Source organism: Lytechinus pictus, unplaced genomic scaffold (assembly GCF_037042905.1).
Source record: "Lytechinus pictus isolate F3 Inbred unplaced genomic scaffold, Lp3.0 scaffold_20, whole genome shotgun sequence".
NCBI lineage: Eukaryota > Metazoa > Echinodermata > Echinoidea > Temnopleuroida > Toxopneustidae > Lytechinus > Lytechinus pictus.
The window spans coordinates 14,857,203-14,918,150 of NW_026974141.1; the positions used below are offsets into that span (position 1 = coordinate 14,857,203).

Sequence of the window (60,948 nt, forward strand, 5' to 3'; positions counted from 1 at the left end):
GAGTACCACAGGCTTCTGGTACTGTGTCCTGTAGTACTGTCCTGTGATACTGGTCTGGTATTCCTGTAGTACTGTCCTGTGATACTATCCTGTGGTGATAAATAGTATCACAGGACAGTATGACAGGACAGTACTTTAGGAATTCCGCAGACCAGTATCACAGGAAAGTACTACAGAACAGTACTACAGGACAGTACTGCAGGAATACCGCAGGCTTCTGGTACTGTGTCCTGTAGTACTGTCCTGTGATACTGGTCTGGTATTCCTGTAGTACTGTCCTGTGATACTGGTCTGGTATTCCTGTAGTACTGTCCTGTGATACTATCCTGTGGTGATAAATAGTATCACAGGACAGTATGACAGGACAGTACTTTAGGAATTCCGCAGACCAGTATCACAGGAAAGTACTACAGAACAGTACTACAGGACAGCACTGCAGGAATACCAAGAGACCTTACCGCAGGACAATTCCTGCAGTACTGTCCTGTGGTATTCCTGTGATACTGTTCTTTGATATCTTCTGTGGCATTATTGGTCTCATCCTGCAGCCTTCTTGTGATACTTTACTGTGGTAATCCTGAAGGGATATTCTTGTTGATTTCCTGTGACAATCCTATGGTATTGTCCTGTAGTAGTCTGTGCGATTTTCTCACGACACCGTCCTGCACTGGTTTGTTAGGCGTAGTAGTTTGTAAGAATTTCCTGTGATCCAGCACAACAACTTTGACATCTTGACTAATGAAAAGAGGGGTGAAAAAACCCACAAATTTGCAAAGACGTTAAAAGCATATTCACATACCTTTATTATGTATGAGTTGTACTATGCACAGTATAGAACATCTTTGATATCATAAATGACTGCTAGAATAATGCAGTAACATTTCATCTTTAGGATAATACATGTACAAAGATTTATATCCACCAACATTGAGATGCCACATGAACTACTTTCACTATTCATACATTGCTGCCATTTTGAGATCACATAAAGAAAGCTAGATTCGACCCAGAATCCTTCCCTCTAACACAACATTAAGCGATTATTATTAATACCTTGGTCACATTCCTTGACCGGTTGCCTTACGGCGAGTCAAAATCAGCAGTTTTAGGTATTCCTGTACAAACCAACCACGTGTAGCTGGTAGTAGCTGGTACAAGGATGATTAAAACTGCTAATTTTGACTCGACGTAAGGCCACGAGCCGGCGAATGTAACCAAGGCTTAACCAGTATTATGGTTGCAAAAAAACCTGTAATAGCTGAGCAATTGCATTTTCCCCTTCTTGTCAACACCCGATTGGCTTAATACTAAAAGCAGAACATCCTTTACTCAACCATGTTATGAAACAATGGATAACCACTTCTGCATGTACAGATAATGCATGGTGCACATACAGTAAGGGATGAAATTATGATGTGTTGATCACCAGTATAAACTTAAAGTACATGAACGTAATCATAATCACTTCATTTTGCTTAGAATTCACTTAAGTCCATAAATACTGAAAGATATTTTTGAATGAATTTCACATGATTTAGAATGTTCACCATAGGTTAGAAAAAATATGAACATAAGATTACTTTGCCAAAACGTAAATCAAATCTATTGAGACATTAACCTTTTTGACATTGAATAGGCATATCATTGTTTTACAGTCTTCTTGTCTAAGAATTGCTCCAACTACGTATTGAAGGGTTATATATGAATGTAAGCATGAGCCCATCATAAACACGAAATTGCCGCATGTAATATGATTTGCTACATAAAATAATTAAGGTCATGTGGCAACGTGAATTCATACCTACTCGAGCCATTTAGTAATTTCAATTAGTATATGACCTAATTAATTATGACATATAGCTCAAAATTGACCAATTTGATTGACCTCAATTATTTGAAGTAGCAACATCAATTATTTAACATAAGCACTCTCAATCGACGTGGAGTAACTCTTCTTTAGGTCATGTTACTATTCGAATTGGAACATGTTATTGTTTAGGTCATGCAGCAATTCAAATTACTTGCTCAAGTAAACAATTACAATTGTAATATCACGCAAAATGAATTAGCTGTACATGACATAATTCTGTTTTTTGATGGGCTTATGCTTCCATATATTAAGTAAATAGCTTTAATTCTTAATGATTATCCAAAAATTCATATACATAAAATAAACCAATATGAAGAGCATCATATCCAAAGTGATCACCAGTTCACCCAATGTTACAGTACAAAAATAAAAAGCTGATTTTCTTATGTACTTTCACACACGTTATACATGTGCACTGTATGTCACTTGACCCTGGCAGACAATAGAATTGACAAGCAGTGAGTCCTACATGTACATGTAGCTGCCTGGTTTGCATACTTTAATGTTATATGAATTTCAATCATGGCCATGTGCTGTTTATACACTAAATGGAGGGATCTTGTCATAATGTTATGTCAATTAAAAACTAAATAAAATCCCAATTATCCTGAATAGACTAGCCCCCTTGCAATGGACATTGTAATCTTGTTTTCTTTTACCTTTCATTATTTTCGAAAATTTTCATACAACTAGGGCTGGGACTAAAACCCGAGTACCCGGGTCCCGCCCGGAAGCCTTGGGTACCCGGGTAGAAAAATCAATACCCGATACCCGAAAATTGCTCACCAGTATAATGTACATGTATTTGATTTGTATTGCGTAGTGTAAGACATGATTGTAACTCATCACAAAAGTACACAAGCCTCATTTTGAATTTCACCAATTACCCTCTAAATATCCATAAATATACAAGTTTTCAAGTGATGATGATGTGACCGAGATCGTTCAATCATCGCCATGTTTCTTTTGCAGCGCAGTGACGTCATCCAGCCACTGCGACGCAAACCAATTTATGAATGAAAATATAGTAATCATGCGCATTGCAAGCCTCAGCCCCACTCAGTATTCCGTCAAAACAAGTCTGCAATACTCTGTCACCTCATACCAAAATCGACCTACGAAGCGCCAGCCAATCACGTTCTTGTTACCATTTTTAGTTCATCATAAACCGAAAATGGGAACACGATCGTGATTGGCTGGCGCATTTGACGCTCCGAAACCCTGAAATCAATTGACTTTGTTCACGTAGCGATACAAACTCACGAACACGATGTAATATCGACGCTACTTCGTAAGATTTTGACGGAAAAGCAAGAAGTAATACAAATTTGCTTACCTGTGCAGTATCGGTGAGAAAACTTTTTATAATTCATATGAAATATAGGAAAGTGGAATTCTAGGTCGATTTTGGTACGAGGTGACAGAGTATTGAAACTTAATTGTTTCGATTGAATACTGCGTGGGGCACGGGAGGCTTGCAATGCGCATGCTTACTATATTTTCATTCATAAATTGGCTTGCATCGCATTGGCTTGATGACGTCACCTATGGGGTTTTTCCACCAGTCATATTTCAAGTGACATGATTTTCGGGTACCCGCCCAAAAATTACCACGGGTACCCGAAGAGAAAAAACCCGACAGTCCCAGGCCTACATACAACTCTTTGGGTTTTTTTTATACTTTATCAAAGTTTTTATGATTATAAATGTAATTAAATAATTTGACTTTAATCTTGATAAATGTATATTACTGGTATACTAATTGTGAATTTTTAGCAAGAAACAGTATTTGTGTTGGATTTATACATAAAAATGTTGCAAAATTTCGGAACAGCGTACCCAGGCATCACAAATTTGGTCTCAAAAGATGTGCAAGACTTGAAAGTAAAAAGGCAGCTAACAGCCTCCCAGTTATTAACCCTCAGTTAAATTGGACCAATTTGACCCCCCCTTCCAAAAATTTTGCGACCATGCTGTCGCACAATTTTTTTAAAACATGCCTCTTTCTAGTCTTGTGCATCTTTTGAGACCAATCTTGTGTCACCCGGTACGTGGTTCTGTAATAACGTGACATTATGTATAAAGTACATGTCATACCAAAAATTGCTCAAAAACGTGATTTTGTGTACAAAGTCAATGCAATAGAGGAAAAAGTATGATTTTGTATTCTAATTACGCATAAATTAGTATTATCACTTAATAACAATTTGCGTGAAATAATTTACAATTTAATTTTGTAAATTATGCCCTAGACAACCCATGTGCCAATGTAAGACGCGATTGTGCGGTCGAGATCTCAAGGGAGGGGGGGGGGGCCCTGAAAACCCCCTCCCCTCCCCCCCTTCCCCGGCCATATCAACTCCCAAAATACCCTGGCCTTAGTTGACTTTCTGGCTCCTCTTGAGTAGTCACCATTCATTGGACAGCTTGTTTTTATCCACGTCTGTATAGCACGAGGCAGCTTAATCTGTAGAAAAAAAACACACGTACCATTACGATAACATGAACAACATAAAAATACAAGAAATAAGGTGTTTTGCCACCATCTAGATCTCTTTTCACAAGTACATACCTATCGGATCATGAGGTCCTTGCGGCTATCTCTCTTAGCATATTCTTGCTTATAAAGCAAACTAAGCCGAAGAGTGACAAACAATTTATAATGCAAACAAATTGTCATAAGCACATATTGAAACTCTTTAATAAAAAATGAAGAATAAATCTACATCTTCTAACAAGGATTACACTGTATGCCACTGCATGAATACAATCTGCTTAATTTTGCAATTATAATATCTACTGAAGTGAATGCCTACATAATCACCTTTTATGAACTCCAACCGTGTCTTGTACATGATCATGGCCTTTTCTGTGTACACCTGTAGTATCTTTCCCACATAATGCTGGACTTGTTGCTCGATCATCCAGAGATCCCTCTTTGAATCTTTAATGAAATTAAATGAATTTGAGTGACATAGTAAAATTTTATTTGCAGATTAATAAAAATACATGATGATAAAACTTCTTCATTTCCATATTTCAGTGTTACAATTCAGGTGCAAAGAGTCATATTCTTTAATAATATTCAACATAAAATCAATGAAAACTAGTGCTGTTGTCGATAGGCCTCATATCGACATTGATGTCGACATACAAAGGATTTTCAAAATTCTGACATGTCGACATGCACGCACCCACATCGACATGTAAACATAAAATAAAAAGGGGTCTAGCCTACAGTCACGAGTGTAAAGATTAGCTGAAAAGTTAGAAGCATTTATCCACAGTAATTGGCACGATTAAAAGGTTTATTCAGCTTAGCAGCGCATTAAATGAAAAAAGAATACCTGCGAGCTGTGCGGCAGTAGAAATACGTCAGTGCAGGGCCGGCCTGCCCGATCGAGCCGCCCTCGATATCCCGCTATAGCGAGCGTAGCGAGAGTAGCATTCACCGTACCCATCCACGGAAATATGTACCCATCGCGCGCTATTCACCGTGCTTGATAATACGTTGCTCCTCAATGCATTACTTTTCACATAAACGTGAACAGCAGCGAACACGTGTTTTTGTCAAAGTTGTGACCGCAGCAATTGAGCGCTTACTTCATATCACGAAGTCACAGAAAACTTCCCTTCATTCGTTTGGAGATCGTTGCACGGATCGCCTCGGAAGTGATACTGAAATTATCGGTCGATTTTCATTATTTTTCATTGTCAAATTGAGGAGCTTGCGTTTGCAGCACATGGTACCAGCGTATACTACGCAATGATCACTGTTGTAATTGGTGATTCTCAAATTGGCTACGAGTGTTATTGCGCAATGCTTTCGAGACCGGATCGTGGTACAAAAACTTGATTCTCCAGAAAAAAATGTGGATTAAATCGGTGATTTTGGAAGTGAATTCACTCCAGCTTGGTAAAAAATATGTTTTCCCGGACTGAGCCTGTATTATATAGATCTAGTGTGGGGATATCACTCGTGTCAAGGTGAATATATTTGATTGAGAGTGTTGTTCCACGATCGAATGCTTTTTTTATGTTAGGGAGCCCAGGCTAAATTACGGTCCCTTTTTCATGTCGACATTGTCGATGTCGGGATTAATTTTTAAGCGACATGTCGACATAGATTTTTGTTCCCGACAACAGCACTAATGAAAACATTAAAAGTAGAGGAGCATTTTAACCTTACTCACAGTCTGTTATTGTCGCTAAAGTCTTTACAATAAGAAGATTGGACACTTTGCCGACATCGCGTAATGCTTTGCATCGATTTACATGTATAATAGTCTTTGTGCCTAGTCTTTTCTATGTAGTGTCTTTAATATGTAGATAAAACATGCGTCCTTTAGCTAATTAGACGAACAATTTTGGAAATTAAAGACGGATCCATATTTTATCAACCGGAAGAGAAATTAGTGCTTAAATGAAGCTATTTGAGGGATATTGATGATATTTAGGGTGAATTGACTTCACATCTTTTCGTAAGTTTGTCATGTTCATAGAAGGCCGGACTTGATTTTATAGAAACCTCTTTTAAATTTGTGGGATTGCCTACCTCGAGTGAAGTTCGTGCAGGCTCCACTCCACTTCACTATTGCTACACTACGCTCCACCTACCCAAACTTTGAGACCGTGAACTGGATCTGATATTCCGAGTGACAAAAAGTGGTATTTTATGGGGGGATATAAAATTCATGCAACATCACGCTCTTTAAAAAAATTAAAACTAATATTCTTCCTGCACACAAAGTTTCACTTCTTCCCCATGCCTCTATCCGTCTCAAAATTGATGATTTAGAGCCAACATGAAGTTTCTCACACGTATCAATATTCAATACATCGCATGCGCGTGAGGTCGGTCGGGTCAGACCAGACCCGGTATATCGCGCATATTGCATCCGCATGCAATGTTTTGAAATCGGCAGCGAATTATAAATATGTGTGAGGAACTTCATGTTGGCTCTAAATCACCAATTTTGAGACTGATAAAAGCATGGAACTAAATGAAACTTTGTGTAAAGTAAGAATATTAGTTTTAATTCTTTTTAAAAATCAAGATGTTGCATGAATTTTATATTCCCCACCCCCATAAAATCCCACATCTGTCACTCAGAATATCAGATCGAGTTCATGGTCTCGAAGTTCGAGTAGGTGGAGCGTAGTGTTGTGTAGCCGTAGTTAAGTGGAGTGGAGCCTGCACAAACTTTGCTCGAGGTAGGGATTGCCATGCAACTGTTGACATTGTACACAGCGGCACGTAATACACCCATCGGTGCTCTCTTGGCTTTCCATGTGATGCCACTACCGTCTATCATTAAGAAAGAAGTTGACAGGTTGAAGGTTTGGAGGTGTCATAAATATTTACTATTTAGTTAGGTTGTTGTCCAAAATCTGGCGCTAATGCAGTTTCGCACCGGCCGATTACCAGCAAACCTCATCACCAATACTTGTTCCCAAATGTCATGACAAGTCTCTCAGTCACATTTTAATGTCAATATACCCAATACTTTACAAAATATCGTAATCGAGAACGGCTGTATTTCGGCTTTGATCTCAACGTCGTTGAACTAATCCGTAGACATCGCTTCGCGGATCACTCGGATTCGCCGTGCGCAGTATGTTGATATGGACTGAATTTAGCAACCAAATCATGTGAACATGTGGCAAACGAACTGCCAGCATGCCGCATGTGAATCTTTTGGTTGCATAACTTCAGTCCATATCAACATGACGGCGAGCGGTGAAGCCAAGCGAAGCGATGTTTGACTGAGGATTCGAACGATCGATGCCTTCAAGATCACAGTCAAAATACAGGTGTTACCGCTCGCAATATTTGGAAAAGCGGCGCTAATGCAGTTTCGCACCGGCCGATTACCAGCATACCTCATCACCAATATCTGTTCCAAATGTCATGACAAGTCTCGCAGTCATATTTCGATGTCAATATACCTACTCCTTTTCAAAATATCCTGATCGGGAACGGCTGTATTTCGGCTTCGATCTTGACCTCGTTGATCTAATCCGTAGACATCGCTTCGCAGATCGCTTGGATTTGCCATCGCTGTAATGTTAATATGGACTGAATTTAGCAACCAAATAATGTGAGCAAAGCGGTGTTTGACTGAGGATTCGATGTCTTCGAGATCGCAGTCAAAATACAGCCGTTACCCCTCACAATATTTGGGAAAGCAGTGGGTATATTGATATCGAAATGTGAACCAAGAGACTTGTCATGACATCTGGGAACAAGTATTGGCGATGAGGTATGCTGGTAATCGGCAGATGCGAAACTGCATTAGCGCCGGAAAAAGCAGTGGGTATATTGACGACGAAATGTGACTGAGAGACTTGTCATGACTAGCCTGGAGGCATCTGGGCCCGTATTCCATAAACGAAATAAGCATGCTTAAGTCAAAAATCTAAGCATTTTGTCTTAGTTTTCTGTCTAAGACAAAATTCTTAGCCAAAACGCGTATTCCATAAAGAATTGGCTAAGAATTTTGTCTAAGAATTTGGCTAAGAATTTTTGCGCGACTAAGACAGATTTAGGATGAATGGCTAAGTAACTTTTCTTAAATATGCAGAGTCTGTATTTCATAAATTCTACATGGCTAAGAATTTTGCCCTAACTTTAAGACAGTTGTGAGTTGTCTTAATTGCTTTAAGACAACGTTTAAATCCAGCAAATCATGGCCAATTTTTTTTTAGAATTTATACCTATATTGCATTTCGAGCTACTTCCTCAGTTTTTAACCGATTTTCATGAAATTTGGAACACACATTGGTCTTAAGGTAAGGAGGTGTAAGAATTTTTTTTTTGCTTTTTCAGAAATTGTGTTGCCATGGTAACAGTATATTATGGCCAAAATTTAAAATTTAAATTACTTCATCGGTTTTCTACCAATTCTCATGAAAGTTGGCTCACACATTGGATTTGAGGAAAAGATGTGCAAGACACAATTTCGCAGTGTCGGAAATTGTGTTGCCATGGTAACGGTATATTAGGGCAAAAATTATGTAAAAATCTTGCAGTTCCAACGACTTCTTCAGTTTTTAATCAATTCTCATGAAATGTGGCACAAACGTTAGTCTTGATGTGAAGATGTGCAAAGTATATTTCATGCCTTTATAAAAAATTGCGTTGCCATGGCAACAAATAAAATAACAAAAACTAGATGAAAATCTTGTAATTTGAATTACTTTATCAGTTTTCAACTGGTCAATTCTCCTAAAATGTTGGCGCACACAATAGTCTTGAGTTGAAGATGTCTAAGATATACTTTTGCCTGTATCAGAATTCGTGTTGCTATGGTAACAACATATTATATAAAGAAATTAGGTGAAAATCTTGTGGTTTGAATCCCTTTATTAGTTTTACCAATTCTTATAAAAGTTGGCTCACACATTGATTTTGAGGTGTAGATCTGCAAGACATATATTTGAAAATTTGTTGCCATGGTAACAGCATATCAGATCAATAAATGTGTAAACAGCATGATGTGTATTGAACTACTTCTTCATTTTATGACATTGGCCTATATGTCCATGAAATGCAGGTTTTGAGCTAAAATAATCTGCAAGACACATTTTCTCATTCATCAAAACAAGTCCTCAAAATGTATAAAATAAAAACTCCAAACAAACAGATGGACCTAAAGCAGGAGTAGATCTAGATAGATGTCTAGACTACTACTAGGACTAGATCTAACTTTAGGCATAGTTGGCAAGCAATGCATAGCGATATATCTAGCACTGTTGACAGGAATAACCGTCGTTTCTGGGGATTTATTTAAAAGTTTCTGACATTTACTGTCATATCACATTGGTGAGACTAGGCCAACGTAACGTTAGACTGTTTAGTGTCGTACTCGTAATACTAAAATAGCGGAACAACCAAAATACAGTCGGAGACTGAAGCTTTTGGTCTAAGTCAGATCTATTCTAGACCTACATGTAGATCTAGATAGATCTATCCCTGTCTTAAGGCTAAGCCAGGCTAAGTCCTGCATGTTCTAGGCCTAGACCAATACTAATATAGGTCTATCGTTAGATCTAGGCCTATGTAGCTTCAGTCTCAGTTGCTCCACTACGGCACTAGACTAACAAAGTTACGTTTTGCTTCAGCCTTCAGGAAAGTAAAAAGTAAAAACAATGTTCAATTCTCCTCCAAACAGACGGATATTAGTTGTAGATCTTGGGGCTAGGCTAGATCTAGGCCTAATGTTAGACCCAAGACTAGTCTCAAAAGTTACAAATGTTTTCCCTTAGACCCTAGGTCTACTTCAACTGAAGTAGAATAAAGATGTCGAGAGGAATCTACCCTATTCCATTTAGATTTTGACAAACAATACATGAAAAGTAATGAATGGGACTGATACATAAAAAACTGTGCAAGTCACTCGGTTTGGGATTGAAATGTTTTGGTAATTAACAAGATATAGAATAATCTGAATAAAGAATTCTTACCATATATGGGTGATGAATGCTCTTCTTTTACTACAATAGTTGTAATTAGTTTCAATAAAATCAAACTTGTTAAGAAAAAACAACTTCAATGACATTTTTGCTATTTTGTTGCAGTCACCCCTGCAGCAGTTTAGAAGGTCATAGAATTTGACTTTGAGACTTTGGCTTAGCCATATCGTCTGACTTGAGACAAATGTCTTAAAGTTTATAGAATATCGTTAGGGAAGATTTCTTAGACAAGCAAAATGCTAAGACAAATTGCTAAGACTTAAGCAAAAAGCTTATCTCGTTTATGGAATACGGGCCCAGGGGAGTAAAATTATTTCTACTATACGTAGGCTTAGCACATAAATATTTATTGGCTAATGCAAGTATTTTATAATTCACGATTATCATCGGCTGAATTTTTTTTTTTTTAATTGGCACTGCTCATGATATCGTCGCCCTCTCTTATACACGTCTTTTAACTAGGCTACGAACAAAGAAGGAAATATGGCGACAAGATCATCGGTGAGTATCTGCTCATCTTCTCACATGATTTTTCTTAATATTTGTATTATTTTTCGTGTAAAAAACTTTATAAGTGCCTAATGGGGGGAAATGAACTTCTTTTCCATTTACAAAATTGAGTGATAAGCAAGTTAAATAAATCAAATATTTTGGAGCAACATTGTTTTCTCAAAAAACTCTCCTTCGTGTGGCCCAATGCCTTGCCAGGCATGGGGAGTAAGCCTACATATACATGTAGTAGAAATAATTTTACTCCCAGACACCTCCAGGCTAGTCAAGACAAGACATGATTTGGGACAAAGTATTGCTAGCCTATTAGTGATGAGGTATGCTAGCACTGTAATCGGCGGGTGCGAAACTGCATTAGCGCCCCCGATCTTGCCTTTCTTGAAATGGTTAGCGGACAAGTAGCTTACTATCTTTGATTTAGTCAAGAAGTTAGACTTACGACGGTGTTGAAGCCTGGAGGCGTTTGGGGAGTGAAAGTAATATACTGTACGTATGGTCACTCCCCTTACGCCTGGCATTTGTACTTATAGGCTCCCACACACCAAAGAAAAATGCAACTATAAAAATGCGCCAAACTGCTAGTTATGTTTAGATTCTAGTTTTAACACTTCTGTACATGGGTAAAAATATTGGTTGGCAACGTTTGGCAAAAAATGGATAGTTATGGTTACAAAATGATGCCAGAATTATATGAATTAATAAAAGTAGAAGAGAGTTTACTTACACTTGTTGACATCGCCATCTTTGTAAATGCAACCTAGTTACGTTATGCGTATAGAGGGCGGCAAAATCATGAGCGGTGCTAGATTAAAAAGTGTTAAAATGTCCCGCTTCTAGTGCTGTTGTCGGAAACAAAAATCAATGTCGACATGTCGCTTAAAAATTAATCCCGACATCGACAATGTCGACATGAAAAGGGGACCGTAATTTAGCCTAGGCTCCCTAACATAAAAAAAGCATTCGATCGTGGAACAACACTCTCAATTAAATATATTCACCTTGACACGAGTGATATCCCCACACTAGATCTATATAATACAGGCTCAGTTCGGGAAAACATATTTTTTACCAAGCTGGAGTGAATTCACTTCCAAAATAACCGATTTAATCCACATTTTTTGTACCACGATCCGGTCTCGAAAACATTGCGCAATAACACTCGGAGTCAATTTGAGAATCACCAATTACAACAGTGATCATTGCGTATTATACGCTGGTACACATGTGCTGCAAACGCAAGCTCCTCAAATTGACAATAAAAAATAATGAAAATCGACCGATAATTTCAGTATCACTTACGGGGCGATCCGTGCAACGATCTCCAAACAAATGAAGGGAAGTTTTCTGTGACTTCGTGATATGAAGTAAGCGCTGAATTGCGGCGGTCACAACTTTGACAAAAACACGTGTTCGCTGCTGCTCACGTTTATGTGAAAAGTAATGCATTTAGGAGCAACGTTTTATCAAGCACGCGATGGATGGGTACGGTGAATGCTACTACGCTACGCTCGGCTCGCTATAGCGCTAGATATAGATCTAGAGCGAGTCGGGATCGAGGGCGGCCGGCTCGATCGGGCAGGCCGGCCCCACACTGACGTATTTCTGCTGCTGCACAGCTCGCAGGTATTCTTTTTTCGTTTAATGCGCTGCTAAGCTGAATAAACCTTTTAATCGCGCCAATTACTGTGGATAAATGCTTCTAACTTCTCAGCTAAGCTTTACACTTGTGACTTTAGGCTAGACCCCTTTTTATTTTATATTTACATGTCGATGTGGGTGCGTGCATGTCGACATGTCAGAATTTTGAAAATCCTTCGTATGTCGACATCAATGTCGATATGAGGCCTATCGACAACAGCACTACCCGCTTCAATCACTGAACTAGAAATACGTGGAAGTCGTGTACACCCAAGCAAAACATCGCCAGCGAACTCGATAAGTGACCGCCGCCATTTTGCTAGGTCAATTGTTCGAGAATGCGCTGTAGAAGGCAAGATGCAATATGTTTTCTCTTTGTATTTCTAACTTAGTTCAGTGGTTGGACATTTTAGCACTTTTTAATCTAGCACCGCTCATGATTTTGCCGCCCTCTATATATGCGTTACGTAACTAACTTAGGTTGCATTTACAAAGGATCAAAGATGGCGATGTCAACAACAAGTGGAAGTAAACTAAACTCTCTTCTACTTTAATTAATTCATATAATTCTAGCATCATTTTGTAACCATAACTATCCTTTTTTTGCCAAACGTTGCCAACCAATATTTTTACCCATGTACAGAAGTGTTAAAACTGGAATCTAAAGTTTTTATCTAGCAGTTTGGCGAATTTTTATACATATACTATATAGGCCCTAGCCTAATTAGGTCCTACTCCTAGTTGCATTTTCCTTTGGTGTGTGGGAGCCTATAAATAAAGTACAAACGCCAGGCGTTAGGGGAGTGACCATACGTACAGTATATTAGTATTACTTTCACTCCCCAAACGCCTCCAGGCCACCCCTGACCTGGCTACAATCATGACAATCATGAACTCTTTGCCTACTGAGGTAGTCACAGCATCAACAATCAATGGCTTCAAGACAAAGTTAGACAAGTTCTGGTCTGCGTGGCATTATGTTCACGCATGGGAATAGTGCCTATTTTTCATTCCAATACTTTCATTGGCAATAGTATTGGCACAGCACATTGCACAAATAGCACAGACTCAGTTTTCGAACTTATCCAAGCTAGGAAGACAATCAAGCTAGGAAGACAACAAGATAGGAAGACAACAAGATAGACCTGGAAACTTGACTGCAGGAACAACTGTATTTTTCCAGTAGATGCGGTATAAAGGTATAAAGATGACAATACAAACATCCTACGTACGTAACATCCTCACCGCCGCCATCAATACTAGCCAGCCGTTGGCCGTCCCCGGCCGCGCACACCACAGATCAGCCCCCACCCGTTAACGGTTAAGCGATCGGGAACAACGGCAGTGCAGTGGCCGTACGGTAATGATTAAAAAGTCGAAGAAATTTAAGTGCATGCCGCGCCACACTACGAAAAATTGATCTAACTTACTGTTTAGCCTGTTGTGTGAATGTCTTAAGAAGTCGTTGTCCGAATCTGATCCATATTCTGTTAGTTTTTGTTGAAATATTGACGGCCTTCTTCATCAAGCTTCAGGTTCAGCTGAGCAGTTACGAACGTTTTTTTTCAAATGGCGGAACCGGAAACACGTATACCGTACGCGTGCAAATTACGAGTCCGTGCGTTTGTACGGGGAGGGGAAGGGGGGGGTCTTACTTTTTACTTGGCAACCAGACAATTTGACTATTTTCGCCATCATATATATCATATTATTAACGTAAAGTAATTGAATAAAGTAAAATTCATATATTTATTTCTTCTTCCTTTCTTTTTCTTTTCTATGTCTTTTATTTTTTTCTTTCTCTTTATTCTTTTTTTTTAATATAAGGATAGGATTTAAAAACATGTCTCACAATTTAAAACCAGGGCTTTTACTGAAAATATGTTATATAGGCCTACTAGTATGCAAGTAGGATGACAAAGAAAGCAATGAGGAAAATCACAGCTCCAATCCTATGTATTTTTCATTTTATTTATTTTCAAAAACACACATTTTATCCTTTCTTGCGATCGAAGGAAAGATCCCTTTATAAGGTTCAAGTAGTACAAGAAAATAATCTTAGATCAAGTGCCGGCAGGGTATTTTGATAAGGGGTGGAGGAGCAAGACAAGCAAATATAAAGATACCATTTTAAAGCGAAACATAAGAAAAGATAATAACTTTGCCAACGAGGTAAAAAAAATAATATTACATCGGTCGTGACACTTTAAGGATGGAAAATAGTTTGAAAATATATAGATACAAACTTCATACAAATTAGAAAAAAGAAGCAAAATAAACTGCCATCATATGTCAACAGAGATACAAGATTGTTCTTGCAATTAAAAAACATATTTACAAACTATATATAGCCTCGCATCATAAAAATAGATTGAAAATATACAAATTTATTTGATTTAAAAAGAAATAGATATAAACCAGCCTGGCTAACATATTGCAAGGTTGCAAAGATATAAACCGGGGATATAAAGAAAAAAAAATAGGCCTTAAAATGGAAATTGAATATCCTATTTTTAGTTTATCCTATTCCACCTGTAAAATAGAAAAAATATTGTGAATAGGAGAACAAATATTGAAGTAATTCTATTTGTAAAATATATTTGTAAGAAAATAGGTCCTTTTTACTAAAAAAAAATAAATAAAAAAATAGATGGGAAACTTGGAAAAATGTATTTTCTCGCAATAAAAACTTCAAGGGGCCAGTATCGCATTAAAAATTGGTTATCAAACATGTAAAACAAAATCTTAGATAGCATTTTAACTGAGATTTATTTTTTAATCAACATTCAACGCTGAACTTTCTTATGTTAATTGTTTATCAATATTTTGTGAAAACAGATAGTGTGCACATCGTCATGAATATTCATTTGGTGGGCTGATGATGTGACATTCCCATTTTCCTTTTTTAATGTTAGATATGAAATTATGATTATCTAATTTTTTCAATACATGTGTAAATAATGTGTCTCCATTGTAATGAAGTTGCTGCATTAAATAACTAATGCGGTTAATCAGTTTTCATTCCAATTGTTTAAGTTCTTGGTAGAAATATGTTGAATAAACCTAATTTCATATAATGTACAAAAGAACATGGGATATGACATCATCAGCCCACCTAATTAATATTCATGAGACATGCCTAAATAAAACTGTTTCATGGGAATATTGCAAATACTTAAAATTCAACTTAACTTCGTTATTTGTCATCCGATTTTGAATAAATTTTAAGCATTTTGCTCTGTGAATTTTACTCTATTTATTGATTATCTCTAGCCTTGACCTCCCCTTCAATTATTTTCTTGTATTGTTAGAAAGAGATGGATGAAGTAGAATAATACGTTCATGCTTATGTTTTTATTCATTACAATATCTCTTTGAAATTCAACCCGGCTTCCTCACAACCATTAAGCTCTAAGGGTGTTAGGTGTGTCCTGTATGTTTCAACACGTACCCTTTTAAATGTAGTCAATTTTTTATTATTCATCCTGTTTTTTTATGAAAAATAAGTGGCGAACAAACAAAACGAATGATAATTGAAATTTAAAAGAGCGCATGAAAAAGAAATAACCCTGAAAACGAACAAGAGTCCTCAAAATATAAGTTGCCCATTTTGGGGTCAATAATTTTTCGCATTTTTCAGTTCGCGCTTTGCTCCTAGTTTTGATCTAGTACGTATAGTACCCTTTCTCGTAGAAATAGAAGCTATCAAACTTAAGACCTCTGAGTCTCAGTAGGCATAACCCCCCCCCCCCTCGCTGATATAGACCTACACAATGGGACAGGGTGAAATATAATTTTCAAATAGGGCCTATATGTCACAATCTAGCTATCACAAAATTAAATTTTCATATAAAAATTGTACTTTTTAAAATGAATGGTGCCCTTTTAAGCCTTATGGCCTTTTTAAAATATAAGACTCAATACCCCACTGACCTCTAGCTCCCGAAACTGAAGAAAAAAGATAAATCCCTCACTGGAAATAAAAAAAAATTAGTCTGTGGTACAAACAGGGCTTCCATGCAAGTACTGAAGGAAACTAAATTTTTCATGTACCACAGAAAATACACCATAACGTCTGTGATACAGTTTCAGTCATATTTCTGGGGTGGCTGCATGAGAAGTACCGCAGGAAATTTTGAAAGTATAGCACTGGGGTTGCCATAGAATTTTAGAAGTGCCTAATTGAGTCCTGCAGGAAATTTCAAAATTTTCATTTACCACAGAAGTATCACAGAAGTATCACATAGAAGTGCCTTTAATAGGATCGAGTACTGCAGGAAATTTCAAAATGTTCATGTACCACAGAAGTATCACAGGGTTTCCATAGAAGTGCGTAGTAATAGGAGTACTGCAGGAAATTAAAAAAATGTTCATATACAACAGAAGTATCGCAGGGTTGTCATAGAAGTACTGCAGGATATTTTAGAATTTTCATGTACAACAGAAGTACGACATAACTATCACAGAGTGATATTGTATACAGTTATGTACAACAGAAGTATCACACAGGTACGACAGAGTACCATTAAGGTATTGCATGAAATTTTCATATTTTCATGTACCACAGAAGTATGACAGAACTATCACAGAGTGATACCACAAAAGACCTGTGGTAATTCTGTATACAGTTTTGTACAACAGAAGTATCACACAGGTACGACAGAGTACCATTAAGGTATTGCAGGAAATTTTCATATTTTCATGTACCACAGAAGTATGACAGAACTATCACAGAGTGATACCACAAAAGTCCTGTGGTAATTCTGCGGTACTGTCGTGTATGACAGAAGTATCACACAGGTACAACAGAGTACCACTAAAGTACTGCAGGAATTTTTTGTAAGGGAGGCGGCGCACATCATTGTTGGCAGGACGAGGTAACAGAGATGGTTGCAAAATTTTCGCTGTGCTGAGGGGAGAAATCATGAATCCGGTTGGAACACACAAAATGACAAGGATATGGGGATACCAGCGAACCCAATTACGACACTTTCCCACGCGTGCCCGAGAATACACCACGAGGTGGGCCCATGAACACAAAACATAAAGTTTGATTTTATTGCTGATTATGCACAATAGCCAGTGCAATCAGCTGTTGCATTCTGCCCTACGATCAATCACTAACGTGTTGTAGGCATGATATGAAGCATGAATAGCTCCACGCATGGCACTACACTATCTCCGGGGCTAAATGGACAAGGTGTTGAAATTTCCCTTTTCTCCATTCCGTCTGTCTTTTACTTCATTGACATACGATAATCGCGATGATTGATGAAATGAAGCTTACAAAAGGCTACATTTCACTGGTCAACTCGCTTGTACTTCCGTTGCAAAACCAAATTCTCACCATTTTGTCACGGGCAGTGCTTCTTCAAACCAGACATAGGCGGTAAAGCATACATGACTGAATGGGTGAAGACGTCATCGCTTTCGGTGGACATTCTCGGCTAACACCAAATTTTTAGGGTTGAGCGATGACGTCATCACTTAACTTCAGTCCCGTATACTCACTTTTCATGTCTGTTCAAAAGACGGTGAAGTACTGCCCGTTCTGAGAGTAGCATTGGAAAACCCCCCATTCATGTCTCGGACAAACTGGAGAGAATTTGGTTTTGCAGTGCAGGTACAAGCGAGTTGACCAGTGAATTGTAGCTCTTTGTAAGCTTCATTTAATCAATCATTACGATCATCGTATGTCAATGAAGTAAAAGACAGACGGAATGGAGAAAAGGGAAATTTCAACACTTACCTTGACCATTCAGCTCTGTAGATAGTGTATGTATAAAGTATTCATGCCCCATGCCTACAAAACGTATAGCCAGACCGTGCTAAGGTTAGTGATTGATCGTAGGGCAGAATGCAACGGCTGATTGCACTGGCTATTGTGCATAATCAGCGATAAAATCAAACTTTACGTTTTGTGTTCATGGGCCCACCTCGTGGTGCATTCTCGTGCACGTGGGAAAGTGTTGTAATTGCGTTCGCTGATATCCCCATATCCTTGTCATTTTGTGAGTTGCAACCGCTTTCATGATTTCTCCCCTCAGCACAGCGAAAATTTTGCAACCATCTCTATTTCCCGCCAACAATGAAGCGCGCCGCCTACAGGCCGAAAAAAAAGAGGAACGTATTTTTTGCAATTGAGTGAAATGAATTTTGCAACAAGAGTGAAATGTTTTACGTAGCGAGAGGAATGGATTTTTACGTGAGGAATGAATTTTACGTACAGTCTAATACGGCAGCCGCCGTCGTATGTGTTATCCAACAAAAGTGAAAGGATTTGTTTTCTCTCAGATTTAAAATGTAACAAGTGAAAAAGAAACTAGATTTTAATTCGTCGTGCGGACGAATTAGGTGGTCGGTCGTAGATAAACAGACATAATTATTTATACAAATGAGTGGATATAAGTATGAAAGATAAATAGACAGACAGATAGACATACATATTTAAACAGATACGTATAAGAAAGATAGATAAATAGATAGATAGATCGATGGATGGAGAGATAAATGATAGGTGGATTGATCAATAGAAGATAGATATATATTAATAAAAGGGATTAATATATAGATAGATATAAACAGATAAATAGGTATTAGATAGATAGACAGATAGACATTAGATATATATTGATTGATGATAAAAAATACGATGAGGAGGATGATGCTGATGATTGATGGCAAATATGATGATGATGATAACGGTGATTATGATATTATATTTGATATACACATAGATTCAGAGACAGATAAATACATAGATACATACGCAGATAGATAAACAGATGGATAGATATATAGATAGAGAGAAAATAGATTGATATATTTATTGATAGATAGACAGATAGAATAACATATTTAACATATTTAATAGATAGATATTAAATAGATAAACAGACAAATAAACAGACATGATTATTTGCACAGATCAATAGATATTAGATTGAAAGATAAAAGGTAGACATACAGATAGACATACATATTTTGAACAGATAGACTTAAGATAGATAGATAGATAGATAGATAGATATATAGATATATAGATAGATAGATAGATAGATAGATAGATAGATAGATAGATAGATAGATAGATAAAGATAAATAGGCAGATAGATAGAAATTAAGACAGATATACAGACATTTAAACAGCCGGATAAATCATTAGATAGATAGATAGATTGAATGATAAATAAACAGATATAGACATATTAAAATAAATAAATAGATATTAGATAGATAGATAGATAGATAAAGAGACAGACAGATAGATAGATAGACAGACATATTTAAACAGATAATTGTTAGATAGATAGAAAAATAAATAGTTCGAGAGATAGATAGATAAATAGACAGACAGATAGATGGATAGATAGATAGATTTAAACAGATAGATATATATTAGGCAGAGAGATAGATATATCATGTAGGTAGATAGATAGATAGATGAATTTTACGTACGGTCTAATACGGCAGCCGCATGTGATATCCAACAAAAGTGAAAGGATTTGTTTTCTTTCAAAATTAAAATGTAACAAGTGAAATTATTCTTTTCAAAAGTGAAACATATTTTTTTTGGAAAAGTGAAACATATTATTTTTTGAAAAGTGAAATATATTTTTTTGAAAAGTGAAATATATTTTTTTTTTAAAGTGAAATATATTTTTTTGAAAAGTGAAATATATATTTTTTTGAAAAGTGAAATATATTTTTTTGAAAAGTGAAATATATTTTTTTGAAAAGTGAAATATATTTTTTTGAAAAGTGAAATATATTTTTTTGAAAAGTGAAATATATTTTTTTTGAAAAGTGAAATATATTTTTTGGAAAAGTGAAATATATTTTTTTTTGAAAAGTGAAATATATTTTTTTTTAAAGTGAAATATATTTTTTTGAAAAGTGAAATATATTTTTTTTGAAAAGTGAAATATATTTTTTTGAAAAGTGAAATATATTTTTTTTATAAAAGTGAAATATATTTTTTTGAAAAGTGAAATATAAATTTCTTTGAGTGAAATGGTTTAGTAGAAGAGAAACATATTTTTTTCAAGTGAAATATATATATAATTGTTTCCCTATGGGCGTGCCATACTTTACTGTGTAGTAGAAATGCATCTTTCTTCCGATTGGGCTCTAAAAATATTTAGATTAAACATAGAATGGAATCAATAAAGGGGTTTGAGTAGTTAGAGCTTACGTGTGGCTGTTTTTCAATGTACCACAGCTCCTCTACATGTCACTTGTAGAGTATTTTTTCCTCAATTTATTCCAAGATATCAATACAAACAAAAGTAATCTTTTGAGAGTTCTAAAGACAATAAACTATTTTTTAATACATAAAGCCAAAGGGGGAAAGGGTATCCTAGGCATGCTCTTGTTGGTTTATAGCCTTTACTGTGCTAGAGCATTATTAACTGCAGAACAATATCCCCTCTATATGATAATAATGATGATAATAATAATAATAACACTAAATATAAAAATATAGATATAAAAGTTGCTTTATTATACCAAAAAACGCCATTTGCCTTGCCGGTGGCTTTAAAACACGATATTATTTATTTGGTGTCGAAATACGGAGAGAGGATGGGATAAATTCGGAGGGCTCCCGTGGGCGTAGGCTTAAATAAACCAAAAACTTTCTTTAGGAAACATGTTGACTGATGTCTCATACATCTGTCTTTTCCAAGTCGATAATACAAGTCAAACTTGTTTTGTAAAGTAGCAGGAATGCCGGGGGAATGCAGTTTTGCCACTTCGGCCGGGGTCGAGATAGATATTTTAATAAAGTTAAAATATGGATTGAGGTGGGGTACATTCGTCATGATTGATGTGTTTACATTTTTGAAGTGCCAGTAACCTGCAAGTCAAAGCAATGTCTCCTGTAAATTTTCTAAGAGAAACAAATTATAAACAAATAACACAAATGGTGTTTTATCGATACCGAAATGCATTTTGCCCGTAGATACCATAGGTTACGGTGTGGCAGACACACTAACAAAAGAGATACGAGAAGCCGATGGAAGCTATTGTGTTGGGATTGCGTTATCTCGAATGACATATTTATCGCTTTATTGTCCGATTTGTGAGTGTGACTGTGACATAGACGTTGTTTTGGTCTCGTTTTAGCGCAATATCGCGTAATACATTTTGATTTATTTGCCCTCTTTCTAAGCAAATTATGACACTAATACAGTCATGAAGCATATCAATGTTTTCGCTAATATATTCTCTTTCGTGTAGAATGTTGCCATTGTGTATTAATTGCTGTTATTTATAAAACAGTTCAGGATTCCTGAAAGAATACTCTGTTTTCAATTTGCATAATTCATGTAAATTAGGTAATGATAAACAAGGATATCCCAATCATTTTATGACAATTTTTTCCCTTTCTTACCCTAATTTCAATTTTAGGGCAGTTCTGGTTAAATATATATTCTTAAATACTTGTTTTCACTATATCGACATAATATGCAAATTTATGCAAATTACTTGTTTATTTGCATAGATACAGCGTGTCTCTTTGGATGAATCTTTTTCTTTTGACTCAAGGAACATTTGTGCCAAGTGGGACATTTGTACTAAAAAAATGCAGCGTTCAACCTCTTAACAAGTCTACTAAAACGAAAAAAGCGAAAAACATAACAAAAAAAAAAAAAGCGATATGCTGCCAGAAACTGTTTGAGTCGACTATCATTCTGCAATTTACAGGGCATAATTATTCATAACAAAACAATAATCATCAAGTACTAATCTGTCGTTCTAATTTATCAACTGCATATCATATAATTTGTTAAATATTTGTAATTATGTTAATTTGAGCCATGCTATTGATTTACGTGAATCGCAAATCATACATTTTATTTGGTTCTAGAACAAATACCTATTAAAAGTAATTGTCATTCTCAAGAGAGAGCATGCAAACAAACAAGTCAGCGTTATTGTTCTTTATTGGAGCCTAAGTCTTTTATGAGGAGGGGTGGGAGGTAGAACATCACTGTTTTTTATCATTGTTTTTTTTCTCTCTCTCTTGTCATTTATACTATAACATCATGTTAATCTTTCTAGAAACGCATAATAATATTGTCAGTATTATTTTTCATAATCTTTGAAGTTTGATGAATATTATATGGGATATGGATTTCTTGTGTAATTTATAATCATGTTTCAAATATTTTGTACAACTTGTTCATGAAATGTGAATGTGTATTTTGATTTTATAGAATGCAATAAAAAAAAAACAAGAAAAAAATAATTGCATGAAGAGCAACGTTTGTCAAGGCCCTATACGTTTGCGAAAGACTGCCCTCTAGTGACGCAGTCCCACCAGCGTAACTAACTTCAAACTGACCGAGAATATATATGGCAATGAAAAATACATTGATATCGGTCTAGCGTGGTGTAGCGGGACATAAACAAACTCCCACGCATGCCCTTATTAATAGACGAGTAAATAATTACTTACACACATACCTTGACCAAATGTCAGATAGCATGCGCACAGTGTGGTACACAGTTTTAAATCATCCCCACGTACACTATGATATTTGAACGTTATTTTAGTCCATCTTATGTGAACACACACTCATCCTGTCGAGTTGTCCACATTCTGTATTTCAACAGTGTGAATCATATCTTCACATAGACTACTATGTGTACACACTGTGAATACTTACACATTAAAAGTGTCCACAGTATAGAATATCTCCACAGTGTTCAATTGGAACATTTTGACAGCCGCGATCCACACATCCACACAGTCTACTCGGTGAACACACTGTGAAAATTCACACTGCATGGATGTTAAAAGTGTTAAACATTTGAATTTGAGCATATGTTAAAAGTGTGAACCATAATCTACACAACCAAAAAGACCACTGTATTGACAAATTTTGAACACACTTTGTGACACTGGTCTTTTTCTAGCTAGATGATGGCCGATTAAAAAAATATAACAAAGTATAAAGAAAAATGTTGTCAAGATTAGTTTCAAAATGGAAAAGAAGCAATTACATTGGGTATGTCCCACTTCTTCGCAGAAGAATTCCTTTTGCCCAGAACAGAGACCGTCAAGTAATACCCATTGTTGATCGATACACGTATAACTCTGGTGTGGAAAATCAAATCAAATCAAATCAAGAAAATCTGCATAACAAACTGACAGAAAGTTCAAACAAACTATTTCAATTTCCGCAAATGATAATAATACCATTATTCCGCTTATATATAATATTACCAATACTTTTTTAAATTTTATTTAATAATAATTTTTATATAGCGCAAATTACAGATAAGTCTTTTAGCGCTCTAAAAGGTAGTATGCGAAAGAAAGAAAGAGACAGAAATTGAAAAACGATCATATTGAACGTAAATATATCATTAAACATAACCTAAAAACATCTTTAAGACTGAATTTTGACAATTTGGAACTACATGTACATGATTAGGAAATTTGAGCTTATCTTTATGTAGCGCTCAATACATCGGAATGCCGTCTCTATATACATCATATTGTCGACAACATTTCGTTGATTCCAACTTTAACTATTGATGGTATCGCTTGACCACTTCCGCATTTGAGCCTGGATACAAGTAGAAGTAGGGACAAAAATGTAAGTACGTGTTGAGAACGAGGCCAAGATTATAGCTGGCAAAACATGGCCTCGATGCCGTCCTCGACTCCACCCCTGATCACCGTCAATACCAAAGCAGGGGCCGCGGAATGGTTTTCAAATTGGGGGGGGGGGCTGAGCCAAAAGTGGGGGGCTGACCATATGCAAAAAATCACAATCATATGGTCATTTTTACGTTTTTGTACACGGTTTTGGAAAAAAAAGGGGGGCTGAAGCCCCCACCCCCCCCCCCCCCCCGCTTCCGCGGCCCCTGCTAAAGTCAGCGAAGATGTAACTCTGTTATCGCCACAGTCGTTGATTCATGTGAACCACTGGATGCATTCTTTATGCAAGATGCATGCAGTATGACGCAAATAACGACGTCACATCAGGCGGTGCTGCACCATCCCGAGTTTGCTCAATCTCGAGATTTTAGCGCGAGATGGTGCATGTACAAATTGGTCGGAAGGAATTGGGATGTGTTTAAAGTTTTGGCAAGAGACGACTCGTTTACACCATGCGGATCCACTGCTGGCCAAACCATTTTGGCACACGAACACTTAAAGATGTCAACTCACATTCAACTGGGGAAGAAGAAGAGGAAGATAAAGGAAATTGGAAATAAGCCATCTCGGCTTTCATCTTCTCAATGTATTCTTATTGTACCTGTTATATTGAACCTGAGAAATAATATCTATTCATCAACTAATCACTCAATGACTCAAACAGTCTAATCAATCAATCAATAATTATTTCGTTGAAAAAAATATTTTGCCTGAATAGGCCTATTCAATGAGTAAGCTGTTGGTGTCATGCCCCCATATCTAATTATAAAATTTCATTTTATGAAAAACCAAACTTTTCAGTTTTTCATCAAAATAGAAAGTTTTACCCCCATAAAGAGGATATTAAGTTTCAGCAATGGTGATTTTACTCATTAAGCAGTCAATCCTATTTACATAGGCCTAATAATTGTAATTTATTCAAAAACAGAAGAAAAAAAAAGAGGTCCATAGCTGATTTTTTTTTTAAAGTATTCATGATGAAGATGACATACTTGAAACTGTTTTTACCGACAAAGTGCAAACCTTACTAGTATTTTATGTCATGACTTTGTAATTTCTTTTAATCCTATTTTGGTGAAGACTATCAGTGCCTTGAGCCGAAAAGTACCCTTTGACATAGAAAATTGATGTACCTACCTGAATAAAAAAAAAAAAGCACGAGCATCAGAAGAATCCGCAAAATTTTAACAATAGAAGGATTTATTTATATGACTAAAATGCATTTGGGCAAATATACTTTGTTCACATTTTATTTTCTTGTATTCTTTTCTGATATATATAGTTGATGTTGCTTATAACGAATACGATATAAAACTCGCATAAAGACATAATCGCTATTCTACTACGTGCTTCTTTAGAAATGGGTAGCTGCTTAGAGAAATATGTTGCAGTCAAAAAGTGAAATTGAAGAGATTGAAACTCCCGTCTTAAATGAAGGAAAGTGAGAAAAACATATTCATCCTGTTTATGGAGGTTAGGCGAAAAATTGATTTGATGACAGGAAGGTTGGACTTCTCCATTATGCGTCTTGGTTTCTCTGAGTTTATTTCCCTCTCCTTGCCTGTTTTTTTTGTGTTGTTCTATTTCCGTTTTTAAGGTTATCTATGATTATCTATGTTCTGTAAATATTTTGTGCTTTCGAGTCTATATAGGCACACTATATACAATAATTTCATATTTGAGGAGTCCACACCTGAATCTTTTTTACATTTATACAATGGTACAGATCTCTTTAATTTTCGTTTTGTAGTGATATTTATTATTCATTCAAATAAATTTCATACATACATAATCAAGGAAATATAAAACAAAATGATAATTGCAGCTGTAAATACACAAATCAAATAACACTCTAATAAACATAGCAGGCAAATTGTATCAGAACAGAGAAATAATCCGAAATCATGCAAAAAAAATTTCAACAACTAATGTATGCAGCTAAAACAAATAATGAAAAAAAAAGACGTAACGTAACAGCTACGCAAATTGAAAGAATGAATGTATATTCAGCATTCTCCCGCCCCATGAGCCCCCCCCCCCCCTCTATCAGACCCCGAAACTGAACGAACTAACACACCAACAACAACAAACAGGAGAAAAACACCATACACATAAAGGAGAGAGAGGGAAGGGGAAAAGACAGGAACGATTAACAAAAGGAAAAAAACAACAACAAGCGAGTGATGATATAACTGTTGAAAAATATTTCCTCTTCAGTGAGCACCGCTTACTTTTGAAAAGTTCGTGAAAAATGATTTGCGCAGAACCTGGAAATAGTTATACATGTATGGATAAAAGATTGATTGAAGATATCGTTTACCTTTTTAAACTTGTTTCCTTGCCCAAAACGCATCATCAAGAGCTAATGCGTCCACCCCCACCCCTCCCCACACATCAATGCCATCATAATGATATCTGTTTTACACGGAAGAGTGATTCACATAAAATGGCTTAGGGTTGAATTTCCTTCTGTTAATCATTGTCATGATTGGGAAAAGTGGGGAGAAACAAGTATTAAATAAAATATAAAATGTAAACCCACTTTCATGATAAATATTTAGTGAAGAAATGCTGGAGATTTCTGAAATAAACTGTTTTCATGTCCTCATATCCAACTAGAAAAGAAAGATGTTGTGCTTACATTGTATTAAAATGCGAATTTGTGTGGCAGATTTTGTAACAAAATATTGAAATGTATCTCTTTTATAATTGGCTGAAAGTGCAAAAGAAAAATATGAGGAACGTACCGCACCGTCAGTTTGTTTTAGCTGTTTTTCTTGACACAACGTGAAAATGAGCATTTTTACACAAACTGATTTCGGCGCGCTTTATGATACATTCTGTCAATTTTTTTACTGTCGTTTTGATAGATGAGACCCACACCGAAGAATATATTTGAAAAAAAAATATCCTCATATGTTATCTTTTTTTCAATTCCCAGGACTTGTTCAAAGTGTAAACTTTTATCTATCCCCACTCTATTATTATTTGCATCTAAATGTTAACTTAAATATTAACTCCTTGAACCTTGAAGAGTAATCCCTTTCAGCAGCTTCAAAGCTATCCCGGGAAAGTAAAAACATTTTGTGTATCAGTGCGAGTTGGCACGGTGAGGTAATTTGAAATTTCACTTATATACATTAAAGGAGAATGTAACTCTTGGAGAAAGTTAGCTTTTGTGAAAGCAGAAAAATCAAAGAATAAGATCAACAAAAGTTTGAGTAAAATAGGACTAGTAATAGAAGAGTTGTGAGCATTTGAATGTCGAGATCACTAATGCTATGGAGATCCTCCCATTGGCAATGCGACCAAGATCTATGATGTCACAGATGAACAACTCTCCCCTTTTGGACACTGAAAATATACCCCAAAACATCTCTTTTTGCTCATTCTAATCATATGACAAACGATTCATCAATGATATAATGTTGTGAAACCTCGGTACTTGTCCTCTCATATAAAGAGAACACCTCACCTTGTGATAAACTCTATAAAAGTGAGAATATAAGTGAAATAAGTACTAAAGTAATGAGGGAGTTGTACGTGTGTGACATCACAGATCTTGGTCGCATTGCCAATGGGAAGATCTACATGGCATTAGTGATCTCAATATTCAAATGCTCATAACTTTCTTATTATTCATTCAATCTTCCTCAAACTTTCAACAATAGATTTCTTTGATTTTTCTCTTTGATATGGATTCAGCTGGTTTCAAGGGTTTCATTCTCCTTTAAAAGTAAGTGTGCCGCTGTGCAAGTAAAAACTGCCTCTTGGTTTACAGCATACACAGGAGGCTGCATCACCCGGGTGGATGACAGTGCAGCATCTCTGAATACAGCTGGGGCGCATACATTCGTAATTCCGAAGCTTCGTAATTCCGAAGGTTCGGATATTCCGAAGGTTCGTATTTCCGAAGGTTCGTATTTCCGAAGGTTCGTAAGTCCGAAAACGAAATGAGGTTCGTAATTCCGAAGGTTCGTTAGTCCGAAAACAAAGTGAGGTTCGTAATTCCGAAGGTTCGTTAATCCGAAAACCAAATGAGGTTCGTAATTCCGAAGGTTCGTTAGTCCGAAAACGTAATGATTAACGAACCTTATTTCTTTTTCGGACTAACGAACCTTCGGAACAACGAACCTTATTTCGTTTTCGGATTAAAGAACCTTCGGAACAACGAACCGTATTTCGTTTTCGGACTAACGAACCTTCGGAACATCGAACCTTATTTCGTTTTCGGATTATCGAACCTTCGGAATAACGCCACAAATGTTCGGATTAACGAACCCTTTTACGTTTTCGGATTAACGAACATCGAGGTATTGGCAATTTACGTGTTTCGGAATTACGAACCTTCGGAATAAAGAACCTTCGGAATTACTAACCTTCGGAATTACGAAGTGTAACCCAGCTGGGGCCCGTAACACAAAGCTTAGCAATGATCGTAACTCATTTTTCTACGATTGATTCCATTGACTACACAATCAATCGTAAAAATCAAGCGTACGATCGATGGCTAACCTTTGTGTTACGGGACCCATGGTTTGTTCCTATACAGTCTCAGATCATGTGGCATGGTAAGTACTATCAGAACATGTGGTATATATGCCGATCAATTGCAATTCATATAGCCCTTGTGATTATACAAACCATTACAATGTCATTTTGTTATGGTCATTGATATTGTATATATTTTGTATTTTACCTTGTATAGAATTTCGCAATTCAGCCTTCGGCTGCGATGACGTTTTCTTAATAAACCATTTCAATTTCAATTTCAATTTACTGTATTTCTATTTTTTTATCTTTTGGAAATTTGATAATATGAATTTTAATTGGAAATAAAATTCTTGTATAGCTCTCAACCAATCAGGTTGCAGGGATTTTCTCATCCATTCTATAATACTTACGATACCACATCGATTGTACTTACCATACCACATGCTCTGAGACTGACAGTACGTATTTACCATACCACATGCTCTGAGACTGACAGTACGTACTTACCATACCACATGCTCTGGAAATGGAGATACAAATCGCTATTTTGTCATTCATCGTCTTTCAAAGATTGTCCTCTGTTGAATAGTTCAGTACTAATGTCATGATTTTTGTCGACGGTGTAATATGATTTGGAAGGATTTGATTGGATATCAGGCAGATACGTCATAATGAAAATATCATCGTACATGGAAGCTGTCTCGAGTAGTTCAGGGCTCACAGGCCTAATTCATTTCCCATAGACTCGTGTGTTAAAGTGGCACTTAAACAGAATTCATACAAAATAAGGAGGAAATTCGAGGGTTGAATGTTTACTACCAGTGGATAGGATAAATGTCTGACATTCCATATCTGACCAGAAAAGGGTACCTCGACCGGCTCATTTTAAAAATATATCAGCATTTATGAAGACTACACCTGCCGGGACCAAATTCATCACTTGAGAGAGTAAAATGACCCTAATTCTTCAGCCAGTAAAAATATAGTTCCATAGTGGTGATATATCTTTCCAATTTGGAAAAAGTAAGTTCAGTAGGTACCCTCCCTAGAATCAGTGTTAGATTGTCAGTCATATTCATTCATCTTTGTCAATCAGCAATATCAAATTTAAAAATTGAGCAATGGGTTGGCTCGAATGAATATTTATGGCCTGCCAGTTGTGATTAGGCCCGTGCGACCTGTAGATTGAATTATTAGTTTGTTTTATCCTCCATTTAGCACATTCAATTGTTGCAAATCAGAAGTACTGACTACACCATTACATTGATACAACATTTATTGTGCTCTTCAAAATGTAAAATCTATGAGATAACGAGCTTTTACGTACGTCTGAGTACTTTGACATCCTTTATTAAAATACATTGTAACTGAAAAACAAAACTATTTTCAAAAATCAAAAGAGAAAAACCTGCAAAATTTCACATTTTAATTCGCTGTCCGGAAAATTGAAAGATTTAAAACGATTTTACTAACGGATCGTGGGGGGGGGGGCCAAAAATCTCACAGTTCGACGTGTACATCTAAATACTCTCCAACACACACACACGCACACCGATATTTTTAGTAGAAGTAGATAACAATGAAATACATTAAAATGTTATTTGACAGCTGAAACATTATAGGCAGCAAAAATAAAGTAAAAACTAAAATTGGAAAATATTGATTAATTTTCATGGCCCGGAAAATCACAATGTCAAAGGTCCTGTTCACCCCAACAAAAAGTTGATTTGGATAAAAAATAGAAAAATCAAATAATTATAATACTGAAATTATTGTCAAAATCGGATGTATGAAAGAAATGTCATTTCAAAATTGCACTTATTCTTCGCTATGAAGTTATATGCATAGAAATGCAAATGAGACAGTCGGTGATGTCACTATAACTTTGTATTTTTATTTCATTATTTCATTTAAAAAATGAGTGACGTCATGTTCTTTATTTGCATTTCGAGCAGAAAGTCGGTGATGTCACTCACTATAACTTTTTTTTTGTATTTCATTATTTCATTATGTGCCGAATTGATAACAATATTCTTCGCCATGTCAAAATATGCCTGAAAAATTGCACACTTCCAGATATTCAGGGAGGAATCGAACATTATTCAACATTATAATGAAGAGAAGACTAAATGATTAATTTTTTTATTAATGAAATCCCCCCTCAAAAAATGTCCGATTTTGATGAATTCATTTGCGTTATATAATTATGTTTGTTTTTCCCACTTTTATTCGAACCAACTTTTAGGACTCAAACCTTTAGAATGAAACGATAAACGGTTTTATTTTTGTATATCATGAATAAATTTGGGCCTCTTAGGAAACCGAGCTCAAACATTTCATTCCCATTGTGTTGGATTTTAAGCCAAATATAGCATACTATATTCTATATTGATATATTTGAATGGCAAAATAATACATGAATCCGCAACAATAGTTATCAACTGGAAGAACATATCAATAGAAATTGTTATAGGTTTAAACGCAACCCCCTAAATCGTACGTAGCAACTTAGTTTGCAATCCAATCAAAACTACGCACTTGAGACTTGCAATTTACTCTTTCTGCGACGGGCACCAGAATAAAAGAAAATACGAAATCTGTTGTAGTAGGTTAAAAATGTTTATATTTTTATTTAAATATATCAAAAATATGAATAGATTTGAATGATAAGATAGAAATAGTAATGAAGAAAATATTGCAATATGGTAATTTTTTTCTAAAATAAAAACATATAGATATATATCTGCAATATCCCATCACAATGTAATAAGTAAACCTTCGAGATAATATTTCAATCAAGTTGGCAATAAGTGTATTGGAAGAGTTAATAAGATCAATAGCCATTTCCATCCACCATATATTATTTTTCATTAATTTCATTTCAGTAATTATGCCATGATCATAATTTTCATCTCTGTACTATAGTTTATAATGATTTAGAAACTTAACACGGTATACAGTATGTTTTTGCAGCGACTTGATAATAAGTGTTACGCACTCATACAAGAAAAATGTATATTTCCTTGCTGTAAATCCCATGTTATTCACCACCTTAAGCGAGAAAATTCTGTTAATATTCATTCTTTTTAGTATAATCGTCATTAAACTAAATTCTTCTACAGATAATTGATTTAAGGTAAATAATATATTATGTGGTTGAAAAGTTGATTCAATATTGATTTGTTCATCTCTGTAATGTGTAACACGGTGGCTCAGTGGTAGAGCGTCCGCCTCATGAACGGGAGGTCGTGGGTTCGATCCTCGGCCGAGTCATACCAAAGACTTGAAAAATTGGACCTTCTGCTCTCTTGTCAGGCGCTCGACGTACGAGAACGGAGAAGGGTAATGACATATTATGAAAGTTATGCAGGGCCCGCAGGAAGATCAGCATACAGCTGAGAGTGGCTACCCTGAGTAAATAAAAGTTATTATTATTGTTATTCATCTTAGGCGCCGAGTCTCTATTGGGATCCTAGATGCCTTAAGCTGTTTACTATCAAACACTCGTTACTCGATCACAAACAATCTTCTGACTTAACGGTATGTTACCAATTTTGCAATCAAATGACTGCTTTTGAGACACCGAGCATTTTTTCCTCGCCTCCTTCTTTTTCCGATATAGTTCGTAAGTCACAAATCGGTCTGGGGCGAAGAAACGTTGGTACACAGGAGACATTAAAACACAAAGACCTGATACAAGGTGCATTCCAATGAAAGACCAAATTGCACTTGTGTAAGACCCAGTTTTGTCGATACTCTCACCTGAAAATGCGAAGAAGAAACAAAAATTCTTTTAAACTGTGAAAAGTATTCATCACCATCATTATCTTAATCGTCATGATTAAAGATCCCATCTCCATTATCGTCATCATCATTGATGATGATGATGACGATCCCATCACTTGTATCACTTCTACCATCACCGTCTTCCTCGTCCTGCTTATGAAAATATGGATTTTCATATGGACCATCGTCATCGTCACCATCACCTCCTCGTCCTCATAATCTCATCTTCACTAGCACCATAATCATCAATATCATCATCAACATCATCAGAACATCATCATGACGATCATCGACCCCATCGCTATTATATCATTACCACTCCCACGTCCTCTTCATCATCATCATCACCATCATCAAAAATACCAACCTCAACAACACGATCATCGATCCAATCACTTGTATCACTTTTACCACAACCGTCTTCCCCGTCGTCCTCCTCCTCATCATTGGCATCATCATCATTATACCATCTTCAGCATCACCATTAGTCCAGTAGATATGTGAAAAAGATGCTCGAATCTGGCAGAAAGTGTGAAATTTGGCATACAGGGGTATTTTTGGGCGCTGATTTCAAAAATTGCCGGCCCCAAGCGATTTGACCATCGGGTCGGCCGCCATTTTGAAATCCAAAATGGCCGCCATTAAAAATCATTAAATGTCATTTTCTTGAGTTTTTCATGTCATGTGACACTGAAATTTGGCATATAGGGGTATTTTGCGGCACTGATTTCAAACATTGCCGGCCCCCAGCAATTTGACCATTTGGCCGGCGGCAAAATGGCCGCCATCTTGAAATCCAAGATGGCCGCCATGATATATTATTGCAATCATTTTTTCGAGTTTTATGTGAACTGCGGTATTGAAATTTGGCATATAGGCTTAATTTGGGGTGCTGATTTCAAATATTGCTGGCCCCAAGTGATTTGACCATCGGGTCGGCCGCCATTTTGAAATCCAAGATGGCCGCCATGAGAAATCATTAATGTCATTTTCTTGAGTTTTACATGACGTGTGACACTGAAATTTGGCATATAGGGGTATTTTTAGGCACTGATTTCAAATATTTGCCGGCTCCCAGCAATTTGACACTTTGGTCGGCGGCAAAATGGCCGCCATTTTGAAATCCAAGATGGCCACCATGAAAACTCATTAAATGTCATTTTCTTGAGTTTTACATGATATGTGACACTGAAATTTGGCATACAGGGGTATTTTGAGGCACTGATGTCAAATATTGCCGGCCCCCAGCAATTTGACCTCCAGGTCAGTGACAAAACGGCCGCCATCTTAAAATCCAAGATGGCCGCCATGAAAGATAATTTGCTCAAGTCTTACGTATGGCCTGTAACACTTTAGATTTGGAGAAAAACTTGATCTTTGCATCCTTCATCAATGAAAAGAACATAATAAATAGATGCTATTTTGAATGATGTAGAACATTATAATGGTGAGTAAAACCCATTGTATAGGCACTAAAAACAAATCCAACACAAGCACATCTTTGTCCGTTGCAAGGATTACAATACTTTGGCACCCTTAATTGCTGATATAGATGTTACTTAAGTATGAAGCACCATACATACACAAACCAGCTAGCTTCTTCTGCAGTTACACATTTGAAGTGGCTTTGGTTGAATAATAACCATCCGGAACAATCATTTTCTGTTGAGAGGCTGTAAATTATTTCTTCATATGATCTGCAGTATTGCACTTTGATATATCGACGGAGTGTGGGGTGCTTATTTGAAATATTGCTGGCCCTCAGTGATCTGATCCCGAGTCAGAAGCAAAATGTCAGCCATCTTGAAATCCAAGATGGCTGCCATGAAAAAGATCATTGAAAAAATCACTTTATCTAGTATCACATAACGTATTATTTTAAAGTTTGGCATCTAGGGATATTGAAAATGCCCCCAGTAATCTGTCCAATAGATATGCTGCAAAATGGCCACCATCTTGAAATCTAGAGAGGATCTACTGTCATGAAAATTCATCAAAATCATTTTCTTTGTTTTAATTAATTTGAGGCACTGCATTTTAGACATACAGGCAAGTTTTTTGCCTGCTGGTTTGAAAATATTGCTCCAATAATTGCAATATTATAGTGGTTATAGTGGTATTATGATGATGATGAAACTAATATTAATGATGGATGATAATAATACATATTTTATTGTTCAAAATAGAATTCAGTAACAGAAATGCTCCGAAAATTTATTTTGCCCATACCCTGTAGATCGTGAGCCCGGCAGCAATTTTGCAGCGCCACATCAGACGTTGCTCTATCCCTTAAAAAGGGGAGTTCACCCCGGAAAAAAGTTTGTTGTAAAAACAAAAGAAAATATGATATAAAAATGATATTGGTGGATCCATCAAAGATATTAGAATTTTAAGTTTTTGATTTGTGACGTCATATAGGCTACTGTACGAGCAGCTGCCCCATTATGTTGTGTGATATAAAATGCATAAATGGTTCATCATGGGTATTTTTTATCTTTCTGGAGCAGGTGTGAAATCATTTGTTTGTTGATATACCAAGGCTTCAATAAAAACATTTTCATTTTTTTAGGAGGCTACATTTCATTGATTTTGTACTATAAGAAACATGGGGGAACTGCTTGCATCTGACGTCACAAATAGACCAAATGAAATTCCAATAGTTTTTTAAATATTTGATGGAATTTCCTCAAACCTTCAATATTTTTTAATTATTTATTCTGTTATCGTTTCAATAAATTTTTTGTCAGGTTGAACTTCCCTTTAATTCGTTGACCGCCAAACAGGTTAGAAGGAACTCCCCTCTTTTAACATCTTTTGGTCTAATGCTGTCGGAGCTTGAACTCCCGATCTCCCGATCGAGAGGCGAACATGCTCCCATTGTCAGATTGTCGAACACACGATGGTTATCCAAAAATGCAAAATTTCAAAATGATAACTACGTTATAATTATGATATTTATTTTTTTAATGAATTTTCTTATGGCAGCCATCTTGGATTTCAAGATGGCTGCCATTTTGCCTCTGACCAAATGGTCGAATTGCTGGGGGCTGGCAATATTTGAAATCAGTGCCTCAAAATACCCCTATATGCCAAATTTCAGTGTCACATGACATGAAAAACTCAAGAAAATAACATTCAATGATTTTTCATGGCGGCCATCTTGAATTTCAAAATATCGGCCGACCCAATGGTCAAATCGCTTGGGGCCGGCAATTTTTGAAATCAGCACCCCAAATTAAGCCTATATGCCAAATTTCAGTACCGCAGTTCATATAAAACTCGAGAAAATGATTGCAATATTATATCATGGCGGCCATCTTGGATTTCAAGATGGCGGCCATTTTGCCGCCGGCCAAATGGTCGAATTGCTGGGGGCCGGCAATATTTGAAATCAGTGCCTCAAAATACCCCTATATGCCAAATTTCAGTGTCACATGCCATGTAAAACTCAAGAAAATGACATTTAATGATTTTTCATGGCGGCCATTTTGGATTTCAAAATGGCGGCCGACCCGATGGTCAAATCGCTTGGGGCCGGCAATTTTTGAAATCAGCGCCCAAAAATACCCCTGTATGCCAAATTTCAGTACCGCAGTTCATATAAAACTCGAGAAAATTATTGCAATATTATATCATGGCGGCCATCTTGGATTTCAAGATGGCGGACATTTTGCCGCCGGCCAAATGGTCAAATTGCTGGGGGCCGGCAATATTTGAAATCAGTGCCTCAAAATACCCATATATGCCAAATTTCAGTGTCACATGCCATGTAAAACTCAAGAAAATGACATTTAATGATTTTTCATGGCGGCCATTTTGGATTTCAAAATGGCGGCCGACCCGATGGTCAAATCGCTTGGGGCCGGCAATTTTTGAAATCAGCGCCCAAAAATACCCCTGTATGCCAAATTTCACATTTTCTGCCAGATCCGAGCATCTTGGCCATTTTTTTGTCACATAACCGCTCCACTACATCACCTGATCATCCCTATCACCAACACCACCACCACCATCATCATCATCATCACTGATATGTCACGTTCATTACCGACAAGAGATCCAAGAACATATCCAGATCCATAGGTGCATAAAATAATACCCGAGGTCTCTAGCGCCCTCTGCGGTCCAAAGAATTCGTTTGAAAGGCTAAAACTGATTGTGTTGGTCGTCGTCATCGTTACTCCGCCGACAACTAGAGAAAAAAAGGAAATGAAAATCATCTTATGACCATTATTTGGTATACATACTTTCTTTGAAATGACACAACTTTAGTTGTGAAGTCTTCCATGAAAACTTGAGGAGAGGCAAAAATTAACAAATCAATTGTGCATTGTCAATGCATTGGATGAGAGGCCTACTGATCAGAATTTCACCATGCCAACGCGATTTTGGATTAAAGGTAATCATTCCCGGGATCAAGAGAATGCTGTTGGACATACGTCCTTGCTGCGGACGGTGCCAGCGGCCCATAACTGACACCAACGTAATACAACGCTCATTCAAACGAGTGCTGAATGCCTGAAATGTGATGATTCTCAGTTTGCGTATGCTTCGGCTGCTGTTAGAAGATCCTGGCCGGTTTGCTCCGGTTCCTTCTGCTGAGTGAAGTGATGTCAGCAGCTTTGGGCCAGCGCCGATGTGTGTGAACACTTGCTATGCGACTGCATGGCTGATTGATTGGCAACTGCGTTCAAATTATCTTGATGATCTTTGAAATGCCGGCGAGTGCAGCAGTCCGTCTAACAGCGTCCACTTGAATCGCGGGAACGACTTCCTTTAAAAACTCTCGTGAATTCTGACAACCCAACCCCCCCCCCCCCATTACATGCCCCCTGAAAGATACCAATTCCATGCCCGTCGTAATTATAAACTAGGATATATCACATTAACCTCGGTAGTTGTAGGACTGAATAATGCCATATTCTAGTTAGTAAGACTGGACCTACTAGGTCCATGGAACGACCGTACATTTTCTGAACCTACCCACAGCAATGCCGTACATAATGACCTCACTCCTAGTAAACATGACGAGGAGCATGATCACGATGCTGATTCCATTGGCAATGACGAGAAGGAAAACCCGTGGAAATGGAATGTAGTCTCCTATCGCACTGATGACGATCTTCCCGACGAGGTTTGCGAACCCGATCACGGACACGACCCGCACTCCTGTCATTTCTGTGAACCCCACTGACATCATGTAGTTTATCTGTCAGAGAGAGAGAGAGAGAGATGACAGTCACAACAACGAAATCGATTCCAAACCGATTACTGGTCCGTCATTGGAATTAACGTTCCAAATAGATTTGATCGGTCTGGAGTCGGTTTACCGGTGTAACAATGTCTGGAAAAGGATATGTTCGTGACGTCAGAACCTGTTGCATAAAATGTATCATTAACTGTAAAATATATATACTTCGTTTCCACTGTCGTGTGAACCGTTACGAACAACACGAGTAGCATGGATCGCTCTGGCCACGGAGGATCGTCTATTGTTACTGGGGGTGCATGCTGTCACAATGCTCAGCACCCCCAGTAAATAATAATCCTCCGTGCACAGGGCCCTGACGATTTGCCTTTCGTAACTGATCGCAAAAATGTGTAAACAATAAGATTCAAAGTTTTTTTCTACGATCAATACGATTGCCTCGATTGATTTGGTACGATATTATACAATCTAATAATTACGATTACTCCACGATTAAGACCCGCGTTTCAATCGTGGCTCGAGTCGTAAACAGTGGGAACTGGGCAGATAGCATTTATATATGAGGCGCCGATTATGTAGTTGCCTTTATATGACACCTAGATAGATCCTTGCGATTTGATTGGTTGTTTGATATCGTTCATTCAGCCCATTTTGCAATGACGTCATCAACCGTGCAATTTTGTATCCATTCATCGTGCAATTTTGGATCCATACGATTTTGTCCATTGCACGCGCGCACCGAGACAAATAAATACGCATGTTGTAATGACGTAACAATCAACAGACCGAACTCGCACTGCATGAGCATGTTTTGCATCGAAATTCATAAATTTCACATGAAAAAAAAAAATATATTTTTATGTGTCATATAAACCAAATAATGAATGTTTTTTTCATTCGTGCAATGAACAGAATACTTCATTCGGTGAAAGATGAAATAATGATCCATTCAACGAGGCGCAGCCGAGTTGAATGGATCATTTCATCTTTCACCTCATGAAGTATTCTGTCCATTGCACTCATAAACATTCATTATTTGTATAATATTCAATGGCGCACTATATATATCCCAGGCTGTAGCTCCAGCTTCCGAAGGCGCTGGGTGCATTCAAGGAATCAATCATGCCGTGTACCCATTCACCTCACCTGGGTGGAGTGCAGAACAATGTGGGTAAATTTTTAAAACTTTGCCATCCAACTTACCTACGGTAACGGTTATCAACTTCCGATCGAAATCAACGATCCCATGGAATATACCATTGGATTAAAGTAACTTTCTGCAATCGAGCCCCGATCACATGAATGATTGGATTGGCAAGCCTTTATTTACATACAGAACATTGAGCATATAATACTGGGAAGTGTCTCGTGTAATGAATAGTAATTTCCAGCGATCAACAATCCTTGGAGAGTTTCATTAAGCGCGACAAAACATAAATAAGGTAAGGTACAAAATATGTTCTCCTGATCAATTGACACTTGCATTTGATTTGTAAACCTCTGATTCTCATGATTTTTCTTCACCGTAATAATTATTCTCTAATTATTCAAATCAACTTTTTATTGGGGTGGACTTAGTCCTTAATAATGAAACTGTTTTATCCATGCATAGGATGCACCATAATTATTTGCATGTCATTTAGACCGTATAGAAACGTGCAATATTTGGAGATTCTCGCAAAAAAAAATCATAGCAGATCACGGATGAGTATTTGTCTCTTATACGATGATTTCATTATCTAAACATAATCTAAAATACCATTTTCAGTAACTCACGATTTTTTGGTCTGCACCAGGCTCCAGGGGCGTCGATCCATTTTTCAGATTGGGGGGACAAAATCATGAATCGAAGTTCCAAAGGCGCTCGACCACAAAACATGCGCACCCACGCACACTCACACACATAGACCTATATATATATATATATATATAACTCATGAGAAACAAATTAATGCGAGCGCAAAGCGCGAGCTAAATTTTTTTTAGTATACAGACCTGAAAACAGGAAAAAGGTACCTGTATAGGACTGTAGTTACTCATGAGGAGGTTAGATATCTCACTAAACATATAATGCGAGTGCCGAGAGCGAGCTGAAATTTCTTAATATTCTGACCTATAAGCTTGATATCCTAAGCATTTTTCAATGATTAAGATGGGTATCTAAAAAAACAACAGATGCGAGCGCGAAACGCGCGACCTGAAAATTTTGATATTTCAATCTGAAAGAAATTGACAGTTTAATGAACGTTTTTAATAAAGAACAAGATATATATCCAATAAATGAAGTCGAAGCGGGAATTCTTTTGAGGTTCAGAACTGAAAACGGGACATTCTGTTCACCTATTCAATCATGAAAAGTATGGGGTTTTGCTAAAGAAATGATGCGAGCGCGAAGCGCGAGCTGAAAATTTTTATATTCTAATCTGAAAACCGGACATTTTGAGCACGATTTAGAAAAAAGAGCGAGTTGTGTATTTCAATCTCGCTTTCCGATTTCTGTGTTACATTACAATCTTATTTTATTTCTGTACAATCCGGAATTATTGGGGGGGGGGGGGGGCAAAACGATATGTTTGCCCACCCAATATTTTCATTGGTGGGGCGATCGCCCCCCCCCCCCCCCTGCCCCCCAGGATCGACGCCTCTGCCAGGCTCGCACTGAAATAGTTCGCACCACAAGCGTTCAGTAACAACGTAACAGAGCGGCGCTGCTAAAATTCAACTACTCGGGCACATAATGGATGGCGCTGCTAATAATAACAGCGTCAAAAAAGCACCGGTCTGGCACGGGCTAATGGAGCACGCGGCATTGTTAAAGTCAAAATTTTACGATTTTGCCCGGAGCTGGTCTGGACCAGCGAGTAACTGAAAGCAGTATAAAAGTGCTAATTTGTTCCCTATAATCGCATAGACCAGTAATTTTGGAAGGAACTGTGTATCTTTGCAGCACGGAGAGAACGCTATATATAGCTCCTTTTGAAGCAATATGTACTGTGTATATTTTGGACATACACTCCATAAAAAGCTAAAATTCACTCTCAACTTAAGATGCAAATTTCATTTCAGGGACTGATCTACGATTATCACTCAGTGAGGAGCGTGACTGGGGACCAAAATAATAATTTTGCAGAGAGTCACTGCCCCAAGTCTTGTGGAAGTGCCGTGGTGTAGCGGTTCTGACTCTCGCCTTGTAATCAGAGGGTCGTATGTTCGAATCCCACCATGGCCTAGCGTCCTTTGTCAAGGCGTCAATCCACAATTTGCCACTCTCCACCCAGGTGTTAAATGGGTTCCCGGTAGGATACGAAAGCCTATGTAGTATGCCTAGCAATTGAGTCTTAGAACTCTTGTTGGAATGCTCCCCAGGGAGTGGAGAAGGTGCATGCATTGTATGCGGGCATGCAAGGATCCGATGACCAGGGTAATAATATATCTGTAAAGCGCTTAGAGACGTCGTTCCGATGTGTTAAGCGCTATATAAATGCGGAATATTATTATTATTATTAGACAGACGGGTTCCATACTCACCCAATTGACTAAGTAAAAGCAGTCTCCCATGCCATTAAGTATCATTGATATTGATATCAACCAAAGTTCTGGAAGAGTCAGAGCAACTAGGATTCTCCTCGTCATGTTTGGATTCGATGAAGTTCCTAGTACTTTAGCGTTACCCGTCTCTCCATCCGCACACGGTAAAGTCCATTTATCGGGTTCATAAAAACAGCGCCCGCTAGAAGCCATCGTGTCCATATCTTTTATTCTTTGGTATCTCGCTTCAGTCACCTTTACAGGTAAGCTATCAATATGACTTTCCTTTCCTGGCGGGAAGTCATCAGATTGTTCTGTTGAAGATACTGTTTGTTTGGTCGTATCTAGGATTCTATAGTCCCCCTTCAACGGTTCGAATTCTTTGGTATCCTGCTGCTGGGGAATGCTCCCCGGTTTGTCAACGGTGGCACTGTTATCTGAAGGGTGGGGTGGGGGTTCACCGAATGTGCAGACACATGGGAATCCAACCATGAAGAGAAGTGGACCAAGTATTCGAAGAAGGGTCCTCCAACCATACATTGAAATGATGAAAGACATTAGGGGTGTAAATGAAAGCAGACCTATATAGGGAACAAAAATTTGAGAACATTTTACACGTTTAAAGAAGGATTTAATGTATGGAAAAGAAAGAATCTCGTAAATTCTAAAATCACTTAAAAATAATTGTAAAGGGCCGTTTAATTTCAATGAATATTTTTTTTCTTCAAAAAAGGTAGCCTAGTACCCACTTGAACAAGTCCCTGTAGAAAGATTATGGGAAAGACAGAATTCAGCAGTCGACACCTAAAAAATAAACACGAATTTGATGGCAAACATGCAATGAATACATGTCCTGAAAAACACATTAAAGAGTGTCTTTTCTCAATAATTCAATACCATTTTAAGGAGGTATATTACGCTTGGATAAACTGGAGATATATTTTGTGTACATGTTGATTTGTGTCGAAGTACGGCATGGATGCCATGAAAGAATAAAAATATCGATTGAGGCGTCAAGTTTTCCGGACACACTCGGCATATTTGCGTCGATTACGTAATTCCTGCAGTCGTAAAAAAAAAGCAAAAACCTGGGGCGGTATTCTGAGGTCATTTTATCTTTAAAATATTTTATTTTATCTCTTAAAATGAAATTGGTATTCTGAGATGACATTTTATCTCTCAGATAAAATTTACAATTTTATCTTGCATATAAATTTTATCTTGCGTAACTATAGATGATACGCATCAGAACACTGCCTGCGTAGACATACCCATCGCGTATCTGGGTATTGCAACGCGGATGATGTGCTTGCGCCCAATACCGTGTTTACACTTAATCGGCATTTGGTTCAGAACCAAATGCCGATTAAGTGTAAACACGGTGCAAGTTACTTTGAAGAAAAAAAATAAAATAAACTTAAAAGAGGGTAGGGGCTATTTTATCTCCGCGACGTTGATTTCACCAATATTTCTAGGTGAATTAATCCCAAATGTTAACATGAAAATGAAGAAAAATTATATATTTATTGAGAATAACACCTTAACGTTATTCCTGTACAATCAGAAAGTATTTCATAAAACTTTTTTTGACTAATATTGTCTTTGATATGTTGCTTGAAAAGATGCGATATAGACTTTAAAAAATGTAAAAGTATTGTCCTTTTTTGTTAAAAAGAAATCTCTGTAAAGAATTGACGCAATCTCACCCCTTTGCCACACCTCCTGGCGGAATGGATTTCAATTGGTTGAGTGACACGAGAGAGCTATAAAAGCGCGTTTCTAATTGGATATTGATTAAAAAGTAGGTGTGTCTTACAGAGATAAAATGAAGATAAAATTGTTCTCAGAATACCAATTCGGAGAGATTTTAAGGGTATTTTATCTCACTGAATTTAACGGAGATAAAATATTTTATTTTATCTGAGATAAAATGGATCTCAGAATACCACCCCAGGGCACTTCCCTAAAAAGACTCTTTCTTGCGCATACGGTCTTTAAACTCTCCTTTCTAATATATTATATGAAGAAACTAGACTTTGCAGTGCTGCATTGCACGTATCTTCACCATTTCTCATCAATTATAAACTGCACGTCTAAGTTGCCTCCAGTTGGGAACGAATACTCGAACACCCGGAAAAATTATATTACACTGTTTTTGGAAATTTTTATTTTGAAGTGCACCATGAGGTTATTTTGTATGATTATTTTTTGTTAAGGGACTGCAGAAATATGATGCCCAGGTGAGTTTTTTCCGGGTGCTTTGAATAAAAACGTTTTTAATTCAATTATCATCATCCTCGCCCTCATCAACATCATCATTTTCATCCTCATCCTCATAAACATCATTATTACCATTGTCATCATCATTATTCTCAGCCTCGTCATCATCCTCTTCTTCATCATCATCATCCTCATCAATATCATCACTATCGTTGGTTCTTTCAGTCAGCATTTTCTCTCTTTCGTCTAAGAAGGCGTTACTGCCTCTCTGATGAAACTCACTCCTTCCACTTATTTCTGTTTTGAGCATCTTTCTTGTTCGTAACACCCGAGACGGCATAGGCTAAAGCCATTCCATGCCCTCGAACTGCAACGGGGATGGACTCAAGAACACAGTATTGACAATGCCCACCAACTGCAAAGAACGGTTGGGACGTTTTTGACGAGCAGGTTCATCCTCAATTTCGGAGCTGGCGAAAATTTTCAAACATGCCGTCCATCCAGAGTCAAGGACGAAGCTGCTGTTTTGATTACCAACTTTCGAAACAGACTTATTGGTTGCGCTTTATCATGAAGGGCATCTGACAATACATTTTCTATGTTCTTGAATCTGTCGTGCATCGTGGAGTGAAAACTTCTTAGTACCTTCGTACGTGTTCAGAATTTCTGATTCACCATCGTCACGTAAGCTTTGGTCTACCCTGTTCCCTTATGCCACCCACTTCCAGGGGCCTGTTGCAGAAAGAGTTGCGTTTAAACGCAAGTCAAAATATCAAGCGCAAGTCCCGAATACGGGTGCTTCATTGGCTGAAAATAAAGTTGAGCAAGATATTTTGACTCTTTCTGCAACGGGCCCCATGCAGATCACATTGCTATTACATAAGTTACTTGTATAATTATCAATGTGAATTACTTGAATACTAACCAAAGCTTGTTCCACTGAGAAGCAAACCCATAGCCCTCACGTTATTTTCTTCGGGAAAGTAGACAAGCACTGCGTCATAACAGCAAACACACAGTATACCGGCACCTCCGCCGAACACTAGTCCATACACGAAAAACACCGCCAAAATGTCCGTGAGAAATGACGTCACAATGAGAGCACCAGCCGAGACTAAGAGGCCTAATATAGCGACACGTCGGCATCCGAATCGCGCGGTGAGAATGTTGACCAGCGGGGCGACCATCAGAGTTAACCCGATCGACACCGATCCTATCCAACCTGCAATGATAATTTTAAAAAATAATGGGGCAAATAAGTTCTGTTTTCACTCTTGCTGTTCTAGTTGATTTGGGGTGTGTTCAGTGACGAGTTTCAACCTTACACACCAGCAGCATAACGAAATTACATAACGCAGATATGAGGCACAAATAGATGTTCAGTGTCCTCCATTCCTGGGGGCCATTTCATGAAGCTGTTCGTAAGTTAAGAGCGACTTTAAGAACGACTGGTGAACCTTTCTTACGCGCTAAACCATCTCCAATGGTGTATCCCATTTACCAAAAGAAAGGATCACCAGTCGTTCTTAAAGTCACTCTTATCTTACGAACAGCTTTATGAAACACCCACCCGGACGTAAAAGCAAGCGAGTTTCAGATCTCGATACAGAGGAAAACTTAAACGCCGGGAAAAAAGGGCGTTTTTAAAATTATTCAGCATTCTGAATGCACCGAAATACGAATGTTGTTTCGTCATTGGACAATACTTTTTTTTTTCTTTATTTTATTCGCAATGCTATCACCATAATCTTAAAAAGTCTTGGGCATTGTTTCACACAGAAAAAAAATGTTTGTAAGTTAGGCACGATCGACTGGAACATTTTCTTGGAGCTTAGTCAGCCACGTGGAAGGGTAATCTGTCGCTTGTTAAGTCATAGTAACTTACTCATCTGGTCCCGGTAACACAAAACTGAGCGATGAAAAGCAAATATGAAAGAACACTTGTGATTGGTTCCTGGTCAGTATTTTAAAGCAGATGCACATGTATACAACACTGACCTTGATGTTGATTGGTCAGTCCATTTAGCGATTGTCGCTAATGTATGTGTCTAAAGAGTCCTGATGTCATCTCTAGGAAAGTTTTAAGGTGACGTCGACTTGTAGAAGTGGTGACATTACGCCAAGACGACATACAAAACGTTTTGTGTCAACAGGGCGAGATACGTTCTCTCCAAGTCGACATATGAAAAGTTGTATGTCAACTTCGCGAGATAATAACAATAACAATAATAATTATCATAATAATAATAATAATCATAAATGGGTACATAGCGCATAATCAATTAAAATTGCTTTATGCGCTTTAATTGCTCTTCAATATTACAATTACACTACAACAAAATTAAATATGTTTTAAAATGTCTTTTTAACGATTCAACAGAAGTACATGCTCGAAGGTCAATTGGTAAACTATTCCATAGTTTGGGACCGCAAAAAACAAAGCTAGTCCCCCTCCCCCCCCCCTTTGAAACAACTCTAGGAATGTGTAAAATTGTAGTGTCTTCACTAGAACGAAGTCTGTAATGTGGCCGGTGTGGTGATCTAAGTAAACTACAGAGGTATTCGGATGCCAGCTACGTTATCTCGCGAAGTCGACTTATGAAATGTATTTGTTTCGCTAAGTCGACTTACGAAGTTGTTTGTCAACACGTCTTTTTGCCATCTTTAATGCTTCCGTATATCTAAATGCGCGAGACATAAAAATACCATCCTTTCAACTTAAACATGAAATATAGTTTACTGAAATACCTCATATTTTCTAATTTCTTTTTTCTCCATAACAATGGAGGTTATTTTTTAAACAAGAAGTAGGTACAAGGGGGATTAAACAAATTTCCCTCCTCATGTCACGCGAAAAAAAAAGGAAGAAAATTATGGTGGTAGGCCTTATGAATAAAGTAATTTTATTCATTAATATGCCATTTCCTAAGGTTAAGCAAGGGAATGTTTAGATATCGCATAGCGTTGTTGCGATCATTCGCATTATATAGCCTTGACATGTTTGATTTATTTTAATCCATTGTGAAATCTTTCTCAGAGTATACTTACTCAAGATGACCCGGTTTTAGCAAATTCCGTTATAATTAACCTTAAATGAGAATGACTGTTTCGTATCAGGATCATTAATTTATAAAGTGAGTATAAAAGATACTCTTAGAAATAATGTTGTGAAATTATATATTTGTAATACCCTGAAGCTTTTTCCAGATTTTTTAACATTGGTACAGATCTTCTTAGGCAAAAATGACGATATGACTGTCGAAAATCTTTCCGCTTGAGTGAGCACCACTTACTTTTGAAAAGTTCGTGAAAAATGACTTGCGCAGAACTTCGAAATAGTTATGTGAATAAAAGTAAACATTAATCATGGAGCTATTAGCTCCATGCATTAATCATGAAGAACACATAGACCTATACTAGGAAGATTTTGAAGATATCTTTTACCTTTTTATCTTGTTTCCTTGTCCGAAACACTTCATAGAGCGCTATTGCGCCCCCCACACACACCAAGGCCATCGTGATGATATCTGCTTTACACCGAGCTGTAATTCACATGAAATGGCTAATGCTTGATTTTATAGGTTCTTTAATCATTGTCAAGCTTGTGAAAAGCGTGGATAAACAAGTATTAAATGAAATATCAAAGATGGTCTAACTTTAAATTATAAAAACTTAGTGAAAGAGTGCGGGTGATGTCTGAAATAAACTTTTGTTTACATTCACTTGTGTCCTCAGATCTATATAGTTGGCACAAAAAAAAGGTATAGGTTGTGCTTGCCTAGGGTTAAAATGTTAACTTGTTTTTTTGTTTGTATTTATTTCCATGTAAAAAATAAAATATATACATGCTCAATTTAACATAACGTACAGATCATATGGAGGATGGCCCATTTCAGCGGTATTAATAAAATACCACTGTTCTGACATGGGGTTCTTTAAAACATAAATACATGCATATAAAACAAATATACAAAAATATACACAAAACTAAATTGAATACGTGACAAGAAAGAAAAATCACCCCATCCCACCCACCCATTAAAACAATCCAACAACAGGCAAAACAAATTATGGAAAAGCGAGATACAATTGAATATTGAATTTAAAGGACTGAATCGTTGAACTAGACAACAAATGCATTGGTAACTTGTTATAAAGTGTAGCCCCACTATACAAAAATGTCCGTTGACAGCTATTTGACTTTGGTTTTGGGAGACTATAGGTCAGTGATTTTCTGTACGCAGAGAGTAAGGGTATGATTTACGAGAAAATTGTGTTTTCATATAATCAGGTGCAAAATTATTCAAAACTTTAAATATCATTACGTACATATGTTCCTTTTGCCGAGTATTTAAAGTCTTCCATTTCAAAATATCATGGATATATGAGGATGAAGTATGCAAATATGGATCAATTTTTAGAATAATTTTTCCCTCACGATTTTGTAGCTTTTGCAATGAATTAAAATATTTCTTTAGATGCAGATTGCCAAACAATATCAGCATAATCAAAGTGTGGAAGGATAACCGAAAAATATATTAATCTTAAACTAGATTAATTAACAAATCGCCTAAGTCTGCCAAGGAAACCAATCATATTACCAATTTTAGAACACATGTGATCAAAATGAGCATTCAATTTAATTTCCCTATCTATAAAAACTCCAATATATTCAACACCATCTACCATTGGAATATCTGTTTCGCAAATGCGTAAGTGAAGAGTTTTATGTCTTGCCAACATTATGCCGAGTACCTAAAAACATACGGTTTTATTACAATTAAGTAATCGATTTTTGCTAATCTAATTCGCAACATTTTTCAGTTCATTATTAAGTGTTCTTTCAACCACAAGTGGTTTTTTGTCCGAGAAATATAAATCAGAATCATCGGCATATAAATGAAAAGAACATTTATGAAGAGAGCATGACAAGTCATTTATGAATATAACGAAAAGAAGCGGACCAAATATAGACCCCTGGGGTACAACATTTGAAATTACATATTCATAAGAAAATACATTATTCAAACAAGTTTGATTTTGCGATCGGAAGGATAGCTTAAGAACCAATCGATTGATTTACCAGTAACTCCAAGAAGAGAGAGTTATGATAATGTATTTTGTGATTGATGACTAAGTCAAAGGCTTTTTGTAAATCTAAAAAAGACGGCTCGGGTATATCCCCATTATCCATGGCAAGAATCCATTCATCTGTAACCTTTGATATAGGGCTGTCGTAGTTGAGTGCTTATGTCTAAATCCTGATTGTTCAGAAATGAGGATTTGGTTCTTATTAAGATAATGCAATAGTTGTTTTTGAATGACCCTTTCAAGTAACTTAGAAACACATGGGAGTAATGAAATAAGTCTAAAATTATCAGGATTCGATTTATCACCTTTTTTGTGTAAAGGGTGGCGAAGTTGTTATAAAATATTGAAATGTACCTGTTCTATTTCAATTCGCTAAGAATACAAAAGAAATGCATGAGTAATGTACCAAACGGTCAGTTGATTTACGCCTTTTTACCTTGACACGTCGTGAAAATGAGCATTTCTGCGCAAACTGATTTTTGCGAGCTTTACAAAAATGGACAGTGCTGACTCAAGTGTAACATTCTGTCAAAATTTTTATTTTTTCATTTGAGAGATGAGACCCAAACCCAAATATACATGTAAAATGAATTAGCCCATGTTGTATATTTTTCGATTCCCATGATATTTTTCAAAGTGTATACTTTTTATTGAAGATACGCACTGTATATTGATTGTTTTTAATCACCTTGGAGGAGCTGTACGACTCTTTATCATTGTCCGTTTGGGTTATCATGAAATAATATATTACGTGCACGATCATGAAGTAATTGTACTTAAAAATAATGAGTACCTCATTTATATTTTCATTATGTGAAATATAATCTTTTGTTTTCTTTTTAAATTTTGTATAATGAAACAATGTAATTATTATTCGTAAACTGGTCATCTTCCTTCATATTATTTAAGGATCAAAGCGTAGTGTTGTATTCAACCCATGTGAGTAATACGTACCTGGTAGGAATTCATTCCTTGGAATGCAGTGAGCACAGCCGCTCTACTTATTTATTTATTTATGGCAGAAAAAAGCTGCTGAAAACTGCTTATCTAATAAAAGAGAGCCAATGGAGTAAATTAGAGAGTCAAAAGGGGACTAAGCTTTCGATCCTAGCAGAATCTACGTCGGAGGCAAAATGACCATTTATTCATTTATTTATTCATTTGTTTTTTTATTTTTTTTTCAAATATTTAAAAGAAGGGTAGCCCGATTAGCAACAAACTGGTTTTCGTTGGGGCCCTTCGTAAACAAACACAAATATAAAACATGGTGACATGTTCAAATATAAACAAAGAATAGAGCATAAATACTAATATTGAAAAATTAAATAATGAAATAATTATAATTAAATATGGAAAATAACAAAATAAATAAAATATGATACTGAACATATGTTACCTAAAAGTAAACGAAAATTATATATACACATGAAAAGATATAAAATGTGTAAAAATGAGAAGAAAGAATAGAATAGAGTCCCTATTACATATCAAATGTTTTTTCCCATTTTGCCATTTCCCGTTTAAACTGTTTAATGTATTCTATGAATCGGAGGTGTCCGGGTAATTCATTCCAATGCAATGGGCCTGTGACAAAAAAATGATTTCTGGCACAAGGTTGTCTACTAGAGCCAATGTAAGTATGCTGCATTATTGTCGAGCGCTTTAAAGGGGAATCCAGCCTTGGCCATAAAATGTTGTGTTGGGAAGGAGAAACATCAATTAAACAGAATGGTGAAAGTTTGAAAGAAATCGGACAAGCAATAAGAAAGTTATAGCTGCTTCAAAATTGAGATCATTAATAGTATGTAGATTTCAAACTGGCAACTGGGTAAGTAAATTATGACAAGAGGCAAGGACAACTTTCCCATAGGCCATGTACTTTATTATCAGGGATTTGTGGTTTTCTCCTAAGTACCCATTCCCCTGGGGCAGTAATCTAAATATAACCCAGGTAGTATATTGTTTTATGTCCTCATGAAAGAAAAATGTAATTTGAAATAAAACTTTTGGGGAAAATGACATTTTAGCCATAATATGTATTGGAGTACATGGAAGAGTAGTCCTTGCCTTACATCACTATGACATCCCATATGCGGCCAATTTGAAGTCTCCATGGGTATAGTGATTACCAATATTTACAACTTTTAAAAATTTGTAACTTTCTTGTTGTTTGTCCAATATTTTTCAAACTTTCTCCTATCAACTTGTCTGATTTTTCTTTTTCTTATAAAAACAAGTTTTTATTTGGGTTGGATTCCCCTTAAAGCGTCGAGAGCTATATAGTCTAATAATTATATTACAGTTTAGCCCCTCTCGTTTAAGTGAATGTAATGCTTGAATTGAAACAGCCGGGGGTCTTCGTATTATTTGGAAACCATGTCAATTTGACTATTTTCGCCATCATACTTATTAATAAAAAGATAAAAATCAAATTACTATTATAGTAATTTATGGTTCTTTCCCTCTTCACCCCCCCCCCCCCTCAATTCTTTCTCTGTTTTTTTTTTGGTGGTTATATACGGTACTTGGATTTAAAGTCAAGTAGGTGTGTCTCACTATTAAATCCATGGTTTTTACTGAAAATATACGTAGATAGGCTAGAACACTTGAGAGGGAGATGGTAGAAATAAGGAAAGGCGGAGACACGACATTAGCTCCTGCGACAATTGCTCGGGTCCTAGTATCTCAGAGGGCGTAGGGTTAGAGTTAGGATTGTAATATAATTTTTGGTTCAGAATAATGTAAAGATAAGAATGTGGGTTTATTTAGTTTTGGAGGTTGGGTTTTATGTTTGGCTTAATGTTCAGATTCTCCATCTGAGCAATTGTCGCCGGAGCAAATGTCATGGAACTGAAAATCATAGCTACAATCTTACGCCCGTACTGAGAGTGTGGGGATACGTCTGTTCATCAACGTCAGTGAACGTGAAGTCTTAGCATGCTGCTGCTGTGCTAGTTTTGTGTCAAGACCAACTTGTTGATCAAAGTTTGAAATAAAATAAAAAGAAGAAAAAATGAAAGAATGTAATATAAAATATAAAAATGAAAGAAGAAAAAAGAAAGAGAAGATAAAAGGGAAAGACGAAAAAAGAAAAAAGAGGAAAAACGATACAGAAAAGAAACAGAAAAAAAAGAAGAAACAATAAGAAAAGAACAAGAATAAGAAAAGAAAGGCATAAGAACAAAAAAAAAGGAAGAAAGAGAGAAGAAAAAGAAAAGAGGTAGAAAAAGAAAAATAAACAGAAAAGAAAACAAAAGGAGAAAAAAATGGGGAAAATGAGAAGAAGAAAAAAGAAAGTTTAAAAAAAAGGATGAAGGGAAAGAAGCTTTTCATCCTCTCAAAGAAGGCCCCAAATCAAAGCAGTGGCAAAAATAGTCATTTTTTGTTTGGTTGCCAACACACCACAAGACAGAAGAAGGTTTCAATCAGGGTCTGTCACTGCCAGGCGCGGATCCAGGGGGAGAGCACGTGCCCCCCCCCCCCCTTGAGAAGCAAAATTATAAATTTGTAATGTAAAAATGCCATGAAAACAGAGGTGTGCCCCCTCTTTTGAACTTGAAGACCTTTTTTTTTTCTTTTTTTTTGCTTGTCAATTTTCTTCTGGTACGAAAAACCCATAATTTTCATAATTTTTTGTTGAAAAACTTTTTCTTATTTTTTGGCTTGTCAATTTTTTTTTCCGGTACGAAATATCCTTTATTTGTGGTTGAAGACCTTTGTTTGTTTGTTTGTTTGTTTTTTGCTTGTCAAAAATATCCTCCGAAAAATGTGCCCCCCCCCCCTTTGTAAAATCCTGGATCCGCCCTGGTCACTGCAGACCCGGTCTGACCTACCTACATTCATGGTCTTATGAATTTTTATCAACAGTACACACAATCCAAGACACTCATAATTGCGGAAAAATAAAAGCGGAAAATAAACATATTAATTAAAGAGAAATTCCAGTAGTTGCAGTAACATTTCATGAGAAAGTCTGTAAAACAAGGCTTAATTGTCAGTATATCATCGAGGATCTAGATCTGGTACAGTTACATAAACTGAACTTCGTGAAATCTTGAAATCTACGCTGAAAAATGTTCAGGCTGAAGATCCCCAACACAGATAAGCGCACGTGGGACAGTGTATAATTATTGCTTCGAATGTCGGGCCCGACGCTTTACCCAAATCCTGTGCTTATTTGCTGATTTCTCAGCAATTACACAATTTCTTCCAGAATCCTGTGGCACATACGTTTTATTTATACAAACAGACACTTTGGTGGTCATTTCATTGGATTCTGTACGAACCCATTTTGATATCGTTACCAAAACTAGCATTTACCTTTAAGGAATATTCTAATGACTCCTCTAACTGTTAACAATTGACTATTTGGTAGTTACTTTATTGGCAATGTCACTCAAATGACCTTTCATTTATTTAATTATGATAGGCAGATTTCAAAGCAAGGTAATATATAGGCATGGGCGGAAATCCCAGGGGGGACAGGGGGGACGTGTCCCCCTACCAAAAATAGTAGGGGGGACACAATATCAAATGTCCCCCTACTATTTTTGGTATTTTATGATGGAGAAAAATGCATCATTCACATTCAAAATAATACATGTATTTTGGACCAAATGACCTTACATTTTGGGTGAAAACCTTTTCTTTTTTTGGGAAGGGGGCTTGTCAAATTTTCCAGAGTGACTAAAATAAGATGAGGGGAAGACTTGGAAAATAAAAAGAATCTTTCATGTCACTATATGAAATTTTCGCTCGCGCTTCGCACTCGCATTGCATGTCTGGTGATTTTTCAATATGGAGCTTAAATATCAAGTTTGGAAGTCAATATACATTACACATTTCACCTCGGAAATCGAACTTTCATTATTTTGTGTGATTTAAAAACTTATTTTTAAAAAGTGCTCTGTAAAAGTGACAGCTTCATGGTCTGAATATTGACATTTTCTGCTCGCACTGAGCGCTCGCAAATTTCGATTTATTAAGTACCTATTATTTTTGTGTATTTCATTTAAGTTTGAAAAAAATCAAGTCTGATTGTCAAAACGTATCAGATAGCGCTGGCTACTCGCTCGCATTTTAATTCGCGATTTATTTATGTCTCAATATTGATTTTCATGACAGTTTATCAGGCCATAATATCAGATTTCTCGCCCTCATTAGGCATTAATGAATAAGATATTAATGATTTAACGATTAAATCGTCCCTTTTTTTCATGTCCGGTTTATCAAGAGGAATAGGAAGATAGTCATCATTTCCATATGACATGTCCCAAGGATGTCCCGGTCCCATGTCAAAACTCAAATAACAATGAAAATTATCAGCTCTTTATTAAGTGCGATGAAATATATAGCTGAAATTGACTCTTTTTAAGATTTTTCGTGATAAAAGAGGTGTAGAATGCCTAGATTCTAGGTCTAAATCTGAAACACGTGCATGTTTATTCAGATATTCAACTTGTTCTCTATTTAAATCATTATCCAAATTCAGATCACAATATAAAAAAATTTCTGCTCGCGCTTTGTGCTCGCATTATTAATATAGAAAGATTCCCTATTACACATCCTTTTCATGATTTACAAAACATGAATAGAGTGTCCGGTTTTTAGGTCTAAATCTCGAATTTTTCTGCTCGCGCTTCGCTTGCATCAATTGGTTAGTTATACATGTATAGCTACCCTGTTCACGATTACGAAAATTGATTAAAATTTTCGATTCTTTTTGTAGAAATGTCAACAATTTTCAGCTCGCGATTCGCGCTAGCATTATTTGATTGTTGAAATATGTAACGTCTTCATGGCTAACCTTATCCATCAGTTAACATCTGCTCGCACTTCGCGTTCGAAGTAATTATTTAGTTGCATATACATCTTTTTCAGGATAACAAACGTTGCCCAGAACGTTCAAAGTGCAAGCAGTCCTTAACAAGTACCTTTTCGATCAGTTCAAATAAAAAAAAACATTTTATGGCTGCACTTTGCACTGGCATTATTAATGTAAGGACCGGGTGTAAGGAAGGCCCCCAATTACTCATCCTTTTCATAATTTACCAAACATGAATAGAGTGTCTCGTTCTTAGGTCTAAATTTCAAAATTTTCCGCTCGCGCTTCGCGTTCGCATCAATTGTTTAGTTATATACCTATTATATGTTTCAGTTACAAAAAATGCTTAGAATTTCCATTCTTTAGGCAAAAAATTAAAAAAAATTTAAGCTCGCACTTCGCGCTCGCATTATTTGATTGTTGAAATATGTAACGTATTCATGGCTAACCTTATCCATCAGTTAACATCTGCTCGCACTTCGCGTTCGAAGTAATTATTTAGTTGCATATACATCTTTTTCAGGATAACAAACGTTGCCCAGAACGTTCAAATTTTAAGAAAAAATACATAAAATTTCCCCCCCCCCCTAAAAAAAAAAATTGCTCGCGATTCGCGCTCGAATTATATAGATAAGGATTATGATATTATATATTTATGTTGAATTATAAGAATAAAGCTAAAAAGTGGCCATGAGGACTACTCCTTCAATGAAACGAACAAAAATCATCTTCGAGCGGCCGATCGGAGATTAACATATGGCTGAAAAAAAAATTCCCCCCCCCCCCCCCATTGGCGAATCTGGATCCGCCCCTGTTGTCCCCCCTACCTTTCAGGACAGATTTCCGCCCATGTATATAGGCATGCCCTGCATAGCAGAATGAATAAATTGAATAGACCAGATGACAACAATAGCACACCAATGAACACTCTATGAAGTTATTTGTTGCATTTCTACTTTGAATGCATTAGCATGTTGTTATAACATTACAATGTAGCCAACAGTGAAATACCAGTCGCTAGTAGACGTATTGTTGTTTTTTGTAGATCTAATAAAAAATTCAAAACAATATAATAATTCAGACATCAAAGTTAGTGCTTATCTCATATATCACTTTGATACCAATGACCTTCTGATCATGCACAGAATGGAATTACGAACGACCTTTCCCTTTGATAATGTCAATGTTGTCTGTGTTTATGGTGGAAGCGTCGTAGTGTAGCGGTTCAGACTCTTCGGACTCGTAATCAAAATGGTCGCGTATTCAAATCCCATCGCGGCCAGGAGTCCTTTGGCAAGGCGTCAATCCATACTTTGCCACTCTCGAATGAAGGAAGGGGCTTTTGGTCAAGAAAACTGTGACCTCCTCCCTTTAAAAATAAATTTGATTTTTTTTTTCTTCACAAACTCCTCCAAAAACGTGAAATGTGACTCTCGTCTACGTGTGTATTTGGTAAAAGAGGCCCAATGACATAGATTTAAACATACCAACCAGATTTCCACGGGGTACTTCACCCGCCCCCTCCGATAATCCATGAGTAAAGGTTTTATTTTATCTCACGTCATTGAATTTCTAGTTGATCAGAGTTAGATCAGGGTCTTAAACTAAAATACTCCCTTCCTCCCTCCTTCCTCGGTATTGTCATTGATTAGTTATTTAGGATATCCACGGTTCGTATATAGACATGGCTTAATCATATATGAATAGTTACGTCTAGGGTTGACCGAAGGACGTCATCACGAGGGCTCGATCGAGCTACGAACCTCTGTCTAATAGCTAGCTTCCCCAATGTACATGATGTACATTAGCCATATGTATATAGGATTACAGGTGCTCGCCGTAACGCCCATGCATGCATACACAAAAAATTATTGTCTCATACATGAGAAAGGGGACTGCAGAATTTTTTTATCTTTAAAATCAATAATAGTATATTGCGATGTTTGTGTCTCGAAATAACAAACTCTCTGAACTCAGACTGTTCTCTAATAGGCATCCGAAAAATCGGTTGAAATCCCACATCTGATTTGAACTAAATCTATATCGTAAAATCGTATCAAAATCACCACCGAAAAGTCCCCACACAATCATTGAAAATGATAAATGAAATCATTTTCAACGAATTCAAAACGAGACTTGCTTGGAAGAATTCCTTCTGGTTGTCAAAAAGTTTTGGAGAGGTTTCCTTGATACGTCTCATTGGTTGATACTAGACTGAGGAAGCTTATTTATTAGAAACGTCTCCGCCACTATTCAATACAATAGGTTTTTTTTCATTAAGTTTTTATTGATCGATAAAATGATTACATAAATATCAAAATATAATCGAAGTCAAACAATAAAAAACAGAACAAAACAATAACATAATCATAATGAATCAGATCAAAGCAGTATTGCATGGAATAAAGGAGCTCAGCTAGAAAACAAGTACATCTAACATGTCTAATATACAAGCAGTTTCTTACACAAGTACACTGTACATCAGAACACATATTTCCACTTCCTAAATTGAAGTGCAAGAGTACCTTTCTTTTTGGCAATGCGATATTCTGTTTCCTTACAAGTTTTCAAATAGACTTTAAAAACCCTGAAATGAAGGAATGTTATTTTTGAAATTACATAAGTAAATATAATATTTAAAGATCAGGAAATATAAGTGATAAATTTGTCATCTTTAACTCCAAAAATCTTTTCAAAGGGGGATGGATTAAAAACCTTCTTGGTATGTCGAGAAATTTCAAGAACTATCTCGTTCCAAATGATTTTCACAATGTTACAATCAATAAATACATGGATAATGGTTTCTGAAAGGGAGTGGCAGAATGTACAATTCGGAGAATCCTTTCTTTTAATTTTATGTAAGAAGTCGTTTAAGGAGATGGCTTTATGAAAGAGTTTAAAATAGAAAGAACGAATACGCGAGTCAATTGAACTTTTGAAATTTCTCAAATGAATCTTATCCCACTCTTCAGAGTCTGGAGACAAAGACAATTCTTCCCAGAAGTCAGTGCGTTTTGTTGGAATAAAAATCCCGAGCAAAATAGGGTAAACATACTTTGGGACCTTCTTTTATTAAAAATTTCTTCATGGTCCCAATCTGACATAAGTAACCTATTCAATACAATAGTTTCTGGCCCGTGACAGGGTCGTCTCCTTAATTGTTTTCTATTATTTGGTTTGGTATACTTTGAAGTTGTTTCTTTTCGTATCTTTTCACTATATTATTGTCGTGTTGACAAAACTGAAGAATTTTGAACTATCCATCCGTGTATTGTGTGGTCATGCGTTTTATGTTGGGCCCGCAAATAGGTGGTATCGTTACATCTGCATGACAAGCACAGAAATGATTAATGGTATAAAACTTGAAATAGATGTGCTACATGGGTATATTTGGTATCACATCAAAGGAAATCTTTATACCAATTACTTGAAACAAAAAGAAATACTTGAGATTACTTCATTTACCAGTAATTAGCAATTATGTAACATCAATTGGCCATTTTTGCATGGTTGTAGACGAGGGGAGCATGACGAGGGGAGCATAAATTTTTATTTCATTAAGAAACTAAATATGTAACATCACATTACCTAAATATGTAATAGTTTTGGGGCTCACTGGCTTATTTAATCATAAGTGGGTCAAATTTGTACTTTTAAGTTTAAAGGATACCTAATTAAGCTAATTAGTATAATTAATTGATGTAAATCATGAAATTAACACGATTGAAATTGTGGCTGTCTGATGTATAGAAAATGAGGAGAGATAAAATATAGTTGTAAGTTACACCTTCAATAAAATTTAGAAGCTGCAAAAATTCCAAAAGGAAAAGCACAAACTAATTAAAGACTTCAAAGATAAAGTAATCTATTGTTAATTATGACCTCATGGTTTCGATTTTGACAGTGATGATTTTGATGTGTCCGAATCTTCAGATTATTATAAGTGCTTTTTACCCACACATGTCTTTACATATAATAAAGACATAAGAACAACATTGTTAGTCCAGGTATGGATCTTCATTCTTGTCATAGTCTTTTACATGATGGATCCATAAGAAATATGTGGATGCGAAATTATCGGACTGGGACTGGGGTAAGTTGAGCCAGCCAACATGGGGCACGTTGAGCCATGGTAATACTTATGGTAATGTATATAAAAAAATATTTTAAAAAACCGTAAAAAGCCATCAATATGCTGGCAGAAAGGAGCAAATTTACATGACTGTTCTATTCCGTTTAGTGGATGTTAGTATTTATTGAGAATTAGCAAGTGAAAAGACTTTAAATAAAAAATGGACATGCTGGTAATTCCCCCATACATTTTGTACATAGTTTTGTGGCTCAACTTACCCCAGAAGGTGGCTCGACTTACCCCACAGGCAAGTTGAGCCATTTGACATCACTCTTTTCAAAGGTGACAATGACTTTCAGTGTGGGGTAGGGATTTATACATACTTAGGTGAAAAATATTTTAGAAGAATTAAATTTTAAGGCAAGGTCATGAAGGTACTTATTTCTACAAGATTATTAGTCATATCAATTTTAACATGCAAAAAGCAAAAAGTGTCACAACTAACCTCGCCTTCCCCTACGGAATAGTATCCCGTATAGAGTGGTATTTATTTTCCGCTTAAAAAACACAACAGAAACACTGCACGAATATGTATATTCATATACATATATATATATTGTTTGAAATAGAAATCTGAGTATAGAAATATTCCGAAAATTCATTTTGCCTAATTGATCGTGGGCCCGGCAGCCACTGTGCAGTGCCACTGAGATCGACGAGGCCGAGGCTGTATCCCAAAAACGCCACATACAGGGTAGCAACAACTCCCATATAAAATATATAAAAATGTATCAATATAAAACAATATAATGATATAATGATTAATATAATATAAAATATATATAATATAATATATTCAAAAATATATATATAATGTATTTGCATAAACATAGCTGACATAGATCACAACAAAACGAAAGTGCACGATAACCAAAACATATAGCTGTAATTAAACACTAGCGTACCTACGGGGGGGGGGGGGCAGGGGGGCACTCTGCCCCCCCCCCCCCTGACGAGCCACAACCCATACAAAATACATACCACTGCCCCCCCTGACGAGCTTGAAAGACCTTTTATGCCCCCCCTGACGAGCTTTTTTTTTTTTTTTTGCTTGTCAATTTTTTTTCTGGTACAATAACCTTTATTTTTGATTTTTTTTTTTTTTTCTTTTTTTTCTTTTTTTTTTCTTGTCAATTTTTTTGGCGGACGATTTTGCCCCCCCCCCCCTGTGGAAAATCCTAGGTACGCCACTGGCTGTAAAGCAGTAGCGTACCTAGGATTTTCCACAGGGGGGGGGCAAAATCGTCCGCCAAAAAATTTGACCAGCAAAAAAAAAAAGGTCTTCAACCACAAATAAAGGATTTCGTACCAGAAACAAAAATGACAAGCAAAAAAAAAAAGAGTCTTCGACATCAAAGAATGGGGCACTGGTGACTCGTCAGGGGGGCAGTCTGCCCCCACATAGGTACGATAGTGCTGTAAAGTTGCATTAATGCAAAAAGGGCATGTTTATGCCAAAAACCAATGCTGCCTATAATACCATGGTCACATTTGTTCTACGGCGGCCGTACGGCGAGTCGAAAACAGCCGTTTTAACATTTTTGTACCAGTTGCATATAGGTGGTTTGAATTAAAATGAATAAAACGGCTGTTTTCGACTCGCCGTACGGCCGCCGTAGAGCAAATGTGACCAAGGTATAAGTCATGACACATAATTATAACATGTTTTTATGTGTTTACCTGTTACTGTAACACTGCTGTTGAATTCTTCTTTAAAAGCAATAAACATAACATTGTAGCTGTATGTTATACCGAAGAGTACGGTGTAGACAAGGAACGAGGCTCCGACTACTACCCATCTCCTGGGCGGGATCAGCCGATGGCATGATAGCGGAACAGTGGGAGAAGTCATCTTCATTAATCCTCTTGTGGCCTCCTATCGGCGATCAACGATCAGCAATAATGGTTTCTAAATTAGCGAGACTGAATACAGTAGGCCTACAGCCATACAGATAAAGAAGGTTGCGAAAATTCACCACCATATGATGTGGAATGACAATTCTAAGAGTGACGTCTAACTATATAACACATCGCTTGTAAATAATATCTTGCCAGCAGAATCATACTGTGATAAATAACTCGACAATTTATTGTTGTTTCAACACAATAGATAAGATAAGATAAGATTTATTTTATTTGTACAGGGTTAAAAAGCCCAAACAGTTCACAGACTGATTTCCATTGGGGCCGTGTGGAACATACAATTGACAAAGTAAACATATTTAAAAATATGCTATGCTTTGGAGCGGCTTTCTTTGTTCTTTTTCTCAATAAGACAAAAATGATATGCCTTGGAACGGAAATTTGACTGTAAAAATGGGGGTCCCCTCCGCGGCACATACCCACAATGCATTATATACTGAGTGCCCCCCCCCCCCCCGGGGCTGATTTCTTTCAATGATTTCTTTTTCCCCACTACGTTTCTCTTCCTTTTCCCCTCCTTTTCTCCTATTCCCCGTTTTTTTTTTTTGGCCAGCCGATTGGGGGGGGGGGCACG

At 36.7% G+C, this 60,948-nt stretch overlaps 1 protein-coding gene and 1 long non-coding RNA gene across 2 annotated transcripts; both read right to left on the reverse strand.

The window, feature by feature from the left end:
- Positions 1-779: 779 nt before the first annotated feature.
- LOC135157898 (uncharacterized) lies at positions 780-14,058 on the reverse strand. The gene is made up of 3 exons (XR_010296808.1): positions 13,924-14,058; positions 4,695-4,814; positions 780-4,337 (listed from the first exon to the last, which is right to left on the reverse strand). It is a non-coding gene; the product is annotated as an uncharacterized LOC135157898 (long non-coding RNA).
- A 17,208-nt stretch (positions 14,059-31,266) lies between these two features.
- On the reverse strand, positions 31,267-60,487 carry LOC129282953 (monocarboxylate transporter 13-like). Its single transcript, XM_064114808.1, has 7 exons — positions 60,132-60,487; positions 51,379-51,467; positions 44,330-44,626; positions 41,185-41,765; positions 37,431-37,656; positions 36,496-36,639; positions 31,267-32,423 (listed from the first exon to the last, which is right to left on the reverse strand). Exons 3-7 carry the CDS (start codon positions 44,589-44,591, stop codon positions 32,158-32,160), a joined length of 1,479 nt encoding a protein of 492 aa, XP_063970878.1. The 5' UTR covers positions 44,592-44,626; positions 51,379-51,467; positions 60,132-60,487; the 3' UTR covers positions 31,267-32,157.
- Positions 60,488-60,948: the final 461 nt, after the last annotated feature.

Bases quoted from the DNA above. Each gene is read 5' to 3' on its own strand.
- LOC129282953 (XM_064114808.1), bottom strand. From the start codon at position 44,591: ATGGTCGCCCCGCTGGTCAACATTCTCACCGCGCGATTCGGATGCCGA. The intron at 41,766-44,329 runs GTTAGTATTCAA...TTCCCTATATAG, and splicing joins TCTCAGTGGAACAAGCTTTG to GTCTGCTTTCATTTACACCC. The intron at 36,640-37,430 runs GTAGGTTCAGAA...TTTTTTCTCTAG, and splicing joins TATGTACGGCATTGCTGTGG to TTGTCGGCGGAGTAACGATG.